We start from the raw sequence: 60,948 nt of genomic DNA, 5'->3' as shown, positions 1-60,948 counted from the left end.
ATGTCACTGTGTGAGTCCAAAAATTACAAGTTTGGAGGTCCATACACTAAGATTAGTAGATTACTCTCACTTCAAGTCTCAAACATTATCACCAAACTATAACAAAATTTAAAGTCTAAACTTACAGTCTCAAACCAGCAATAAATCCAACTCCTAGTACCATTAGTGAGATGCTTTGTGCTTAGTTGGGTCCCATCCTCAAGCTTTGAGGATGCCCACTAGCATAGCATCCTCATTTGAAGTGAACAGATAATGCATCTTTTGATGGAGAATAAATGTGAAAACTCAAGCCAACAATAGATAAGTACTGAACTAACTATACAAAGGTTACTTTTTGATTAAATATGAGAGTCAATGGACAGTTTAAGTCACAATGTTAGGGTGTGTCTTGGAATGTTAACAATGATTAACGTGAAATATTGGTAGAATTTATGTCAATCTCAGAAAGAAAAGAAAAGATTGACGCAGACTTGAAGTCACCAAACTCATCTTAGGAAGCGAAACAAGAAATTAGACACTTCGATTTGCATATAAATATCATTTGAGATTCAAACTTACTCGTCTATTGGAGAAGGAAAAACATGAGTAAAACCTGGCTGATAAGTGTCGGTGGGGTCAGAGACTGACTATAAATAAGTGGGTTGAAAGGAGAGGGGGAGGCCATCTTCATCGACGTCTGCCATTATCTGCACTGTCCAAATCCATAGAGCCTTCTTAGGATCGCATGAATCGCCCTCCATAACAAGCCTCCGTCTCTAAAATTTTGGATAGTTCCAGCAATTCAGCTCACTTGTGTTTAGTCTAAACAATCTTTATATCAGTTCCTTGTAGCTCAACCCTGTAAGTCTCTCTCTCTCTCTCTCTCTCTCTCTCTCTCTCTCTTCTTCTTCTTCCTTCTAAAATTGGTTCTTTCTGGTGCATTTTCTGTGTTTTAGGTTGCAAAAGAACATGATTTGGATCAGATCTCAGATCTCAGTCTGTTTGTTTCTTTATTTTCTGTTTTTTGGGCTCTTCTCCATGTTTTATTTTTCCGTTTTTCTTGATTCTTCGCCCCTTTTGTTTTTTCGTTGCTTGTAATCTTCATGGTCTGGCTATGGAAGATAGTTATTATGTTCGATGGGCTGACTAATGGATGGATCTCCATATTTGGATTTAGTTTTCCTTTCCAGAAGCATTTTGGGTAGACTAGGTAATTGATCCCATTTCCAGAAACCCTTATGCTTCCTATGGATATGGAGATGTTCCTCTACATGGAATCCAATTTCACAGTTTTGGGTTTTGATAATTGGATATCTGTAGATGAACTGACACACTCAAGTGTCTCTTCTGGGATCTTCCTGTTTTTGCCAATACTGCTATCTTTATTCCTTTGCGCTCCTCATATGCATGTCTGTGTGTAGATATGTTGTATATTTTGTACTTATTTTACACATGTTTTATTTATGTATTTAGGCTCCCAGTTCACAATTAGCCTCTCAGGAATTGAATGTTTGCAGTTTATCACGATGGAGGATCTATGGGTGAGGAAAAGAGAGGGCTTTAACCCATTGTAAAGTTTGATAGTGAATTAATCAAAGAGAGAAAAAAGACCATGAGAAAGATTACACTTTGCTTGTACATAGGTCTTCTACAGAGTACCTACCAATAACAGGCTGTTTCAGTTCACCAGTTTATCATCACTTCTTGATGGTCCAAAATGAATTGATTTGACGTTTTAGTTCACCGGTTTGTGGTCACTTTTTTATGCATCAAGTTCCATTATTGTTATTTCTCACCATTTTTTGTTTTTAGATCCTTTTACCATTTGTTCCATTCGCAATGGATCTCCGTGCCTCTCTGTGACTGAGCGAGATTATTAAGGTTTGAGCTTCTTGTGCTAACTATGTTTCAACTGGTATTAAGGTCTGAACTAATACCTGTTCTTAAGGTTTGAGATTATTAAGGTTCAAGTTTCTTCTGTTAACCATGTTTCGGCATAACAAAGTCTTTCATCGTCGAGCCAGGGTCGGGGTGGGGATCTTTGTCATAGAGTTCATACTCTCTTGTGATGCCATTTTCAGCTGCTATTTTCTTTTTATTTGTATTTTGGCTGGAAATTGCATTTTATTTTCAGTTGGGAAACTCTGGAAGATAAAAGACACGTTTGAATTCCCGTTCTGAATGATCTTTTTGCTTCGAATTTACTTCTCTGGAACCTCGAAAAGTGGGGCTTGCGTTTCATTTTAATGAACCATGTTTCTTGTTTTGCTCTGCTTAGTGTTTATTTTCAGACTTATGTTAAGCTCCCCAGATCAAACAACATGGAGGATTTTAGAATTGTGATGCCAACCCTCATTTTTCTTCTATAATAGAAGGCAAAGAAGAAGAGAACTCCTGAGAAAGGAACATTCTAGAAAAAGTACAGAATCACTTATAAATGGAACATGTAAGCACAAGTAAGGATCATAAATGAAAACTATTTTTGAAATCAGAAATGAAAATGACCTTTCGATGCTGTTTCATTTCAAAATTCTTGAAGAACGTTACGTTCAAAAGTCTGTATCTTCTAAAATCATGTAGGAGTAGCCAAAATAGATCTACATGAAACAATTGTTGGGGAAGATAGTGAATCCCTGGCCTTTTGTGGATTTCCTCCTAGCTTTGTTTGCATTTAGACCTCGAAACCATTTTGGTTAAGAGTTAACTGTTTAATTTCTTTAATTAGGTTTCAATCAAACATGGGTCTCTCTCCTTATCCCACTCCAGCTGATGTAGGAGTGCTCGGCATACTTCTGGTAAACACAGCCATATCCATCTCCATTGTCAAAGACATAGTCCTTTCAATCCTTCACGTAGTGGGCATCCGCATCACATCATCAGAAGAGTATTCCATTGAGAGCCCAGCAGATGTGTATGAATGCCGGAGAAACCCCTCGGAGGCCTATACAGAGGAGTTCCATAGCCAAACCCCAGCACTTCAGTTCAACATCGGAGACCACCAACCCGAACAGGAGTGCTCGGTTTGCCTAACAGAGTTCGAACCCAATGAAGAGATAAATCACCTCCTCTGCGGCCATGTTTTCCATAGAACCTGCTTGGAGAAGTGGTTGAAGTACTGGAATGTCACTTGCCCTCTTTGCAGGACCCCTCTGATGCCCCAGGAAGAGGAAGATACTGCCCCGATGTGATAGTTCTCACAGAATGATGCTCCTGAACGAACTCAACTTGTATAGTAGGGTAGTGTACAGATAGTTTACAAGAATGCATGCGGGTTAGACCTGTGTTTATGTGCCGGTTTTGTATGTGTGGCTTAATGACTTTCCCTCGGTGACCAAATTTACATTGTACATATTTCACAAGGTTTATGATGCTCTATGCATCTCTGAGCTTAGGCTTTATGGATATAGTTTGTTCCTCTTTGTGCTTATTCTGATGCTGCATCTTCTAATTCATTACAGCTCTGTTTTGCCTGTTTTAATTGAACCCCCAGATGGGATTTGATGGTTTCTTCATTGTTGAGACAGTTAGATCAGATGAATCTTCATGCTGAATCGCAGATTAGAGACCAGTCTTCAGCAAACCATTGCCATCTTTGATCATTGAGTTGCAGCCCAAAGAATCGGTCTTCGACCCCTTGGATTTTGGCAGCCCATTTTATAGTTTCACAATATGAACTGTTCTGCCATAGCTATCTCATGAATTTTTTTCATATAAAGTTAGCGTTTGAACTTTATCCATCATTCCCTCACTAGAGGGTGAGCATCCATCGTAAAATTTTTGTCATTTTTTTTGTGCATATATTTGTTTTGTCAATTTGATTTTTAAAAATTAATTAACATTATGAATATCCTGTTACCAACCTTGTAACACCTTTAACTCGATCGGGGTAAGGTAAGGTGTTGACTGTCAATCTTTAGCCATATTCTGATCTAACGCCTTATTGAGGTATCTCCAATACTTTGTTTATGAACAACAAAAATGTTTCCAGAAAGCAATGAAGGATGAAGCTTGCACAAATTGGCAGAAGCAGCGTCAACTACAATAGGCCATGTTATTCCTACATACATATTGCAGAGCAGCCATGAACTGCGGATGCTTCCAGCCATGGAGATGGCTCATTGCGCGTCGCAAACTCCAGACTGCTTGCTGCCCAGCTCGGAGAGCTTGGAGCCGACGGAGATGCTGCTGCGCGACAGGCCTGAATTCCGGTGATATCTGCAGCGAAAGGAGCCGGCGTGCGTGGTCGGCGAGCACAGGCAGTTGTGTTTCGCACTGGCTGACTTCCTCAGAGCTGTGGGAGATGAAGGTGTTGAGGATGCCATTGTTGTCCTCTTCACCTCATCTATGTCTATGGGTGGTAAAACCATGTTTTCTTTCTTGGGCATTTTCTCCATCCTTGCTCTGGATTCAGCTGAGCAGAGAGAGTTAAACATCACACATTGTTCAAACTTCAAATCAACAGTAAACAGACTGATAACGATCAAGCATGGATCATATTTGCAAGCGACCTTCTCTTCTTACAAACTGGCTGTTTTTATATCACAAATTTGAAAAAAAAATGAAGCAGATTTTACATTGTTCTTGGCAAGTATGAAGAAATAGATCTAATTAACAAAAAATGCATCACTCATGCATCTTTGAAGGATAAGAGAACTACTCTTAAATTCTCATATTTTTGGAGAAAAGAAGGAAACGGATAAAACCATGAATTTAGAACAAAAGAAATCATTAGGGATTGATGAAAATTCACCTTAGATTTCAATATGTATCACCTTTATCTTCTATAGATTTTTCGCTTGGCTAAATGAAAAGTTTGATGAAAAGAGAGAGAGAAAATGGGTAAGAAACTGATTAGCAGAAGATTTAGGAATTTGATTTTGTCTTCTCTGATCTCTACCAAGTCAGAGGTTGCTACTTGATCGGGCTAGTCTTCTAAGTCTGGTTTGATTTTGCACCACAAAAATGAGTTTACTATTATGGAAAATTAACGAATCTAAAGGCAAGTAATTATCCTATAATTAGTCTTTAATTTTAGCAAAAGTAATATTTTTTATTCTAAAAAACTCACTTTATAAAAATTGAAAAAAATATTATATTTACACATATTTCTTCTATTGTGAAGAGGTTTCTCAATTCTCCTTAGGTCACAATAAATATTTAATGATTAACCAACACTGTCTTTATTTTCTATGAATTTTTTTATTTGGCACAATGAAAAATTTGATAAAAAGAGAGAAAATAGACAAGAAATTGATCAACACAAGATTTAGAAACTTGATTTTTTTTTCTTTTCTTATCGCTATTAAGTCGGAGGTTGCTACTTGACCAAGTTAGTCTTCCAAGTCTGTTTTGATTTTACACCACAACAATGAGTTTACAGTTATAAAAAATTAATGAATTTAAAGGCGAATAATTATCCTATAATTAGACTTCAATTTGAGTAAAAGTAATATTTCTTATTATAGAGACTCTCACTTTATAAAGATTACAAAATATATATTATATTTATACATTGTTTCCCTATTATAAAGAGGTTTCTCAACTCAAAACTCATAATTTCTTCGATTATAAAGAGATTCCCCCAATTGGAGACCTAATTTCTTCTATTGTAAAGAGGTTCCCCAACTCGAGGCCCCTTTTGATTACGAAGAAGCAGAACTCTCCCTTTCTCAAAAATTTAAAGGGGAGAGAAATGGAATGCTTCGTCCATTTTGTTCATCTGAGCAAACCCTTCTGAGAGAAATATGAAGTCAAGGCTTTGGGAGAAATACGAAGCAAAACGGCAAATAGGGACCGCTAGAACAAGCGAACAACACCACCCCAATTTAACGGCTATTACAGGGAGCATGAGATCAAGATCAAACACAATAAATCATGAACATCGGACCTCAAAATCTCGAACAAATTTCCGAGTTTGATATGGATTTGACAAAATAAAAGGCCAAATAAAGGTGTTGAGACTAAGCTTTTAACAATCTTACTAGCCATCATCACAAACTTGATTAGTTGTGCTGCACCTCCTAGAATTAGAGACTAAATTGTACATGTGAAAGTACCACAATTTTTACAAGTTCACAGCAAGATTTACAGTGCCCAACGAGGTCAAGAAAATCACCTCAAGAGCAAGGATCTACCAGCCACTAAGATCTACCTTTCAGTATCGACTCTACGCATCCTTAGCCGCGGTGTAGATTATGATCAAGATGGCCACGAGAGCAAGAGTCTTCACCCGACAAAACAGAATGTAAGTTCAGCTCAAAGTGCCCAGCTTTCGGCATATATTTAAGCCGGCTTCTTACTTAGCTGTAATTCTTCAAAATAAGGATTCCTCATTTAGATGGAAAATCTGAAGGTGTGCAGGATGCAGCCCTCAGCTGGATTCGGCTCATGCTAAGCTCCATACTTCTGTGAACCATGTCTTGCAGTAACCTCTTAGCAGTTTCAGCAGCTTTATCTGATCCATCTACCCGCACGGCGATGTCATACACAATTCTTTGCATTACAGAAGGAGCCAATCTCTTTTCAGGAGGAGAATCTCTAAGCAAGTCTAAGAGTGTCCGAGCTCTCTCCTGACCTTCGGGTGTACCCTCTGCAGTTAGTCGTAAAAGACCTGGTATTGCACCTTCTTTAAGTATGAGTTCTCGATACTTACTTCTGCAGCTTTGACATAAAGTGAGTAAAGCCCCAACAGCATGCTCAGTGCTCACAAGAGATCCATCTTCAACCGTCTCTACAAGAGTTAAAATCCCTCCTCCTGTACTTGATATAGCTAACCTTCCCTCCTCGGTTTTGGAAAGTATTTCAAGTAGGGCAGTAGTCTTCTCAGCAAACTTGGAATATTTCTTGCATTCTTTAAGGAGGTTGATGAGAGGAGAGACTGCTTTTGCATCAAGGTTGACAGTTGGGCTATCTGAACCTACAGACAGATTGTGGAGAGCGGTGACAGCATCAACTCTTCCTTGAGTACTTCCTGAACTGAGGATCTGAACGAGAAGAGGCACAGCTCCAGAAGCTGCGATTGTTGGCTTGTTAGGTTCAGCAGCTGAAAGTGTTAAAGTTGCAGCAGTTGCCAAGTCTCTTAAACTGCTGTCTTGGGATTTTAGTAGCTCAACAAGATGGGGGATGGCACCAGATGTCACTATCTTGATCTTGTTTCTGATAATAAATGAATGGAAACAATTGCATGAGATTCACCATATACAAAAAGTAACTCAATAAAACAGGGAAAAAAATGAGAAAATGGGTAACAAGACAGCACAAAGAAGAAGAAAGAGATGAGAGCATAAAACAGATATGACAAATATGTTTATATGTGATTAAGACAGAACAATGACAATGTACCTCAGTTAATTCTTATTCAATGATGAACAAGACACGAGAGTTAAATTTAACTTCTGTTTCACTCTTATCTCCATTTTATCTTCTGTATTTGCAGGTGTTTCTACTCAATTTTGTTTGATAAAATTGACCAGAACCCAAATACAAGATAAATTGAAATAAATGAGATAAATAGACAGAAAACACATTTCAAATATAATCGAACGAAATAAAGTAACACAGAAAACAAGCTTTTGGTTGCTAAAGATATTTTTGTGGGATAATTGCATAATAATACGTTGACATCCTTCAAGCAACTTGAATTCAGTAAGAATAACATTACCAAAATTATAACAATTCAATTGTTGCCAAGGAACATTACTTTTCATAGACAAGACAGCTGAAACGGGATAGATAGAGGGAATACACCCATGTATTTTCCAATTTCCATCAGCTCCGCAACCACATAGTATCACATCACTACCAGCACATGCATAAAGGTTTTTTTTTTTTTATCTTCTCTTTCAACATTACCATCAGAGGAGGAATCAACAACAACAACAACATATCCAGCCTTTATCCCACTATGTGGGGTCGGCTACATGAATTCTAGACTTTTATGTGGGTTACGCCCCAACAGATAGTTTGTCTAGAATTCATATTTGGATCCGACTAGGTTTTACGCTGACTGTCGGCTACCTAACTCAACCCTCCTCCTTTATCCGAACTTGGGACCGGCAATGGATAACATCTTCGGGCGGAATAATGATGAAATGAAGTTTCAACACCATCTTCATATGGAGAAGTTTCATAAGATGGTGGTGAATAAAGATAATTGATATAGTTGTGTTCCATCACTTAGTTGACATGGTGAAACCAACAAATACAGTATGAAAACACAACAGTCAAAGGAGGAATCAAATAAACAAAATAATATCAACAAGAATAGCAAGAATAAAATCAACTTTTCACTTCCTTCTTTTCCATTATTCCATGATTAGTAACTGCTTTAGAAACTTAAAGTGGCATCTACTTTGGGATTGTCATTTATGTAATAATTGCTAGAGCTTGGAAGACTTTGAAGTGGTCTGGTTACCGCATGTGGAATTTTCAGCATCTTTTGTGCCTCTGAAGCTTAGCAAGAATCCCTACTAACTCCCATAGTGAGGTCAGTGGAAGCATTGAGATTCCGCCCTAAATTTGCAATCACTTACTTCTCATTTGTCTCATTTTGTGTTCTTACTCTAAATTGTTATCTTTTTTTTTTTTTTTTTTGGGGGGGGGGGGGGAGGATGATGTATAATACATGTGTAATTCAATAGCCATAGAGATTTCCAATCCTATGAACTACAAAATAATCAGGCTGCATTTTGAGAAAACCTTTTAACAAAGATGTCATGTCAGGCAACTGCCATAATTCCAGACTTTTTAATAAGTATGCCATAATGCTAGATTATCAGATAAATATGGAAGCCAAAATTCTTTTAGAGGAGAAGCTTACCACTGTAAGTAATACAGTATACAAACAACTAGTAGGCTTGATCCAAATCTTCTGTGAAATATTTTTTTTCCCAAGTTCGTGTCAAACATTTTGATTCAGAGAATTTAAACTGTTGCACATACACCAAGAAACTAATTTAAAAAGGGAAAGAAATATAGCAATCAATAATAATCGATACATTAATATTGAAGATACTATCAAGAAAGGAAACCAATTCCTCAAGATACAACTAGGGAGAGCAGAAGGGTCTTCAAAGCTTAACATGCAAAGTTTCGCCAATACTGAATACATTGGAAAAAATGATCCTTTTATTCCTAATTTCGTACTCAAGCATACTTTTACACAGGAAAAGTTAACTACCCAAGGAAGCAAACATAGGCAGTCATTGATTGGTGGTGGTTCATGTTAAAGGGTAGCGGTTAATTAGTGAATGAACTCTTCCAACATAGCTCAGTTGCTAGAGAGGTGTGAAATTTTGTTTATAGCATCTTGGGTATGTGGTGGGTTATGCTAATTCCCACATTGAATTATTGCATGTTTCTGAAGATGAAGTAGTCCATGGAATGCCAGCATAGAGTTTGGGCGTCACTTCCATTTTGTATTTTGTGGTGCATATGGCACAAAAAAACACAAGAGCTTTCAAGAGTGTCGGACATTCTCTTTTGTATTTGAAGGGATAAATTCTTTCATCATTTTTTTTTTTTTTGGCTAGGTAAAAAAGGAGGGATTAATATTCATTCTTTTTCAACTGATCAAGTGTAGTCTCCTTTTTGTATGGCACTTTGTCATTTATTGATGATTTACTAGTTCTTCATTGAGGATAGTGTGAGCTTCTGTTGCCCACCAGTATCTTGAACCAGGTTCACCCTTTTCAAAGTGTTTTTTGAGTTATCTACGTCATTATTTATCAATATATGTGGATATATATATATATATATATATCTGACTTTAGGCTAAATTCCATTATGTGGATTAGGGCCCCATGAATTTGATTTTAACTGCTTGAATCACTATAAGGTTAAAATAACAAGAGTTGAAAGCTAGTAAACGAAGGATCAATATTCATTCTGATGTGTTGTCTGGTCATCATAGAAATCAAAATGTTCTAAAAACATTTTGAGAACAAAAGAGAAACAGAAAAAGATTCAAAAACGTGTAGAAGTACTTGGAAACAGAAACAATATTTGTGTACATGTTCATATGAGCTTAACAAACAAAAACAATAACAATAATCACAAGCCTTAATCCAACAACAACAATCACTAGCCTCAATCCCACTAGGTGCAACCAGTTACATGAATTATAGACTTTTGGCCATCTCTATCCATGGCCATGTCCTCTCTGTAAGGCCATTATTTCCTATGTGAAGTTAAAGAATTTCCCATCAGTCTTCAACTCCCTCTTTTGCTACAAACTTTTTCTATTTCATCTGCTCACCTCATAGGTGCATTCATTGGTCCTCTTTTCACGTGTTCATGCAATCTTAGTTGTAACCCTCATATATTATCTTCAATAACTGAATAATTAAACACTTTTTAAGAGTGAACCTTGGTAGCAATAGTAAGATTGCTCCTTTAAAACTGGAAGGTCACAGATCCAGTTGTGGAACAGCCTATTTTCCATAAAAAAAAAAAATTATAAGGCCTTATATATTGATTATTCAAACACTTTCTCTGACCCAAATTATGATTTGTTTCCTTTGAAATTAAGTGTTCTCTCTTAAAGGGTCATCTTCAAATTAAATCCATTGTCTCAATTATATTATAGTTGTTCCATTGCATACTCCTTCCCATGCATGTTTTCCTTTTAATTTTAGCAACCAACAAAGCCTTCCAAAATCAAAATTTTAAAATCGATGGCCCATATGCAAAGCTAGCTTCCAAACTTTCCTTAGAGGTTGAGGCTTGAGCATTCATATTAAGAAAAAGTTCCATTACCCTCTGCAGGATTGATTTCCTGTTTCAATAAGATTGTACCCCAACGTATTTGCATAACCTGCATATAGTTTCACCATAACTTCCCACTCCTTTTCCAATCTAGCTATTCACACTAATCTAGCTCATTGTTCTACCATTCATGAAGAGCTTGACTAGCATCATACTTGAAATAAATCCTAAGTCAAACTTCATAAATATTCAATACACAGAGAATCCAAATATAAAATGTTGAGATTAAATACTTTAGAGATATGGAAAATAAGTAAGAAACAAACATCAAAATGATGTATTTTACTTGCGGATAAACCAAAGCAACAACTAATCATTCCTTCATAGAAACATATAGCCCTTTCACAAAACACTACAACTACTAATATCATGCAAATAGAAGTCCCATGTATCTTTTTATCTAGAGTTTCATCCTCCTGTATATGTGGTTTGTAAGAAATGATTCTGGTCCTTTGGGTCCAAAAACAAGAAACCCTAGGATTAAATAACCATATTTCTTCCCTTTTAAGGCCATTCCGCAGTATTTGAACAGAAGCATGCAACAACAAAGATTATGAAATCAATAGATCATATCCGTAAAGGTCTAAATTATCTAGGGAAATCAAACAAAACTATGATTTTTCCAAAAAAAAAAATCCAAGCCAACACTTTTAACATTTTTAACCAGAAAAAGGAACACAGCCCTAATCCCTTCATTTTCTTTTCCTCTCCAAACAACATACCAAGCCTTTATCCCATTATATTGATAGGCTACATGAAATCCAATTCTTCAGCCATTTCTATCTATAGCCTTATCTTGTGTAAGGCACGCAACTAATAAATCTAAGCGCCTCTCGCCAAGTTTCCCCTACCTCTTTTCCTAAATACTTTCTTACTCTAAAGGTGAGTTATTTATGGGGTGTGTGTGTGTGTGTGTATCGGGGAGAAACATCAAAATTCCAGAATTAGCAGAACCAGGTCGTTTCCTTCCTTTTTCGCGGCATCCAAACAGAAGCGTTTAACGCAACAGGAACAACGATTTTGAATATGAGAGTGAGACTACTACTGAGAACTAACCTTTCGTTCCTAGCGGCGAGATTGAGGAGAGCAAGGAGGGAGGCCTCGCGGGCAGCAAGGCTGGCATAGGCGAGCATCGAAACCAGAGGCTGAATCACTCCGGCGGCGGCGAACTTGGAACGGGTCTTGGCGGAGGAGAAGGACTTCCGGACGAGCTTCCTGACGGCTCTGGCGGCTTGAATCTTGGCATCGAGATCGTCACCGCCATCAATGAGCTTCTCCGCCACCTCCTCAATTAGGGTTTTCTTCTCGCCTTCGCACATTTCCTCATCCTTCTCCTCCATCACTGCCTCTTCCTCCTCCATTTCCCCCTTTCTCTTCCCTCTGATATATGTACGTGTTTATCTATATACATACATATAGTCACTGGACAGGACCCACCTTTTTTTTTTTTTTTTTTCCAATGTAGAAGGTTAAATATTGTTAATAAAATTAGGTTTTGTAAGTTTAATTCGACATATTAGGAAATGCTTAGTGTGCGTTCTTTTTATTTTTTAATTTTTAATTTTGAGTTTTGAATTTATTTTCAATTTTCTGTTTTGGTAATCTATTTTTAGAAAATTAAAAACACGTTCTCTTTATCATTTTGAAAAATTATTTCTCAAAATAAAAAATTCGTTTTTTTTTATTTTAAAAATAAATTTTTAATAATATTTTATTTAATAAATTTAATTATTTAGTAAATTAAAAATATTTAATATTTATAAATTATTAAAAAAATCTACATTTTAAAGTTAATAAATTTTGAAATACTTTTTTATTATAATAATAAAATATGAATAAATAAATAAATAAATTTGAGTTTTGAGTTTGTTTTGGATAAAAATACTCAAAATAATTTTTTGTTGTTTTGACTTTTTTTTTATAATTTTTTTTATTTTCAAAAATATATTTTTAAAAACAACAAAGAGAACGCATTTTCATTATTTTAGAAAATTAAAAATTAAAAATAACTTGAAAACAGCAAAAAAAATGCAACTTTAGATTTTTGTTAGAATTTGATTCTTGTTAAGCCATCATTTTGGGACACAATTTTTTTCAAATAAAATAATAATTTTAAAATAAATTAATAAGAGAGTTTCAATACTAACATCATCCATTTTTATTATAATAAGATTTATGAATATTTAAATAAAATTATATTTTTTTTTATGTTTAAAAGGATAGGTTTTAATATTAATTCTAAAATTATTTCTACGTGTCCCAAGATAAGAATAAGGTGAGAGATGTTAATATTAATTTTATAATCTATTTTATAATAAATAGATTACAAAATGAAATTGAGGGTCCCCAGAGAGAACCAGATGACTTGAGAGGATAGCTTCCTGTGTGTGGCCCAGAGTTGGTGTCTTGAGAATGAAGGAACCACACAAGTGTAGTTGGGGATAGAGAAATGCACATTAAACATTCTAACATGACACCTAACAATCACCTAAATTTTCAATCAAATTGTTTGATTGATTTATGTTTTCTACCCATTTAATATACTTGGTTTCTGGTTGAATGATTAAGTTGGTTGATTGAGTTGAATTATTGAATTAAATTCTAATCAAAGTTTTGTAATATAAAATTGTTGGCAATGCATGAAAATGACATAATTCAAGTTACTAAAAGTTGACGTGTTTGACAAAAATCGAAAGCTCTCACCCCACAAGCAATCTTTCTTTTTTATTAGAATTTGATTGATCGTTTGTTATAAAATTATTATCATGAATTTAAGAATAAAAGGGTTAATGATATTGTCATTAAAACTTAATAGAAGATATTGTCTAATGGACTATATTTGGGTGTAACAGGAGAAGCTTAGCACTAAATTGGTTCCACCTAACCCAATAAGGCAAGAAGTTGAACCCGATCCTTCTCCAAGGAAATATCTCTTAAAATTCAAATTAACTTTGTTTTTGAAAGGAGAATAAAAAAGGGAGTTAGCTCATGGAAAGAAAGGGAGATGAAATTTGCATTGAAACAGATGTGACTCATGCTGATTCATAAGGCCAGTCTTGTCTCATGAAACTTATGCTGATTCATAAGCCCATTCTTTGTCTTGAGAACACAAGTCAGTCAAGAGCCCCATGAGAAAAAATAAAAAACATGTACTATTATTGGTTTCTTCTTTTACTCTAAACTGAGAGGAGCCACAAGATGAATACAAATAATGAAGCCGAAGTCTTGAATTATTGAAGTATGAAACTGAAAGTGAATACAGAGAAAATTTGTGTCAAATTGTTTCAGCAAAGGCATGAAGAACTTCATTCATCAGAGCCATAAATCTCTCTGATTGCTGTAAGTGAAGGCTGCCATGTCCCCGACTTCTTTCCAGCCCTCTTCTTCACTGCTCCTGGCTGAATACTCTGAATCTTCTTCTTCGAGTTCACCTCAGCATATCCACCCTTTTCGATTGAAACCGAACCCGAACCCGAACGCCAATACTGCTTAGCATCAATGCCAAAGAATCTCACATGTTTAGTAGAGGTTCTGTTCTGTCCCCTCTTTTTCAGGGCAGTACTAGTACTGGGGAAACTAACATTGGTTTCATTGGAGGGGAAGGGAATTTTTGTCTGAGAAACCAACTCAGTCGAGTCACAGGCGACTGGCTGCCGGTGCCAGAGCTTCCTGACGGTCCTCCGGGGGACGAGGAAAAACTTCTGGCCCGGAAGAAGGATCTCCCCAGGCCGGACCAGAGCATTCCGTGGCTTCCTGAAAACATCAGGCCTAGCAAGTATGCAGGAAGGGTTCTTCTGCATAATCCTGGTTGCAGGGACAGCCATGTAGTACCTCTCCACAATCCCACCTGCATGGATGATCATCAAGGCCGACAACCTCGCTTCGGGCCCGGCTGGGGCTGGCGCCGGGGGAACGTGCCCGTGCGACACGGGCTCAAGCTTCTGGGCACCAAACAGTTTGTGCAGCATGGGGAAGGGGCCAGTTAGAAGACTGGGAAGAGATGGGGGGTCATCACAATCAAATATGAGAAGATTTCAGAGGCTTCAACAGACGATGAATCCAAAAAGCTGCTGACCAATCCGATCATTTTGGAGTTATTTGTTGAGCCAATGCAATGACTATGGGAAGGCAGTGTTTTCAAAATCCGGGAAGAAGATAAAATCTAAGAGGGTTTTGCTTAGGATATCCGAAGCAGGCCGTGGATTTTGGCTGTTTGCTTTTGTAGATATGTTCTATTTCCAGCAGGATTTTAAGAAATAAATACTGCCAGCACAGCATGCTAATTAACACCAAAGAAAAACAAAAAAGAAAAAGGGAAAGACGCGTATTCAAACAAGTATCATAATAGCAACGCATCACGCCTTAATCTCACTAGATGGGTCGGCTACATGGATACTAATACATTAGTCATCTCCGTTTATGGCAACATCTAAACCATGTTAACAGGAAAACAAATCAAATGAACTGAACTCAATTCTAACACAATTACAACGTTGAATAACCTACAAAAATTTATCCACTTTGCAACAGTCTACAATGATGTGTTATGTTATAATAACAGCGATCCAATAGGGAAACAAACTCTAGATTTCCTTCAGAAACAGTGCCCAAAAACCCTGCAGCCTTGCCCCAAATAAATTCTTCCCTTCCCCTAAGCCATCTCATTATCACCACTTTGTTGCTGACCCCCCAATCAAATAAAACCCTGCAAATCTATACAGCCTATAATAATCCAAACAGCTAGAAAGAAAGAGATGTTAAAAGAGTTAGAGAGGATATTGAGCAAACTTTTAAACTAGAGGAATAGAAAAGAGACTCTGTTATAAAGTAGAAGATGTCCCTTTTTCTAGCATGAAGACAATTTTACAATCTCCAGTATCAACAGAAATTTAAATAAGAAAAATTCTACAAACATGATATCAAAGTCTAAGTTCTGACTCAACAAGCATTCTCCATAATCCCATTTCTTTTTCTAAGTGCGGACAATATGTCAGTATCAACTGGAACAATTGGTTGTGATTTTGCTTATAATAAAACCGATTACAACAGTTTAGTACATCTTTTCTTGCTATCAAAGATCACTTTACAGGTAAGACAGCAAAAGACAACAAAACAGAAATGGGAACATTCCCTAAAAACCTAAAATTTTACCTTCCACAGTCCTATATAAAAACCTCAAATAAGAAGAGGGGGAAATCAGGAAAGTGCGACAGAAAAAGTTTCTCAACACTCACATTTAACTCCAGTATAGTTTGGAATTATCAAAGGCTTTCCATTGTGAATGGTAAATAGCACATACCACCAGCAATAAAGGGAAGAGCTGCATATACCGCCTCAACTAACTTAAAATGGTTAATATCTGTTACAGAAGGATTTCGCCTATATGGTCCCACCCAAGCAATCAGCAGATATCATTGGCCAATTTTTCCAAAATCCATCTACAGATTTACACTCACTCCAGGCCAATCTTGTACCTTTTCAATGTTTTCCTCCGCCTCAATTTGTTGGACTCCTAACAATCCCAACGTTTGGGTTTTCAATTCTTGTTTTCGCCAGTTTGTGAAATAAAGATATCTCCTTCAGTAGTTATTTGGCCAGTTAATTTGTGAATGCTGAGGCTGCTGATACACACTGGTTGTAGGACCCACGATATCAACAGCTGAGGCCACTGTCTGAGATTGTGGTAGGAGAGGATGAATGGACGCTGCTGAAACTGCCTGCGCAGGGTGATAGATACCAGCAAAGGTTCCATGGCTGCCCTGCGTTGGGGTGAAAGTCACTTGACCCTGAGGAGGAATGTTGTAGAAAGAACCAGCCTGTAAGCCAGAAATATCACGACCTGGTGTAGCAATCCATACTGCGGAACCTTCACTCTGCCAGAGAAGGAGGCAGAAAAAGAAAGGAAACTATTAAATGCTGGGCCAAATTGTATCCTCTCGGTAGTTATAGAATTTAGAGGTGAGTATTTAGTCAAACATTTACATATGCAAGGAAGAAAAGAGTGGAAAAATAACAGAACCGCTGAGGTAACACCTTGCATTGCATCCAGTTGTTCTTGTTTTTTAATTCCCTATTTCTAGAAATTAGAAAGGGGACAGTGGTAATTGCTCCCATCCCGATACTCTAAATGCTGTGTGACTTGGAATTAATCAGACATTAGAACGTCTGATATAGGATTCATGCCACAAAGAAGTGTCCAACTCCTTGACACATGAAACCATAAACAAAATCACCAAAATGAAAAAAAAAAAAAAGAAAGATTATATAGTAGCTAAAAATGTATTAGACAGTATGCCACAAACATTTTTCTAATAACACTGCACTTCCAAATGAATGTATCAAGAAAACTTTGAATGACATTCTACAGATTTATTATGTTGTCCCATCAAAACGGAAGTCAAAGTACTTTTAAAAAAAATCAATTTTCCAATACCAAAACAAAAGATTAAGCTTGATCATATAGGACAACTAAGACCAACCTGCTGCCCTGTCATGTAAACATTAGTTTCCTTGAATTGGGGAGCAGAGAGATCCTCATTGGCAGTTGAGTTTCCAGCTGCTGAAGAACTGGGATTATAGCCAGCTGGAAAGGAGCTATACGGTCCATAGCTGTTTGGCACTCCAACATGTGTAGAGTTTCCAGAATTACTTCCTGCCTTATATTGTGAAAGTGGATATTTGGTAGCTGCTCCAGTTGGAGCTGGATATATGCTGCCAACCTGCGGTTGCTGGGGGAATGCATTGTTGCTTAAAAATTGATGGAGGGCTGGAGGAGGAACAAAAAAGGGGGAGAAATAGTGACCGTATGGAATGTAATTTGGGGGATAATGGGTTATAGGCAACCCAGTTGGTTGTCGAAATACAGGAAGAGGTTGTTGATTCATAGGAATTGAGCTCTGCATGACCCCAGCAGCCTGAGTCACAAGAGCTGGGGCTGCCGTAGCCAAAGGGTTCCCGCTCTGCAATCAGACAAGCATAAGCATGAGAAAAGTGCATGCTGGCATTCAAAGATTCATATTTAAGAAACATGGCAAAAAAATAGGCAAATAAATGACTATGAGAATAACCTCAAGACATTATAGATAAACCAAAACAATTAAAGCAGATCTCTTTTTTCTTACTACTGTATTCATAACTCACAGGAGCTAAGCATTTTATAACCCCCCCCCCCCCCCCCCCCCCCAAAAAAAAAAAAAAAGCACTAACATAAAGGAAAGAGCAAAACAAAGAGATTGGTTTGGAGATCTAAGAAGGTTTGCTTTGGCCATGAATAAGGCAGAGCGAGCACTAGTCCTAGTCAATTAGTACCTCCTGAGAGGCTCAAAAGAGGGAAGGAGACATTATTGTGAATAACCTCATAAGGTTGACTCATGACAGTCATGAATATAATAGAAAGTCTAGCATTGCCCCACAGAGGATCATGCTATATTCTGAGAGAACCATCAAATGTGTCAAAATCCTCTAGCTAGCCAAATCGCAACCATATTATATCTATACACAAGTTTTATTGGAAATAGGCACCTGTCTTCGAGCTCTTAAACAATTTCATAGATTATTAATACAGTAGAACACATACAATATAAGAGATTCACTTGGGGAGCAAATACATGTATTACCCCATTTTTAAAAAGAATAATATTTTGCAATTTTTCTTTCCTGAGAGAAGAGACATGTTATCCTGCATATATTGCACAAACACAAAGACAACAGATTAACTAGTCCTGACATGTTAGATGCACATAAACAGAATTAGCATGACAATCAAGCAAGCTCGTCATGATATTAGTGAGTTCAGCAAAGATAATTTCCATCAACTAGCAAGATTCCCCAATATGCCTTTACACAGTGGCAGAATGTCTGAAGTTCTCAAGAAGTGCAAACCTCTTGAGCAGTCTGAGAAGTCTGTGGAGATAACATGGCAACATTCCCATTGTATTTGGTCGCAACTGCAGGTGGATGGAAGGGGGAAATGCGGCCATCACTATCAGCACCAGACCTATAAAATTGGGCATAATAGCTGGCTGGATCAAGCGGTTGTGGAACCTATACACAGAAAAAGTTTAATAGCCAAATCACTGTTGGAGGTACAATGAGAAGTAAAACATTCCCAAAATAATGACTGCATGACCAGAAAAGCTGACAAGGAAATTGAATTTAAAGAACCACATAAATTAAAAACTTACCCCAGTAAACAGACATGAAAAAATAGCAGACATAATAATGAAATATATTTAAACTAGATCCTAAACTTACAAACTGCAGGAGAATGAGTATCAAATACTTACAACAAAGCTCGGAAGACGAGAAACATCATGTGTTTGAGACTCAGAGCTTTCAAATTGTGCAATCTGGCCTCCAACCACAGGTGGCATGAAACCAAAACTATAACTAGGAGAAGTATGAACTGTTGTAGACTGATAGCTTCCAGAAGGCAACACAGTCTCTTGCTTAGACTCACTATACTCATGGTCCACAGTGGATGAGAAACCCCCCTCACCAGATGATAAATCTTCTGATACATGTCTAGGTGATTGGGTATTATTAGGATAATCTCCTTCCTCGGTAGCCACCAGTTGATTTTGACTGCTGAATCAAACAAAATGAGTGAAGAAGGTAAAATACAACATCCAAGAATATAAATTCAGAAGTTTCATGAGAGAATCTACATCAGTGCTCATTATTCATCAAGAGTAATAATTATAGAGCAATATGAATGATAAAAACATGAACGGTAATAATAACAATGTCAGCGTATATCTGCCAAATGCACAATAGGAAGACAAGAAATTCATATCTTTATTAGTTACACACATTTATTAATCTACCACAAGGAATTACTTGAATAGTAAAACCCAAGTCCTTGCCTGAAAACCCATATCTGATCTGACCACTGCAGGCTAAGGAAGCATATTGCAGAATTTTTGAAGTACACAGAAGTGAGGCATAACCAACAGCCTAGTTTACATATTGAGCAACCATCCCATGACGTGTTCCACCTCAGAAATATTTGCTAATTTCTCCACAATTCCTTCTCAGACCACAACCCCAAACCCCACCAGCCAACACAAATACAACAATAATCACAAGCCTCGATCCCACTAGGTTGACCCCAAGCACACAAAGAAAAAATAAATTGACATACCAAACCATGCTAATCCCAAAGCAAAAAAAAAGAGAGAGAGAAAATCATTCCCCTAACCATCCATAAGAGAACAAAGAAACTGGGAACTCCAGTCTCCCATATCCATATCATGTTTCTGCTCAGTGCCTATCAACAGTTCAGATCGCTGATGATGTATCAGCATGTGTATATCACTATTATTGCCATAATTAGAGAAATAATAACAATTGGTAACATTCATTCTTGAAACCAGTAAAGATGCAAGATAGTAGATTCTCTTTGGAGAACTAGAATTTTGAAATTAGTAAGCATTAGATCAAAAATTTAGTGGGAACATAAAAGGATTTTACTTTGTGCAGCATCATGGCGTTCTTCTCCAGAATCTCTTACATAACATGTACATCTCAAAAAATAAAAAAGGAAATGAATAGAAACTCAGTCCCAGTAAAAAAGTTTATGGTTAGTACTTCCTACATCCAATGATAAAAGGAACAACAGAAAATCACCATTTTAGCAAACAAAATTACCTGATACTCAAATCAAACAAGAAAAGAATTAAAATAATAATTTTACAGACCTTGAGGACTGTTCAGCCACTTCTTCAAAACTCTTGGGAGTTTCAGAACCAGGTGCAGAGGTCCTGTCATTCTCAGGGCTGTTGTTACGTCCTATGTCCAAACTAAAACTAGCATCAAAACTTCCAAAAACAAAACCAATTTTGTCAGCTTCAGGGACATGAAGATGATTTGGGATTATAACATGTTGACCATCTGAGATATGCAACTCCTCAAGCTTCTTGTGTGATTTTGAAGTGGCTTCCCTAGAATCATTGATACTTGATACAGGGTGTGACTCAGCGACAGCTTCCACTGCTGTAGGGACCTCAGATGCACCAGCTGTCCCGGACCCTTGAGCAATATTTAGGTTTGTTGGCTTTGGTTTCCACTCCTTAGCAGGACCCCCTGCCAGCAAGAAGAGCATGAGTTAATTGTTACCCCTGACTATGACATCCTAGAATGTAATAAAGCAGCTCAACTCCTAATTAAACACCATCTTTAATATGACAATATCCATAGGTTTCTTGACATAGATAACGTATAATTGTAACTTTATAAAAATTATATATTGCTCTCATTTGGTACTTATATGACTATTTCAGAGCTGTTAGGTGAATGTCAAAATGGCTTCTACTTAATTCTGGGAAGCCAAAAGATAAATAAAAAAAACTGAACAGAAGAGATGCACCTGACTCCAATGAAAGTACAAAACCAGATATCTCTTTAATGCAGGGGGCAAAAAGTTTCAGTTGGAGTGCTCAAACAATAAAAAAAATTGCCGATATAACATGCAGCCATGGTAAGTAGCTGGAAGTAGTAATAGTAAATGCATTAAAAGGTTTCTGACATACAACAATATCCAACAGAGAGATGGTTTACCCTTCTGAGGTCCAATTGCTTGTTGCAATCGAGAATTGTAATTATATGAAGGCCTAATAACTGAAGAGCCACCATGAGTAGAAGATGCAGCTTGCACAGAATCTGGATGTTTATTCTTTCCAACAACCACAGGCTTGTTGGGCGTATTTCCTTGCATGAGGGAGCTTCCATCCTCGTAAGCTGCTGCTTCAGTTATTTGAGAAAAAAAGATCATAAGCTACCAGTCCAGTTCAACAAGAGAGAGAGAGTCAACTTGGAAAATGACATGAGAAAAAAAAATCTCCTGATAGAGGCGTGTAAATTTCTAACCAGCAGTTGGTTTTCCTTCAGGCTGGACAAGTGAATTCTGTTCTGCAGTAACTCGCTGACTTCCCACCTCACGTTTAATTGTACCCACAGCACCAGATAGCCATGAATCATGAGATGGCATCAACACAGGATCTGAAGCTGAGAAATGAACCGCAGGGGGTGCTTTAGTCCCAGCAGCTGAGCTGTTACTCAAGCTTGATATGACTTGTCCATCTTTGTCAGTTTGAAAATCAATACTATGGCTTTCCTTTGCATTAACTGGGCACAGAATAGTTGGCGGATCCGCTGACTTACTAATGTCCACGGTTGAACCCTCGTCAGACTGGTTAACCAAACTTCCAACAGACAAATGAGCACCGTGTACAACACCAAGACTCTCAGAAGCTATGGCAGTTGGACCATTGCTTGTGATGGTGTGAGAGCTGCAATACATTAGAACAAGTGCCTTGTAAAACATGCACCCACAAATCTAAAACTACTTTGTTCATTAAAGAGATAAATGTACTTGTTGCCCTTTTTAAAGAACTATAGAGCAAAGTAAAACATAATGCAAACATTGTCCAATCATTCATAGCAGAGAGCAGCACCTTGTTGCAGGACTAATTTCTTTACTTTTTGACTCTTGTGAAGTAGAAGAAGATGAGAATGCTCCCTTGTCTGAAACTTGATTCATTCCATTTTCCTTTCCAGGAGCAGAGCTTCTGCCACCAGCAGTATCTGACAAAAAGGACATATAAGGGGATAACTCGTACATACGATATAATAACTGAAACCATATGGGATATTGAAAATTGTTGGGGAAGTTAAAGAAAATAGGTTCAAATTATCTCTTTCATTGCCGGAAATCAAGAAGATAAGGTTGTCGGGCAGAAGTGATAAGAGATATACAAACTAAAGTGATAAGAGGTAAAAGAGATAAAGCAGTTCAGATAAGAGATAAGAGATGAAGCAGTTCCAGAAAAAATAGGAAAAGAGCAGTTCAGCAAGTTCAAAATTTCTCAGATTATCTCTATTATTCAAGTCTAGTTTGAATTTGTTTTTTCTGTATTTATCCCTGTATTTTAGGAGATATCTTTTAAGGAGATCTTATCTTGAGTTCAATGCAAGATGAGAAAAACCATTTTATGATTAATTGAATTGTTCAAGTTTGTGCATGGTATAAGAGCCACCGGTTCCTGTAGCTGAAACCTTTTTTTTTCCTCGCCTGACAAGTAATGGCTGGAAATCAATCAGCAGTGACAGCTAGTGAAACATCTATCACTGCCTACATTCTGGTTAGAGCTACACAGGTATTTCAATATCCCTTGACAGCCAATCTCTTCAGATTATTCAGCACAACCTAAATGGAACCAACTTTAGAGAATGGTCTCAATCAGTTTTGCTAGTCATCAAGGGCAAAAGGAAAGTTGTGTATCTTACAAGAGCAACACCTATGCCTAACATTGAAGCAGCAACCTACAGTGTTTGGGATGCTGAGAATTCCATTGTCATGCCTTGGTTAATCAACTCGATGGAGCCAAAGATCGGGAGGACAGATCTTTTCTACAAAACAGCTAAAGGGGTTTGGGAAGCAATGCAGGAAATCTACTTCGACATGGAGAACACTACAAAGTGTTTTGAGATCCGATTTGCAATCCAGGCAACAAGACAAGGTAATCCCTCAGTCACTGAGTATTATAATATTTTGACTAAGTTGTGGCAGGAGATGAATTTATTCTATGAGATTAGTGTCCAGCCCCTTAAATAGGCTGGAATTGAATCAGAATTTATGAGAAATTCCGTTAGAACAGATTTAGAAAGAGAGAAGAGAATTGAGAAAGAAGAGAATTGTTATTCATTCCAAAAACTGTCCATTCTGTTTCACCCTTCCCTTATTTATTCATAGGTAGGTTAGTTAGTTCTAACCGCCTCTCCTGCCTTCCATTCTTCTTCTTATTATAAAAATACCCCTCAAGTCCTAACAATTAGTTGGGAATGCCCTGAGGACGGAGTAAAATACAACAAGATTTTTGAAAAGGATTGAGTATTTGACTTCCTCCATGGTCTAACACTGAATTAGAAAACTGCTTGGAGCCAAACCTTTTCCATCCATACGAGAGATCTTTGTAGAAGTAAGATGGGAGGAGAGTCGGAAGAAAGTGATGTTGAATCCATCTGTGTTTTCTAACAACGATGTCAGCCCTCAAAATTCAACTCTTTCTACCACAAAGATGAAAGCTACTACCCCACCACATGGTGAGTTCCAAAAAGACAAACAATGGTGTGAACACTGTAACAAGCCATATCATACAAGGGAAACCTACCAGAAAGCTGTGGTAAAACCAGCAAATTGAAAACTTAAAAATCAAAGTCAACTCAATCCTCCTATATGGCAGATTCAGAAACTGGAAAGTCCAACAATCTAACTTTATCTGCAGATCAGTTGGAACTTTTGCAATAGTTACTAAATCAAACAAGGTTATCAAAACCATCTGATCTTACAGAAACTCCTAAACCAACAGCATCTCTTGCCAAACAAGGTACTCCAAAACCATCTTTACTTTCTCAAAAACTCGCTACAGATTCTTGGATTGTAGATATAGGTGCCTCAAATCATATGACAGGTTTAATTGATGCCTTATCAACCTATGAGACATGTGATCGAGATATAACAGCTTCAATGGCTGATGGTATAGTATCTTTGGCTAAAGGGCAAAGATTAATATATTTGGTAGACTTAGCCTTAAAATATGTTTTACAAGTTCCAAACTTGAAATGCAATTTACTATATGTGAGTAAGCTAACCAAAGACATAGATTGTATGGTGACCTTTTTTTTTCCATCTCACTGTGAATTTCAGAACAACCTATCTTCGGGGAAGACGATTGCCAGGGCTGAGGAAAGGGATGATCTTTACTACATTTCAAGGTCTTATAATTCCTCTGGATCTAGGTTACAAAATAAATCCTCTTTTTCTACTGTTTTAGGTTCTGAAATAATGTTATGGCATAAATGTTTAGGGCATCCTAGTTTCAACTATCTTAAAGTATTGTATCCTCTTCTCTTTACCAATAAAGAAAGACTTTTCTTCCATTGTGAGCAGTGTATTCTTGCTAAACAGACTAGACAATCTCATCTTGCTCATTCTTATAAACCTTCCAAAACATTCTATTTGATTCATAGTGACATCTAGGAACCTGCAAGAATATCTAACCCAACCAGTACTCATTGGTTTATCACTTTCATGGATGATCATTATAGTTATTAAAGGCGCACCTAGGTGTAAGGCGCCAGTTTGGCGCCTCGCCTGGGCTGAAGCGAGGTGGTTTTAGCAAGGCCCTCGCCTTGCAAGGTGAGGCGCTGAGGCGAGAGGCGCGCCTCATGAAACCTGTGCCTGCATCCTCTCTTCCTCTCCTCTCCAGCCTCCCCTCTTCTCAGTTCCAGCATGTATACATCACAACTTATTTACATTTCTTTAGTTTAAGTAAATGTCCACATTTTCTTACATAAATGTAAATAAGAAAGTACCCCCAATTTGAATTCAATAAAAATATCTAAAAAATCAAAATCCATAACAATAAAAAAATAGAATTTTGGTTTTAGTACAAACTCAAGATTTAGCGATTTTACCACCCCCAAAATACATACCTACTATTTTTTGAAAAATTCATTAAAAATCATTTTAACAACAATGAATATTAACTATTAAAATACCGGGAGATAGTTTTTCAAAATGAAAACATTTTCTTATATATCTCCTTATAATGCGCTAATCTTCCAGACTTAGAAAAAATGCGCTAATCTTCCAGACATAGAAAAATAACATTTTTTAAAATGAAAACATTTTCTTGATTGTGGACTTGTAGTGTTTATCGATTGTGAAGAATACTAAAGCTATTCCAAAATGTCCTCCATCAATAAAACAAGAGATTGGAGAGTACATGCAAAAGAAGAAAAATAACAGGGATGAGCAAAATATGGCACCGTAAGATGATGATTTTCAATTTGGTGAAGGGTATGATGATGATGATGATTAAAACTTCTTTATTGATTGTGGACTTGTAGTGTTTATATGTTTGTTTAGAACTTTGCACGATGATTGGTACTTGTTTGAGTTTGAGACTTTTAGTTTGAACTTTAATGATGTTTCTAGTTTAGACATTGCATGATGAATGAATCAACTTTGATGTTGTTAGTTTAGAATTTGAAGATAATAAAACATTAATGATATGCATGTGTTATTATTGATAATTTGATAGTTTTTTATGATTTTACAAGATTTTGAGTTTTTTTTCTAAAAGGTGCGCCTCACTTCGCAAAGGCGCGCCTTGCCTCGTGCGCTTCGCGCCTCAGGCTCCAGGACCCTTTGCGCCTCGCGCCTTTCAAAACTATGATGATCATACAAGGGTTTGTTGGGTGTGTTGCTTTTGTTCATAATCATCATCCTTCTCATTCCAAACTTGAACCTAAAGCCCTTAAATGTGTGTTTGTTGGCTATTCTCCCACCCAACAAAGATACAAATGTTATTGTCTTTACACATAAAATTCCTTGTTTCTTGTGATGTCTCATTTCTTGAGCATCAACCCCTTTATCCCAATATCTCTCTACAGGGGAGATATATCCAATACAGAGCAATATTGGAATCCTACTATTTCTCTTCCTACATCAATTCCTACTTTTCATCCTACACGTACCCCTCGTCTGCAAACTGAAATTGGAACTGAAATAGCTAAAGTAGTCACTATCCCTACCCAAACCTATGTGACCAATCAAGGGAGAGAACAGGTTCATGAAAAACCAACAAGGTTTATTCTAGAAGGCCTTGTAAGGTTCATTGTCAAATTCAAAGACAAGTCCAACGAATGATAGTGTGGAAAAGGGAGTATCTGCAGAATTTGATGATTTAGATATACCAATAGCTCTTCGAAAAGGGGTAAGATCATGTGTTAAATATCGTATCTCTAACCACTTGATATATTCAAAATTATCTCCACAATTCAGGGCATTTATTGCTAGTATTGATGAGATCAAGATTCCTAGAGATATATATTGTGTTGTACAGGACTCAATAGGGAAGGCAACAGTTATGGATGAAATGCAGGCACTAGGAAAAAATAATACATGGGATATTGTGTGGTTACCTGATAACAAGAAGGCAATTGACAACAAATGGGTGTTTATAATTAAATATAAGTAAAATTGAAGCATTGACAGATAAAGGCTAGACTAGTACCTAGGACTTCACACATACTCATGGACTAGACTATGAGGAGACGTTTGCTTTGGTAGCCAAGTTAAATTCAATACGCATCTTACTTTCGCTTGTAGCTAATCTAAACTAGGAATTGCACCAACTAGACATTAAGAATGCATTTTTGAATGGTGAACTAGAAGAGGAAATCTACATGAGAATACCTCCTAGTTTTGAGAAGGAAGACAAGGAAAGGAAGGTATGTAAGTTAAAGAAATCCCTATTGTTATGTTAGTTGAATGTTGGACCAATGTAATAGGTTGTAGGCTTGGATTTACTAGGTTGAGGCCTTGTGTAAATAAAGGCCCACAGATAACCATAGCTAGAGGAATGTTCTAGCATGCTACCGGGCAAGTTGTTAAGTAAGTGGGTGGGATAACCATTTTTGCGCCCATTTAGGCCATAGATCAGTATAAAAGCAACTGATCTACACCTACCCCACATGCTAAATGAAATCTGGAAATTAGTTTCCCTCTCAATTCTCGTTCTCTCTTTCTCTTTGATTCTCTCAACTCTCTGTTCTCTCTCTCTCACGATTCTCAAGCGATTGAGAATTCACTTGTCAGATCAAGAATCTAACAAATTGGTATCAGAGCACTTTTTTGGCCGACATTTCCCAGAGGTTGAGATACTGTGGCTGACGGCACCTGCATGAAACAGATGGAGAAGCAGTTACAGCAAGTAACTGCTACGATGACCGAGGTGCAACAGTGAGTAGGAAGTATGGAGGACACGATCGGAGCGATGGACAAGAAGTTGGAAGTTGTGGCGGATCAGCTGCGGGGAGATAAGCAAAACCAGATCAGAGAAGAGATGAGAGAGCATAACAACATGGTTCGAGATCAAATGCAACAATTCATGCTAATATTCTTGAACCAAGCACATGTGAGAATATCCCCGAACTTTCCCCCTCGTGAACAATTGGATCCAATACTACCAAGTATAGGCATGAGTCATAGGGCAATAGGATCGTCTGAATTGGGGGGTGATCAGGTGGGGATGGGCGAAGGAGTACTGGAGAAGAGACCAAGAATGGTGGTGAATTCGGGTCACTCTAATTTTCCAGTGCCCAAATTAGAGTTACTAGTGTTCGATGAGACTAAGCCAAGAAGGTGGATCCGGAGATGCGAGAAGTTCTTCAATATCCACCAGGTGGCTGAGGACCAGAAAGTTAACCTGGCCTCGGCATACCTAAATGATGTAGGAGATATATGGTTTCAAGGCTAGTCTGGGGTGAGAGAAGCCTATAATTGGGATGAATTCGCCAGAGGACTTTGTGAAAGGCTTGAGAAATGAAGGACGATTATCCCACCCACTTGCTTAACAACTTGCCCGGTAGCATGCTAGAACATTCCTCTGGCTATGCTTATCCGTGGGCCTTTATTTACACAAGGCCTCAGCCTACTAAATCCAGGCCTACAGCCTATGACATTGGTCCAACATTCAACTAACATAAATGGCCAACAGCAAGATTATAAAAGTGGAGGGTAAGGTCCAAGATAGCACTCTCATGGTCTTAATTGACAGTGAAGTACCCACAGTTTCATAGACGAGGGCACGGCTAAAAAGATGAAGTGGTCATTAGCTAGCACCCAACCACTATCTGTAACTGTGGCTAATGGGAGCAGGGTCATCAGCAAATCAGTGTGCCTGGGATTTTGCTAGGAAATGCAAGGGGGGACTATCAGGCTGACCTAAGGTTGCTGAAGTTAGGGGGATGCCACATTGTTCTCGAGGTTGATTGGATGAGGGAAGTAAGTCCAATCAGCTTTGATTTTAACAAAATGGAGGTTACCCTCGAGAAGGATGGAAGGAGGGTAGTATTGTAGGGAAATATGGAAGTGGGAGCATGCAAGATGATCAAGGGAAAAAGTTGCAAAGGTTGTTTAAGAAAAAGATGTCACAAGTAGCCCAACTATTCTCAATTGAGGCTACTGGACACTTGGAATTAAAGGCTAAAGGAAGATCTCAACAGGAAGACTCCTCACTCGCAGCCACTTGGCAAGTACATGAATTGGTTGTCCTTGATATACTTTTAATTGAATACCAAGATCTGTTTGTAGAGCCTAAAACCCTTCCCCCCCCCCCCCCCCCCTCTCAAAGATCCTTGGACCACACCATACCCTTTGTACCTAATATTGAACCAATGAACATTAGGTCCTATCGATACCCCCCAAAACTCAAATTTGAAATCGAGAATCTTGTCAAGGATATGCTAACCCAATCTGTAATCTAGCCCAACCATAGTCCATTTGCTTCCCCCGTCCTATTGGTTAAGAAAAATGATGGTGCATGGCGGTTCTATATCGATTATAAATAGCTCAACGCCATTACCATTAAAGATAAATTCCTCATTTCCTATCATTGAGAACCTTTTGGATGAACTTAAACATGCTTTTGTTTTCTCTAAGCTGGACCTAAGGTCGGGATACCATCAAATTAGGGTGGATCCTAACGACATTTCCAATACAGCCTTCAAAACGCACCATGGCTACTTTGAATTCATTGTCATGCCCTTCGACCTAACCAATGCACCAGCCATATTTCAAGCCCTCATGAACCAAATCTTTGAGCCTTACCTCTAAAAGTTTGTGCTAGCTTTCTTTTATGACATCTTGGTTTACAGCCCCTCTTTTGACCAACACTTAGACCACCTTAGGGCTACATTCAAGATCTTGAGGTTCAATAAACTGTATATCAAGAGGTCAAAGTGTGTTTTCACACAAAAAGAAGTGGAATACTTGGGGCATATCATCTCAAGGGTTGGAGTAGGGACAGATCCCAAGAAGATTAAGGCAGTAGTGGCATGGCCAAAACCCCCCAACATCAGGGCATTGAGAGGGTTCCTAGGGCTTACGGGATACCACCGGAGGTTTGTAAGGAACTATGGAACAATAAGCAAACTGCTAACTAAGATGCTGAATAAGGATAATTTTAAATGGAACCCTCAAGCGGAGAAAGTTTTTGAGAAGCTGAAAAGAGCCCTAAGTGAAGTTCCAGTACCAGGTCTACCCGATTTCAGTAGGCCATTCATGCTAGAGACTGATGCTAGCAACCATGGAATAGGGGCAGTTCTTTCCCAGGATGGCAAGCCACTGGCCTTCCTAAGCCAATCCCTGGCCCCTAGACACCAAGGCCTCAGCATTTACGAGAAGGAACTAATGGTGGTCCTCATCGCAATAAAAAAGTGGCGACACTATCTAGAAGGGGGAAAATTCATTATAAAAACAGACCATGAAAGCCTCAAATTCTTACAACAACAGAGGTTGCACACCCAACGCCAGAAGAAGGGCATGGCCAAGCTTATGGGATTGGATTATGTAATCCAATTCATGAAAGGAAAAGAAAATACAGTAGCAGATGCTTTGTCTCACTGCCAAGAAGAGGGAGTTTGTGAAACCATTTCAGTAGTAGTCCCAGATTGGCTACAAGAAGTGACCAACAGCTATCAACAAGGAGAATGAGCCAAGGGGTTATTGAAACAACTGAGTGTGGATGCCAATAGCAAGCCAGATTACTCACTAAACAATGGAGTGATCTAGTATAAAGGAAGACTAATCATTGGGGACAGTGAAGAGTTTAAGGGCAAAATCCTACATGCACTTCATGGGTCTCCCATTGGAGGGCATTCTGGCATTCAAAACACCTATAGGCGGGTATAGCAAGTATTCTTTTGGCCTCAACTAAAGAAGTATGTTTAGGACTATGTGATAAGGTGTGATGTGTGCAGAAGATGTAAGCATAAGACAGTGGCTCATCCAGGCCTTCTACAACCCCTACCACTAACGAACCAAGCATAGACTAACGTCATTATGGATTTTGTAAAGGGCCTTCCACGATCAGAAGGGAAGGACTGCATTATGGTGGTGGTGGACAGGTTCTCTAAATTCAGCCACTTTATTGGCTTATCTCACCCGTTCACAGCACAAAAAGTAGCAAGGATATTCATGGATAGTGTGGTGAAGCTGCATGGCATACCACAGTCCATAGTTTTAGACAGGGATCGAATATTTACCAACTTATCTTGGAAGAAGTTGATGAGGTTGCTAGGCACTAAGTTATTGATGTTTATGGCCTATCACCCTGAAACTAATGGCCAAACAGAAAAGGCAAATCAATCCGTGGAGCTACACTTAAGGTGTTTCAGTTTCCTACAACCTAAGGGATGGCACAAATGGTTGGTAGTTGCCCAATGGTGGTACAACTCAACTTTCCACAGCTCCATCCAGATGACACCATTTGAGGCCCCCTATAGCTATAAACCAAGGCTCCTACCAGCTCTGGCCAGGCACTCTATTGTGGCGGCTGTGGGAACCTACTTGCAACAAAGACAGGAGGTTATGAGATTAGTGAAAACGAAATTGACCAAGGCACAAAACCGCATGAAGCAGATGGCTGACAAGAAAAGGAGTGAACGAGTATTCTCAGTGGGGGAGGAGGTCTACCTAAAGCTTGGTCAACAGCATCTCAAGGCCTTGTCCCATCAACAAGCTAAGCCCTAAGTACTATGGGCCATTTCCCATAGTAGAGAAAATAGGGACAGTGGCTTACAGGTTACAACTACTAGAGGGAACACAGATGCATCCAGTGTTCCACATCACCCTCCTCAAGAAGGCTATAGGTACACAGAGATTTAGTACCTCACTGCCTCCCATGGCCAGAGAAGAAAATGAGGATGTCGTGCCCTCAGCCATCCTAGAAAAAGAGTAATCCGTAGAAATGAAGCCCCCATCATCTAGGTCCCAGTCAAATGGTCATCTCTCCACAAGGACAACAACACTTAGGAGTACCTCCTAGACCTTCTCCGACAATTTCCAAATGCTACTAGTCTCTTACACATTTCTTGAGGACAAGAAATGCTTTAGGGAGAGGGGGATTGTTATGTTAGTTAAATGTTGGACCAATGTAATAGGCTGTAGGCCTGGATTTAGTAGGTTGAGACCTTGTGTAAATAAAGGCCCACGGATAAGCATAGCTAGAGGAATGTTCTAGCATGCCGCCAAGCAAGTTGTTAAGCAAGTGGGTGAGATAACCGTTTTGGCACCCATTTAGGCCATAGATCAGTATAAAAGCAACTGATCTACGCCTATCCCATATGTTGAATGTAATATGGAAATTAGTTTCTCTCTCAAATTCTTTTTCCTCTCAATTCTCGTACTCTCTTTCTCTCTGATTCTCTCAACTCTCTCTTCTTTCTCTCGCCATTCTCAAGTGATTGAGAATTCACTTGTCATATCAGAAATCTAACACCTATATGGCCTTAAATAGTCTCCTATAGAATGGTTTAAAAGATTTAGTATCAATTTGAATTAGCTTGGGTACAAACAAGGGAAAACTAATGATACATTATTTACAAAGCATGCAACAGAAGGAAAGAAGACAATTCTGATTGTTTATTTGGATGATATTATCATCACGGAAGATAATAATCAAGAAATAGAGAATCTCAAAAGCTAGCTAAGGATTTTTTTGAGGTTAAAGACCTAAGAAAAGTGAGATATTTCCTAGGGATGGAGGTGGCTAGAAGTAAAGAAGGTATTTTCATTTTTGAAAGAAAGTACACTCTAGATTGTTTAAATGAGATAGGCAAACTTGGCTATAAACCTACTAGCACTCCATTAGAACCAAACTGGAAGTGTAAAGAAGAAGACAAACGTGAACATCAAGTGGACAGGGGGAGATATCAACATTTAGTGGGGAAACTAATCTATCTATCCCTCACTCGTCACGATATTGCATATGTTGTGAGTATGATAAGTCAATTTATGCATTCTCCCACTAAAAGACATCTTGATGTTGCATGTCACATCCTCGAGTATCTTAAGAGAACACCAAAGAAAGGGCTATTATTTAAAAAGAGTGAAGACAGAGGAATTATGGGATACGCAGATACAGATTGGGTTGGTTCTATTGAAGACAACAAGTCTACATCCGACTATTGCACAAAATTATGGGATAACCTAGTTACATGGAGAAGCAAAAAACAAACTGTGGTGGCCCATAGCAGTGCAAAAGCGGAATATTGAACTATTGCTCAAGGTATATGTGAGGTAATCTAGCTTGAGAAACTAATGAAGGACATAAACATATATGTATCAACTCCAATTAGGCTATACTATGATAGCAAGTTAGCAATCAATATTGTGAATAACCCGGTGCAACATAACCGAACGAAACATATAAGAATTGACCGGTATTTTATCAAGCAAGAAATCGAAAATGGAGGTATTAGTCTTTCTTATTTTCCTACTAAGTCTCAGGAAGCAGATATCCTTACAAAGACTATGTCCAGACAAGAATTTGAAACAATTAGAAGCAAGTTGGGAATGATAGATATATATTCATCATCTTGAGGGAGAGTGTTAGAGAAGAGATATACAAACTAAAGTGATAAGAGGTAAAAGAGATAAAACAGTTCAAATAAGAGATAAGAGATGAAGCAGTTCCAGAAAAAATAGGAAACGATCAGTTCAACAAGTTCAAAATTTCTTTGATTATCTTTATCATTCAAGTCTAGTTTGAATTTGTTTTTTCTGTATTTATCCATGTATTTTAGGAGATATCTTTTAAGGAGATCTTGTGTATATATACCCATCTTGAGTTTAATGCAAGACGAGAAAAAATCATTTTACAATTAATTGAATTGTTCATGTTTGTTCAAAAATAATCATTTGTTATTGGCTTATAGAAAATTTATCCATACATAAAACTCAAGGAAATTTTCCCTGACGTATGAAAAATTTTGGACTTGGAAACAATTTGGTATTGGCTGTTTAAACTTGGAAGATATTGACAAACTCTAGATTTATAGCAGCAACACCAACAAACAACAGATTCTTTCGTACATTTTCCCCTACAAAAGGTAGGTTTACACCAGCAATGACATGAAAAGGCAACAAGATTCTAAAAAAGAAAAACAAAATCTAACTCCAGTATTTCTGGACAGACAATCACATCCGAATTGTGAATTACCATTCCCTGCATAACGAGGAAAATAGTTGGGCCGCCCACCCTTACTCCCCCGTGTTTGCGTACCAGGTCTCCACCTTGATTCTGCTGATTCTTTGTTGCTCAAGTTCTGCACAAGTATAAACACACACAAAAAAAAGACCAAATAATTTATGAAGTACTAAACATAGGCCAACAATAAATAAATTCTCTTCTAATATTTATAATTGAAGTATGGGCTGGCACAGAAAAGAAGAGAATCAACACAAAACACAAAGTCCTTTGCAATGACAACCACAAAAAATTCTCTATTAATTCCAGAAATTGATTTAGGCTTAACCTAAAAATCAAACTTACAAAAATGAGAGGAAACTCCTCTTAGGCCTAAACAAAATAGTTTCATAGCAACCATAATACAAACATATTAAAATGCAAGATCAAAATCTGTGTCTCATTCAAGCAAGTGCACTAACAATAATCCTGCTTCTAGTTATCCTAGAATTTAGCTTTCACATGTTGAATTTAGCATGATAATAGTCTCGGTAAGCCCAGCACCAATACCAGGTCAAATAAATATAGTTCAGATTCTGTAACAGCTGATCAAGATCAGAGACAACTTAAAGGTAAAAAATTCTGCAAATAATCATACAACTGAGCATGGTAGTTAAAGCAATTCAATAAAATATTGCATGTGGTCTACATCAGCTATGGCCAATTAGCAGCATTGTTACACCGGAATGAAGAGAAAAATTCAAGATCCCAGTGGGATTTTTGCATGCACAAAGACAAAATCATTCTACAATCAACCAAGTAAAATATAATCATGTAGTAATGAATGATCCAATCATAAAATCCTTTTCAAGGGTAAAACAAAGTGTTACAATTGGGAGCACTGGCAGTCTATTAATTCACCCAAGAAGTCAACAAATATAACACTCTTTACACTCTCACTCACCAGCACAATCACACAATGTAAACAAAAAGTAAAGAATTGTAAAGAATAGAGTTAGAACAATCAAACCACATGAAGAACACCGAGAATTTATCCTAGTTCGAACTGAAAGAATCAGTACTACATCTAGCAATACCAAGAGCAATCCAATATGAATGAAATCAGATACAAGAGTTCCCAGACTTCCTCTCACACACGAGTACATTGTTCTCTCTTGAGATTACAAAGAACTTTTCTTGACACAAAGCCTTTCCTCTCAACACACAACACTCGACTCGTTTACAACAGAGAGCTTTCTGAAAAAAATGAATGATACCCTAAGCACTAACTCAAGCCCCCTATATATAGGCAATAGGACAGTTACATCAAGGGAATTAAAAATATAACAATACCTAAAATACCCTCAACTAAAAATCACCATTAAAAGCACTAAACAGTCACTAATGGCCTACCGCAAGGGATCCAACTGGGATCTCTCTATCTCTTCCTTCTAGATCCTTAATACTCAATGCAAAACATCACACCAAGTTTTATCATATGGTTATAAGACCACTTTTATGGTATGACTCAGAATGTTAGCAGTTTAGCACAATATGTGCACAATATGCATGGACCTAAGATAAGCATGTTACAATGCATGTGCATCTACATCCATATAAGAAAAACAAAATAGAAAACGAAATTATATGTAATAAGGTTAGAGTAGTGTCTATTGAAGATAAGAAGTGACAATCACAATTAAGATGGTAAAGACATATGAGAAGAAGACCGATAGAAACACCTATGAGGCAAATGGAGGAAATTTGTAGCAAAAGAAGGAAGAGGAAGATCAAAGAAAACTTCACAGGAAACTCTTCGGTATGACAGTTCATATAATGGCCTTACAAAGCATATGAGCAAGGATAGATATGCATGGAGGTCTAGAATTCATGTAGCCAACCCCATCTAGTAGGACTAAGCTTGTGATAGTTGTTGTATCTACCCTCACTAAAATTCATGGGGAACATGAAAACCATACGGTCCATACCTAACACGGTCAAGTCACATTTGTGCATTTATTACAAAGAAAACCACCTTCATGCCACTCCACGAAAAAAGGCTGAATAAATAAAAGAACATAACTAGAGAATCTTGAAATAATAAATTCATACCCAAATGGACACACAAACGTGTGCTTGAAGATGGATTTGATGCATGGTTGCTCTATCCAAAACCACTCTTCAATTTTGAAAAATGTCATTAAGGTGATTTAAGAATCAAATTAATTATAGATATTTATGTGATTCAAGAAAAAGAACAAGGGGGCTTTGAGCCAAATAAAGTGTATAAAAGATGATTACTAAAAGCTACAAGTAAATTAGGGGACAATCCAAGCGAGATGCAGGGAGCATTTCTCAAAGCTATTCCATGAATGTGTATAAACAAATATCACCTTAGGGTATCATAGTAATTCTGAAAAAATACAAGAATTATAAAAATGTTATAAGATCAACTTTGTTGTATGGCACAAAATATTAAGCAATAAGGCACCCCAACATGTGCAAAATATGAATGTTGTTGAATTGCTAGCAACCATTTCATCTAAAGGCTTAAACTATTAGATAGAGGGGTAACTTTATCTTTTATATTGTTTAATGAATTTCTTATTTACAAAAAATATGTATATATTTTATATTATCATTTTTTACTCTCAACACACCCTCTCACATGTGACCAAACTTCACTGCATAATTAGTCCAAACATGTGCAACAATTTAAATATTGGGCTAGTGGTCAGTTTTAAACTCGGGGCCTTTGCCTACTCTTATACCATGTTAAATTATTAACCACTATCCCTCTAAAAAGCTTAAGCTATTAGACAGATGGCTAACTTTATCTTTTATATTATCATTTTACTCTCAATAAATGTACTAGAAATGAGGATGTTACAATTGATATGAAGTAATACAAGAAAAGATAAAATTAGAAATAAGGTTATCGGTGGTTAGGTCGGAGTGGTTCTTGTCAAAGATAAAACATAGAAAACACATTAAGATGGTTTGGTCATATGAGAAGAAGATCAATAGAGGCTCCTATGAGAAGAGTGGATAGAATAAAAGGGAACAAGTTTTTAGCAAACGAGGTAGAGGAAGACCTAGATGAAGTTGATGGGAGACTCTTGAGTATGATATGAGTTATAAAGGTCTTATAGAATATAAGGCCATAGATAGAAATAATTAGAGAAACCATGCAGCTAACCCCACATATAGTGGGTTCAAGGTTTGATACATTGTTGTTATTGTATTTGTTCAAAAGAAATGAAGAAATCTATAAAAAAGATGAGAAGTAATGCAGTCGCTAGACTAAATAATATCCCAATAGAAGCATGAAATACATGGGAAAAGGAGACATTTTGTGGTTAATGGAATTATTTAACGAGATTCTTAAATTGAATAGGGTACATGATGAATAGAAAATCAGAACTATTATAGTGCCTATCTTTTTATAATAGCGAATAAAATATTAAAAATAATAGAAATTATTGAAGGATCGAGCTAATGATTAACACTATGAAACTTTGGGAGAGGGTGACTGAGCAAAGGTTAAGAAAAAAACCCAAGGTGTTTGAAACCCAATTTGGTTTCATACCTGAAACAATCAAAACTATATACATGCTAAGACTATTAATGCGAAAGTCTAAAGATAAACCAAAAAATATATATACATGACATTAATAGATTAAGAAAAATCTTGTGACTAAGTCCCCCAAAAAGTCTTATAAATGGTTTTAGAGAGAAAAGGAGTTTGAATTACTTACACAAAAAGTTACTAAAGACATGTAGCATGGATTAAAAACATGTGTTAGAAATGTAGGGTAGACACAAAGTTCTTTTCAATTACAACTAAATTGCATCAAGGATTCATACCAAGCCCTTATCTCTTTCCTAACGATGGACGAACTCGCTAAATGCATCCAAGCATAGATGCTTGAATGCATGCTATTTGTAGATGACATTGCCTTGGTGGATAAGATGGGGAGAAAAGACATGAATAGCCAAAGTTAAGATATTGGGAGATACTTCAAAGTCTAAACACTTTAAGTTGAGCGTATCAAAAATTGAATATAACAAATGTCACTTTGTAAAAATATAAATGTGGATGACGTTATAGTGAGACTTGAAGATTAATTCTAAGAAAATATGAATTCAGATATTTGGTATCAATCCTCAAAAAAAGATAGAGAAATTATTAAGGATGTTTTCTTAGAATTAAGCAAGATAGTTAAAATGAAGAATTGCATTCAATGTGTGATTCAAAATTTCCACTAAAGTTAAACAAGCATTTTTATTAAACAACTATAAGACCAATTTTGTTGTATGATATGAAACGTTAGTCAATAAAGCAGCAATGTGTGTAAAATAAGAGCATAATAAAAATGAGGATGTTATAGAAGATGTGCAGCCCATCATAAAAGGATACAATTAAAAATGATATGATACATCATAAGGTCAAAGTGGCACTCCAATTGAAGATAAAAAGCATGAGATATGATTAAGATGGTTCCATTTTGTGATAAGACCGATAAATGCTCCTCTAAGGAGAGTGAGTGGAATAGAAGAAGCTTTCAAAAAAAGAGGTAAACTAAGAAAAACTTGGTTAAAAACTCTTAAGAAGCTATGCATCATAATGGTCTTACAGAATTTATGGTCATATATAGAGATGATTAACAAACTAATATCCATATAGCCAATCCATCTAGTGGAATTAAGGCTTGATATGTTGTCGTATAGATGGAAAAGCTCTAGTGAATGCATCAATATAAACTTCAACATTTACAGTGCCACTGCAAAATCATTAAAAAAAATGTTACCTCTTTTTTCCTGTCACGTTTCCTCTTGACCTCATGAAATTTATCTGCAAAACAATTATACACTTGGTATATGGAATTGAATGATAAAAATAAAAATTACAAAAGAGGATTCTCAATGTACAATAGGAAATCTTGAGTTCAAAGATCTCCTTCCAACTAAAGCTAGCTAGATCAATTGATGTTTAAATAGACAAAAGTACGGAAAATTAAAGTAATGCACAGGGTGTTCTTGTAGAATGAGCTCCATACATAGTAATCCATCAATGATCCACAAGAAACATTTAATTGCTTAAAACTATTATAAATAAACAAGTCAATAAAATCACTCAACCAGTGCTCAAAACAGGGGAGACTTGAGTAAGAGCAGTCAGAAAAATGCCCTCCCTGAGCACATAGGAAACAATAATACAGCTTTATCTTATGCCAAATTTAACGTTCAGCTGTTGTCTAAAAAATAAAGCTTGTGTCTACAAATTCTGGACCACCAAGAGCCTGAAGCAGGAAAACTTGGAAAGCTTGCGCCCATAGACAGTCAAAGAGGAATATTACAGCTGCTTCACTTGTAGGTCAGAGTGAACTCGTAGTCTTTAATAACTACAAATAACTTAGCAACGCATACAAGGGCCACTAAGGAAGTCCTAGAAACAATCCCGGTTGCCTTCTTCATGTGATCACTTTGAATGCCTTAATCAACAACTTGAAAAGATCTAAACTAAAGTACCCGTGTTAACCGATAATTCAAGACAAATGTATGCTCTAGTGTAATGATACTTCCCAGGCTTTCTAAGAGTAGCATCAAATGTGAAAAAGAAGACAAAAGAAAACATAGACTCAACCTGAAAAACACAATAATGATGGCAACTAGGTGAGAGTCGAATGTCAACCTTTGTATCATATATTCAGCTCAAAACAAGTTATAGTCCTGGAACAATTATAATAGCTACGCGGATTAAATTGATTGCATATCTCACTTTTTCAATAATGAGGAAAACAGGAAACATCACTTCCAGAAAAAGTATTTCAACAGTGGAAAGCCATTAGAGGGAATTAAAAAAACAAAACTGAGCCACCACACCTAATAAAACCCAATAGAGTCGAATCCCCAAACAAACAGCCCTAATCAACAAAACCCACCAAACGCAGATCATAGCCCACCAAGACGGAGATCAGGATCAACCCCACAAAAAACACAGAAAAAAGCCAAACGAAGCTGAGAAATGATTCAAAAAAATGAAGAGAAAACGAAATACCCTCCAGCAGGAGCTTCTGGGCTGTTTCGTTGGGATCCATGGAACATTCCTTGAGCATTGCATAAATCTCCTCGTCACTGTGACTATCCGCGATCTCCTTGATGTTCTGCACCATCTTGCGAACATTGTTCGGGATCGAATCCTTATCCCCGCTGCTCATCTTCAGAACGCACGATCACCCCTTAGTAGATATCCAAATTGCTCCAAATATATATATATGTATAAATATAGATGGATAGAAGACGGAGAGAAATTCAGGGAGATGGAAATAGATTGTTGTGAGATGGACACGGATTTGTTTTTCTGATGAATGGGACGGCGAAGAACGGAAGGAAGGAGAGAGACACACACACACACACACAGAGACTTGGAGGGGTTTTGAATTTTGATCTAATTTTCAAGCTCGGGGAGAGAGAGAGAGAATAGAGAGAGAGAGAGAGAGAGAGAGAAGCAAATGAGTGCTTTGAAGAGTAGGGCTTTTTGGTTCTTTCTTCCTTCTTTCTTTCTCTCCCCAATTTTCTTTTTCTAATTTTCTTCTTTTTTTTCTTCCACTCTTTCTTCGGTCGCCTTTTCTATTCCTCCATTGGTGTTTCTTCTTCTGTGTATGTATTTATATATTATATCTATAATATATGTATACTTATATATAATACTGTATCCGACCAACCATGGCGATCTATGAATGTCCGAACTCTGATCCAAAGGGGGGTGGGTCCCACGAGTGTGGAAAGAGCCTTGATCTACCCCCTCGCCCCCCACCTCCGTTTAGTTAAATTTTCCACACGTGTGAGACTTTATTTTTTGAATATTTTAATTTAATCTGTGATTAAAAGTAGGGCAACGTGTCTTATGTTTATAAAATGATTAAATAAGTTCTTATAATTTTAAGAATGCTAAGATTAGTGTTAAATTAATCATTATGATTTTAGATCTCGGGTCACGTTAATCACTATGATAAATGTCATTTTTAACACCCTTAGGTAACATTTTAATTTTTATTTATTTATGACGCTATTTATATGAATGATCAAACTCGAATATGAAAATTACACAAAAAAATATAGAGTTTGTATTGTTAGGCTATTATATTATGAGCCAAATGAGAGTAAATTAAAAACTAATTTGAGATTTTAATACAATAATCTTATATCGCAATTAACACATAAAATAACGTATAATTTGTGTTTGTCGTGAAAAAAACTAATTTATTATTAAATACAAATTTCAAAGATTAACTATATAATTTGTCATTTAAAAATTTCACTAAAACTATTAAATTTCGAATATCAAATATATTTTTAACTTTTATATAGATAACATGGAGGGGTGTTCAACTTTTGGTTTGGACTAAAAAGTTAGATCAAATCGATTCCAAAAATCCAATATTGTTTGAAAATCTTAAAAAATTGATATCTAATATAATTCAATTTGATCTTGATTTTGGATCAAAGACTAAATAAAATATATATATTCTTTCTAATTACAAATATAGGCATTATGCTAAACTGTAAAAATAAATTATAATTTTTGTTAATTGCAGATGTAGATGTTACGTCCATAATTCCGATAAATATATACACACGAAACTAAAAAATCATGACTTTATGATAAACATATACACAAGAAACTAAGGAATCACAACATTATGATAAATAAGTCTGTTAAAATATTCGAGGGTCAGTTGCGTTGATGGACAAAGGACTCACCCGAATACATACGGATGTTGAAGATCGTTAACGTGTCCAAGGGTGACTTGCGTTGACAAACGAAGGCGCCTCAAATGCATGCAAGTGTTGAAGACCATTAAGATGTCCAATGGTCATTTGTGTTGATGGACGAAAAACTCTCATCGAATGCATATGGATGTTAATGACCGTTAAGATATCTATGGGTCACTTGTGTTAACGGACAAAGGACTCGCCCCAAATGCATACGGATGTTTAAAAGTCAAAACACCAACATGCCATAATGGTTTGAAAATCAAAGCACGAGAGCATGAAAACAGTTCGAAAAATAAAAACTCATAAAAGTGTGAGAATAATCTATTGTCATAAATAAAGGCAAGTCACGACATAGTTTACTCTTTTATTTGAGAAACTTAAATAAAACAGTGGAGAGTAATTGTTGTGTCATAAGCAAATATCCATTAAAAACCTAATAATTCAAAATATCTTTTTTGGCTAAAAGATATAAATTTCTTATATGCACAGAGGGTCCCACACAAATATTCAAACTAGATAACCCTAACATCCAAAAATTTCTCTAAAAAAATAATCAATTATCCATAAAGAAATATAATTTTAAAATGACTATGAAATATAGGGATGGATGTCATCTATAAAAATCTTAATTCCATGTGAATTAGGAAAAATCAAGATAAATGTTATATGTAATAATCATAATCTTGTATTATTTAAAATTACTCCATATTAATTTATCTATAAATAAACAGACACTCATTCTTGAAAATTGAGACCTCATATACTGATTTCATTACCTTCAATGTCTAACATAAAAATTGAAGTGTTTGAACATGGATCTCCTTGCGTCCTCTGATAACGACATTATTTTCAATGCAGATTTAAGTGACTTGATAACAACATTTTTAATCAATTAAATTAATTGTTATATCCAGACGACAACAACAATGATGTGGAATAAGTTGTTACATTGTTGTGACAATTGTTGCGTATATGATCCTATTTACCTGTTATATCTTTAAAAATAAATAATTATATAACTACAATTGTATATTATTGTTTTGTTCATATATATATACAAACAAATCGAACCAAACAAGATTGAACTGTTTTGATGGTTTAGTCTAGTCCAACCTTTAAACGATCTAATATTTAATTTAAAATTTTATTAATGTTAATTTTCGTTCAATTCAGACTAACTAAACACCATTTATATCGCGATCTACATACTCAATATTTTAATTTATTCAAAATTTTAATTAAAGAACAAATTTAAAATACAAATTAAATTCAGAAAGGGATTTTTATTTTTACCTTGAGCTTTAAATAATTTTGAAAAGAAGAAAAGACAAATGATATGGCTGGCAAATGCAAAATTCAATATTTATTTACAATAATTGGGCATTTAATCAACATCAAATCTATGCTTTTTTTTATCATGAATGTGACATCAAATATCTAATCATCGGACTCCACTATCTTATTTTCTTTCACCTTTTGTTAATAGGACAGTGTTAACTTTAAAATCATTTTATTCCCGTGACAAATGTGTATCTAAAATTGAATTGAATAAATTCTTAAATTCAATAAATGTACAAAATTGAATCGACTTAAAGAATTAAAAAGAAAAACACAAAAGTTCAAAAATAAAAAAACCAAAATAACAAAGTGCAAAAATATATATATATTTTTTTGTTGGTTCTGTTATTTTAATTTTTTTTTTCAATACAGAGACAAGACCAAACTGAAATAACTAAACTTTGAAATTGAATCGAATCGACCAACAACTTCAATCAAACTGAATCGAACCAATAATTTTGACTATTTTGATTTAATCAACATGTTACTCACCCCTAGTAATAGGATAGATGTGTCTTGATTAATTCTTACAATAATTTATGACTACATTTGATCGATAAAATATAAATTAGATAAAATAGATACGATTATAGTTATTCTAATGGAATAGCGACCAATAATTATGTATATAATATCAATTTTATATACATTGTCGTATTAGTTTATAAATTAATAATTTAAATATATATTCCTTTATATAATATCTTAAATTATAATTTATTTACAACACTGTTCAATTGAAATTGTTACTTTAAAATATATTATAATGATATCATATCATTTTAAAATTTTCACTTCATTTGCTAGATTTTTGGTTGTCAATTTCATAAGTTTTTTTGTATGTTGCTTCCCATTCTTTAACCAATCAACAATTTATGTTTTTATAATTTATTTAATTATACATTTTGCTAAAATGATTACAAATAAAAATCCCAAATATGTTAGTCCGTCAATTACATATGTGATTATGAAAATTCATAATCGTGTTATTGTAATTATGAACTAGAACCATAATTGTTGTTCCGAATTAGAATTATACAGTTATGATTATATTAAAAAATGTAATTCGACCCAATATACAAACATTCCTACTATGTAATTAGGTTCAATAGAAGTGAAGATCCCGAATATAGATCAAATTCATATTTTTGTTCTTATACTTTCATGTTTTTTATGTGACGATTCAAACTTTTTATTATTTCAATTACACTTTTGAACCTGTATTTTTTAGTCAATTTAATTAATATATTTTGACATTTTTTATGTGATAATTTGAATTTTTTGTTGTTTTGATTACATCTCTGTATCTATTTTTTCGAATCATTTTTGATCCCTTCATTTCGATATGTAAACAAAAAAAAAAAGTAAGTTAAATTAATTTCATTTTTGTACATGTCAAAATACAATAAATAAATTTACTAAAAAATGAAGATACAAGAGTGCAATCGAAAGAATGAATACTTTAAAAAAAATGTTTAAATACACGAGCAAAAATATAAATTTGGCCCCCGAATATATATGTGTTATGTAAAGGTATCATGGAGATTCTAATTGACTCATCTATTAAGACTTCATTTATTTATCAAAAAATATTTTCTCAAAAAATACTTTTCAATTTTACTATGTTTGGTTCCAAGAAAATAACAAAGTCAAATGAATCACTTTCCAAAGTTACATAATTGGCACTTTTTAGGGCATCCAACATCTTTTTTACCATGATCAATTATAGATATGATTACAAAATTTATAATCGTGTCGTTGTGATTACAAACGGTTAGAAATTTAAGTTGAAAATAAATTAAACACCTCTTGGATAGTCAAATATTAAAAGGCTATATCATTTCAAAACTTTAACTACCTTAGTCTCAATATTGAAATTGAAAGGTTATAATTACATTGTTTATATATATCCAAATAATTTTAAAAATTAGATACAAGTAAAATACATTTGAAACACAACTTTTGGACTGTGTTGAAGAAGATGAAAATTCTTGTTATTATTTCAAAATATAATTTCTTAACTTTTGCTGAGTGTAGAAATTTAAAAGGATTTGTCGTATCCATTCAAACAATTTGATAAATCCTCACGATAAACTCAAAGTGGAGGAAGGAGAAATTTTGCTTTTAGGAATAAATTTTATCATGTTTCAAAGATTCTATAACTCGAAGATTTTAGGTAATTTTTGTTGTTATTATTGTTGTTTTATTTTAAGTTATGTACTTATTTTTCATAATTTTTATTGTTGTAATATCTCCGATTAACATGAAATATAAATATGATTATGATTACAGACCACAATTACAATTACAATTATCTTAAAAACTATAACTAAACTAATATACAAATATTCCTACCATGTAACTAGGTCTAACAAAATCGAAAATCTCAAATATAAATGTATTATGTAAACGTAAACTCATATGTTGAATCTGAATTTCAACCAAACATCATTAATTTATTACGGCCAACCTCATATTTGTATTTTTGTATTTTCACATTTTTTTTTGGGTATGACCATCAAAACTTTTTGTTATGTTAATTACACCACTTAATCTATATTTTTAAGGCAATTTATGTAAGTACCCTTACCCGGATATCCCAGCCACTCGGTCTATCCGAATTGAAGAACTTACGGGAGGGAAAAAGGAATAAAACACAAGACGGAAATACCCTGACATGCATACATAAGAAATATAAGAGCGGAAGCAAAATGATATACATGCACGCACACAAGTACCTTGTTAGAATAGCGGTCATGGAGTATATAAAATATATATAGACCCTGAGCCAATAAATAGGAAATACAAGGAACCAACCCGGCACAGTAAAAAATAAGAAACAAAATCCTGACAAAATATCAGAGACAATGGGGGTAAGCCAAATGTACACCTTACCGACACGACTGGCTGCTAGGTGGTACGATCATCGCCCTCGGACTTCGCTTTACCTTTACTTGGAATGATGGAAAGTAAGGTGAGTCGCAAGACACAACAAATTTATAAGAAAATGAAGGCTGTAAAAAGAATAGAATAGGAGATCACCCCAAACATAGTCCCCACCTATACACACAAGCCATGCGACACTACAACACAGCATAAAGAAAACACATACTGGTCATTGGGGCCCACATAAGACACCTGACACCCAAGTCCCATACCAACCTGCCGCTGCCCTGAAAGGCAACATAAATCTCCATCAAACCTGCGCGCGCTTTTCCGGGTCGGTACTCCTGTCACCCGCGTGTCCACGTCGGTACTCCCGACACCCGAGCCATAGGCTCCCTCGGAACGGTCTTCCCTCCCGAGAACTAATAACTGCCAGTAACCATGCAATGCACATAAAAATGCAATGGCGTAGTAAGCATCAACGTGATACACTGACGCCTATACATCCAGGCATCATGCCATGTTCCGCCCACATAATAAACCACACGCAATGCATATGCTCGTGCTGGATGCAGCATAACCAAGTTAGAATGTCCGTGACCAAGTATAACCAAATAATGATAACCCCAACATGCAGCCCGTACTCATGTGCACATCAAACCATGCAACAAGAATAAAATGTAACCAGGCATGCTATAATCATGTAACGGCAGAGCTAGTCAGTAGTGCCTGGTACCAGTCAACAATCAGTGAATATGAGTGACCAGCCGACAACCTAAGCTAGATTGTACAACAGTCACTCCGTCACCGAACAGCCGATCCTTGCCTCCACTACCCAACTGTTCTAGCCTATGAACAACTAAAATCCATAATAATACACGAACAACTAAAAACCTATTCCCGGGTGAGTACGACATCATTCCCACAAGTATGAGGGTGGCATAAACCCCCGTAGGCAACCAACAAATAAAATCCACGAGGCTAGTTTAATAAATTAAATTTAAAGTAAACCTTTCAAAAATTCCATAATCATTTAACGGCCGAAACAAATGAAGGGAGATCAAATAAATTGACAACGAAAGGAATGTTGTAGAGGGTATAAAGAACTTACCTTTATGAAAATATCCTTAGGCTTGATTTGACCCAATACGGTAAAAATTATACAAACTGCAATGCCCCAATAATTTGTCAAAATTAACAAAATTGGACTCCAAACGAAATTCCGACCGTACAGAATATTTATTACTAGATTCTCCACATACTTGGCAAATTAGATATTCGATTAAACTGGATTTAATTTGAATTTTTTCATCAAAATCTCTCAAATTTTCGAGTCCTCGCACGCTGTTTTTTTTTTTTCTTGAGATTTGCTCATTGTTCAGCTGCAAGAAAAACGCTTGAAATTGGGCTTAAATTCAAAGCAAAATGAGAGGGCGAGAGGGAGCCACAGGCCAGCTCTTGGGAGGCCACCGCCTCAACAGAAACGGCGTCATTTCGGACACCCAAAGGCTGAATAAAATTAGCCTCGCTTGCACGCAGCCTCCCCTCGCGTATAATCGATCCCGCGACCTTGCTCACGCCCCCACGCCCGTGAGCCACCAGCGCTAGCCACTACCTTCAACCATATATCACGCGCATTAAATTTAAAGGGATCTTCGGTCCCTTTTCTGAAATCGCACCAGCCCTCTCCAACTTTCAAAATTCACGCACACACCCCCCTTAATTATTTACACTAACGTCCGGAACTTATAAAAATTCCACAATTTAATTTATTTTAATTTTTTTCTTATTCCAAAAATATTCTAAAATAATTAATTAATTACCTTAATTTCTTATTTTCTTAAAATCACATAATCTATTATTATTTATAACAATAAATTATTTTAATATTCCTTTTAATTTAGATTAACACAATAACTCAATAATTAAATTAATTTGCTATTTACGGGTCGCTACAATTTAATATTTGTATTACGATTTTTTTTTCATGTAACAATTTAAAATTTTTGTTGTTTTAATTATACCACTGAATCTATATTTTTAAGTTAATTTAATCCTTATACTTTGATGTATAAAATAAAAAAATAAAAATATTTAAATCACTTTATTTTTTTTACACATAAAAATACAGGGGTTAAGCTTACTTGGAAATGCAAATTCAAATCTATAATCGAAACATTGAAAAATCTGAATTATCACCATGAAAAAATATCAAAATATAAGTGTTAAATTGATTCGAAAATATAAATTTTGATATATAATTAAAATAATAAAAAAATTTGAATGACCACAAAAAAAAAAAAACATAAAAATACATGTACAAAAATATAAAATTGTCCTTCTAATGTGTATTGTCTCTACTCTCATGCTTCTTAACCTCGTTTTAGCAGCACCATTAGTCAAATGCATAATTTTGTATTTAATGGAATCTATAAATTCAACTTATAATTTTAAACTAATAATATGGTATTTAAACCCTCTTCTATTCTATTATAGAAACAAATTTCTTGTTTTTGGTTATTTATTTTTTAAATCTTATAAATTTTTAATAATTAAAAAAATACTATTCAATCATTTTAAAGATTAAAACCAATTGTATAACTAATTCCTAATTTTCAACTTAAAATAAATTTAGCCTACAACCACATTAAATCTTATATTTTTTTAAATTTTGCTTACGAAACTAAATAACTCGTAACTTTCAATCATCACTAAATAAATTGTTACTTGAAATCTTATTTATTCAATCTATTCTATTATGGTCTTGCAATTTGTTTTTATTTATTTTATTATAAATAATAAGGATGGTAGAAATGAAATATGCAATCTAGTATTCGATAGAATATTTTGAGTTTGGATGATCGCTCTTATGTGATCTCTGATACTCATGCCCTCGATTATATTAGGGGAGGTAAATTAAATGTTAGATCTTTTAACCCTTATACAAGATGAAGATCGAACTCGCAATCTACCAAATTAACATCGACGTATTACTTATCCGATCGCTCAATTTATGCCCTAGAGACTAAAATATCCTGAACTTGTATGGACTCAACCTATCTCAATATGAGGTCAAGAGTTATTCGATAAAGGTCTCATTGTGTTCAATAAGTTCCCTATTAAATTTTATAGGGTTGGGATGTGAATGGTGTTTAGTTTTCGCGTTTTGACTCAATTAACTTTGTTTCTCCATACATGAATATATAAATATATTATTATTCTATTAAATATAAAAAATATATAAAATGTTATATGCTTTTTTTATGTATGAAAATGAGATTTTAAATTTAGGGCATCTTGTTTCATTTTTGTCAAATTTATTAGGGTAGTGTTTGTTAAAATGATTAAAGTAAGATTGTATCAATATAAGATTATAATATTTTTTGGACAAAAATATTAAATTGTTAATATAAGGCTGACAAGAATTTTAATATTTTTATTAAATTATTTATTAAATTTTTAAAATACACTGAAAGATATATGTGTTTTTTTTTTATATCTCTAAGGTTTAAAATATCTCGAAAAAAGGGATATAAGTATATTTAGAAAATTTTAGATAAAAAATCACGTAATTTATTTTTTAATAGTTATCAAATAAGTTTAATAAATTATTAAAAATATAAAATTTTAAAATATATTTCATATTTTATATTTTTTACTTTATATATTAATTAACAAACACCACATAAAATAATGAGTTTAGAATATTCGGATCCATCTTCTAAGACACGGCATGGGATGGGGTAAACCATCTAGCTTCCTTGTCAACCTTAATAAAGTTGAAGTATTTTAACGAATTTGTCCTTAAAACATGAGTCGTGTAGTCATATAAGAGATATATCAAATTTGCACTAGTGGGTTTTGAATTCGATTTTTGTTTTGTGCAGTGAAATAAAAACTCATATATATGATTTATCTCATTTCTAAAAATTAAGGGATGAGCAAAGGTCACGCAAGTAATATTTTAATAAATTTTAGTTTAATTATTATTTTTTGTTTGGAATAATTCACGAGGGAAATTTTCCTAGATCAAGCCGGGTTCGGGTATGCCCGACAATCCAGAAGCTTCCCATTTCCCTTTATCAAATCGCTATATATAAATACGTGCGTTGCGAAGGAGCCGCCTGATAGTCGAAGCCCTAACCCTAGCTCTTCGTTTCCCTTTTCCATTTCTCCGCATCCTCTGATCTGAAGAGCCTCGATCGATCAATCGCCATGGGTTCGAAGAAATCCGACAATCCACCCTTCGGCGACGGCGCTAGTCCTGGGTTCGCCTCTCTCTCTCTCTCTCTATATATATATATATGTATATTGATCTAGATGCGTCTATATAATTTCATTCCGGATTAGCTGATTCGGTTTTTATTCCACAGGAAAATTTTCATCGGAGGTTTAGCCAAAGATGCGACGTTAGGTGAGTTTAATCGTTTTCTATCAGCTTTGCTCTTCCAGGTTTTTGCTTCTCTTGTTAGGTTTATTGACGAAATCTTGTTGGGTAGCGCTTAATTTATGTACTGATTTTATTGGTTTTTGGCGGTGGCGAGTGCAGATCAGTTTACGAAGTACTTTGGGAGGTACGGGGAGATAACAGACTCGGTTATCATGAAAGATCGGCACACGGGTAGGCCAAGGGGATTTGGGTTTATAACCTACGCTGATCCATCTGTCGTAGACACCGTTATAGCCGAAACTCATGTCATCAATGGAAAACAGGTGAGTTAGGGCCTTTTCTTTCTAGGTGCAGTTTATTTGCGTGTTGTCTTTGAGAGATGATTTGTTTTGCTGCCACGGAACAGTAGGAAAAGAAAATCTATCATGGGATTGAATCCTTTTAATTTTTTATGCAAGTTGGCAACCGTGAAGTAAAGGTAATGGAAAATGGAAGAAAAATAAAATGATTTTTGCCTATTTGTGTTTATGTGTTATTATATGGAAGAGTAATATATCAATCTGATTTTCCCATTTTATGACCAGAAAACATCATTTCCCTTTAATTTATTTTCTAGCCTTTTTGCTTTCCTTTTCCGTCTCTAGAATTTCTAATTCTAAACATGTCTTTAATGAACTTGAATTTGTGAATATGGCGTTTTATGAATGTGGTATCTTGTCTGCGAGTGTGCCATGCTTTTAACTAGTGCGCTGAATGTATTTTGTTCACTCTTCCTTGTTCTATCTTTTTCTTATTTATACACTGCATTATTGGTCACTAGTTTGCTCTGCAATCACAATGAAGAATGCGAAGGATGATGATAATTTGAGTTTCTGCATTTATATTTTGCGTGGAAATTTTGGCCCCTTTTATTCTTAATCCTTTTCAAACCATATTAACCTGCCTTATAAAATTATTTCTGAAGATTGTGTTGATAGGGATTTTGTTCTTATTGCCTTTGGACATCCTGCTGATGAATTGAAATACATATTTTGTTTGATTATGAGTAAAGCACAGGAAAGGGGGAAAATAGTTCTTGCATGTCTCCTGTCTGTTAGAGAATAAGGATATCCCGCATTATAAACTGCTTTTATTAACAAAGTGATTTGAATTACGTAGGTGTAGTTACCCTCAATCTTTGCGGGGTTATGGCATGAGTTAGAAAAATTCCCTGATTAACACCCGAGTTAGGAAAATTCCCCAACTCTAGATCTTATGTTACTTCACTCCAGGCTCCATCTTTTACAAAATTAAATTGTTTTGGGATAAGAAAAACTCTGCTTTACCAATTACAAGAAATATTCATGTCATGGTACTTGTTAAGTTCTGTGGATTGCGTGCTGCATTATTTGCTTCTACATCTTACAGTTACTATTCTTGTTTACAATAGTGCTGGCTGATGCAGATAGCATTTACACAAGTCCTTGACATTATAACTTACATGGAAAATTCTGTTGAGTAGGTTGAAATCAAAAGGACAATTCCAAAAGGATCTTCTGAATCCAAGGACTTCAAAACGAAAAAGGTATTTGTTGGTGGGATACCAACATCTGTTACTGAAGGTATAATATTAAAAACCCCATTAAATTTGTAGGATTTGATGTTTTAATTTGCATGCTCTTGTTGCACAGTTATTGTTTAGCTTGTTTGGTTATTGATTTTGGGTGATGGTTTTTGCAGATGAGTTCAAGGGTTTCTTTTCGAAGTATGGGAAGGTAGTGGAAAATGAGATAATTCGAGATCATGCAACTAAACGGTCACGTGGATTTGGGTTTATTGTATTTGACAATGAAGAAGTAGTTGATAATTTGCTGGCAAATGGAAATATGATTGATATGGCAGGCACACAGGTGAGTTCAGTCCAGTGGGTCACCCAAATATTGGATGTAGGACGACAAAGCTTTTCTGCACTAAAAGGAGCATCAGTATTTCATAGTAAAATGTGTTTTATTCATATGATCAACATTTTTATTTCAAGGTCATCTTGTGGGGATCAAAGAATTCAGACTTTTGTTCTTGGCAGCTTGTGGACTTTCTTTTGTGCGTGTGTGATTAGATGTCATAATTTGTGGATGGAAATCCTAGGTTAACTTACTTCTTTATTGTAGGTTGAGGTCAAGAAGGCTGAACCAAAGAAACCCTCAAATCCAGCACCTGCTTCTGGATATGGTAGTGATTCTAGGGGCCGTGGATATGGTGATGGTTTTGGTGGATTTGGCAACTCCTATAGCGGTTTCAGCAGTGGCGGTTATGGCCCTGCTTCTTATAGGTCACTTGGCAGTGGTCTTGGTGGTGGTGGTGGTGCTGGTGGTAGGCTTGGTGATTACGGTGGATATGGTAGCGGAGGAAGTGAATTTGGTGGGCGTTATGGTGACTTTGGTGGTGGCAGTGATTACATGGGTTATCGGGGAGAGCCTTCACTTGGCTATTCTAGTCGCTTTGGCTCCTACTCTGGAGGCTTTGGTGGGGGCTATGGTGGAAGTGGATTTGGTCCATATGGCCGCGGTGGTGGAGGCTATGGCAGTTATGGCAGCGGCTCAGGATCTGGTCCCGGTTATGATTCCGGCCCTGGTGCTGGTTATGGTGGAGGAGGGGGACTCTATGGGTCTAGGGCAGGCTATAGTGGAGGTAGTCGATACCACCCTTATGCAAGGTAGATTTTGCTAAGCTTCCCCTGTAGGAGTGCCCATTCTGGCTCTCACTGTATTGCATCTTCCTGTTCGAAGTTTCCGTAGACACTGGCACTTATTGCAAGAGGACAGAATAGAAGATCAGAAGCACCTTTAGTTCTTATTGCGATATGGATTAGACAGCCAGAGCTAGATCATCAATCTAGTTACTTGAGTATGCTTGTTCTAGCTAGATGTTTAGTTTGTTATGGAATTTTAGTTAGTAATTGGAGTTGGAAATGTACCATCTTTGGAATTATTCTAGATGCTTGTTCTCAGACGTCTCTTTCTTTTATTTCTAGATTGCTTGATGTGTGACAAACTACTAGTTGTGGCAGGATACATTCACCTGTTTATGTTGGCTAGCCTCTGGTAGTTGCTTTTGTTCTAGTGACCATCTCTATTCTTATGTTTTTTTTCCATTTTTTTGTAACAAGAACTTATGATATAGGCCCTGAGATGGCGGCATTTTATTGTGCATATTCATTCGATAGTAAGCTGGCTTATGAATGATTTGTCATTCAAGGCCCAGCAGCAGCAGCAGCCAGGCGGCCAGCCAGCCAGGGATTGAGATAGGAGAGCTTAGCTCTCTTCGTTGGCTAGGTCTGAAGATTAGTAGGAATTGTGCCGTTACTGCAATTGCTTGTTTTGGTAGCAATTAAGTTGAAATGAGATTTCCTATAAGAATCATTAAGTAAAGCTGCCCTGGGGAGATCTCTGCTCATTGAGTATGTGGAGCATGGAATTCCAGAAAGCTGAAAGTATATGATTTCCCGTTTCGGGTTATAAGAAACCTTTTTACCCTTTAATATCTACTTGTGTGGCAGTAGTTGTATTTTGGGTTCTACTTGTATAATCTTGCCCCTTTTTTTTGCGTGGTTCCAGCTGCTTCCCTACGGATTCTAGGAATTTGTCTGATGGTCTATTTCTATACATTTTCCTTACACTGACTGTATTTTCAGGCCACGGCTTTGAACAGTTAATTCACCCACAGATATAAAGGTTTTCTGTTTTGAAGTGTTGAGCAACAATTGCTTGATGGTTGTGCATTTCCTCCATTGAGCAACAATTTTTTCCTTAAAAAAGTAAGGTGATGGCCTGCTGTTGTAAACAAATTAAAATTTATAACGAAAACTGAAAGTTCTGTTAGAAGACACAGTATGCTCGTTCAGTCCTTGCGAAATCATGAATTGAGCAGTACAGCAGCCGTGAGGGTCGGCCGAACTGTAATGTCCTTTGTCAAGGTAAGTTACATGTTGTGGTAGTCAAATCTCTTGAACCTGCGAGGGCTCGTAAGCCCTGCATCTTGTACGCACGTACTGGGAAAAGTCGATTTTTTTAGACTGAATTTTCGATTAATAAAATGTCGGGAAATTTTGTTTTACCTTGCAATATCCGGTAGTATTAGTATGGGGCAAAACATTACCTGTAATTGTATATAAAATTACAGATATTACATGTATCATATGACATTAATTAATTATATAAATATATATTTATTAGCCATACTTTTAATAATTTTATTATTAAAAGCAGTACCAAAAATTAATTCTGAAAAGAAAAACCTAAATGCTGAATTAATTTTTTTTCAGGAAAGTGGCTCTTTTTAAAAGCATCGTTTACATGAAGTGATTCTTATGGGGCAAGAACCCTCCAAAGAAAATGACACCCGCATTTCATATGGTTAAAAACCAAACTCTTTTAACCAGGATGCCCAGAAGATTTTTATAAAAGAGGAATGGACTAGAGAGAAGAGAGAGACTCAACCAAGAAGGGAACACAGATGTGGTCCTACTAGTGGTTGAAATTATTTTGTGTCTAGAGTACCGTGTCAATACCGCTACCCAATCCCATGATTTGATATCTTATCTGGAATTAATTATAATAGGGGTAAATTTGTAAATCCATGTTTGCATTAATCACGTGGCACCAGATTATTAGATGCTAAAATTTGCTACTGGTGTGATGTGATGTAATCGATGATCTTTTGTGTGCGTAGAGTAGCCTACTCCCACAGCAATCCAAACGAATCCACCAGAGCCAAAAAAAAAAAAAAAAAAAAAGAAAAAAGAAAAGCAAAGAGGGAAACTCAGACTCAGATTCAGATCTTAAAAAGAAGAAAAAGGATAAGAGGGTAAAAGAGGCTAAATATGAAGTACGGGAAGAATTCATAATTAATACAAAATAATTTTTTTTAATTATCTTTTAAAAAATATATATTTTTAACCACTCAAATAAATTAATTATTTTATAATTACTCAAATAAACTAATTATATTTTTTCTTTGAAAAATTATATTTAACTAGAAATGTGACAAATTAAAATTGACCGGATTAAAACTTAAAATAGAATGATAGATTTGCAAAATTAGTTAATAAGGTCAAATTTAGTAAAGTGATTATAAAATGTAATTAATTTATTTAAGTGACTCAAATCGTTTTTTCAAAAAAGTGATTAAAAACAATTTTTTTTTTTTGAAACGTAGTTAAAAAACCAATAGTTCTAGGTCGACTTGTGCCCTTGCTAGACCAACACCTGGTTGGAACCAACCCATACTTGACCATGAACAACCCTACTTACTTACAACCCCCCAAAATCACAAGGAATCCCAAATCATTTAACTAAAAAAAAAAAGACTTCTAGTGCATAACTGTAAATGGCATATAATGCCTATGACGGAGAATCAACACTCTTTACAATCTTCTACATCTTAGGGTTCTAGAACTAGAATACCTACGTGCATGGAGAAATAGCACACATAAATGATTTCCTTCTCTTTTCATTGAATAATGCTAAGTATCATGATTGTCATCAGTCATGCCGCCTAGCATTACTCCTTTTCATTTCCTTCCTGTTAGAACACCGACACCCTAGTTCCAAACACAGCCTTAGTATCAAACTTTCATAGAATAGCATTAAAGACTGATAAGTGATAACAAGCTTCTTATTCTGGAAAGCTAAATAGAACATGTCCTCATATGATAGGATAAATGAGGCACGATAGTTGGAGAATTAGGGTATCCTATACCAAGTTTTGATCTGAGTGATTGGCAGAAAATTCCTAATCCAGACGTGACCAGCAGGTAATTCCTTCTGCAAACTAGATCTAAAAGACAGAAGAAACTGACAATTAGCAATTCTGCTGCCAATGAAACCAGTGTTTGAACATAATTTTTAGAATTACCGTGGTCCTAAACTGGCAGCTGCGCGGCTTATGTATCAGGCACGTCAACTGCAGTCCATTGATTCTGCATTACTGCTAATACCCACCCCTATATCATGGCTAACAAGCACCTGGATCAATGAACCTATTTTAAACTATGTCACTTGGGCCCCTTTCTAGCGGTTTCTTCAGCTCGAGTAAGTGCATCTGTGAGCACATCAATGGTCCAATCCTTCAAATCCTCCTGCAAAGAAGAGTAAATAAAGATCAACATAGGGTGTCCCACTTTGCCACCAAAGCCCAAACTCTAAATAAAGATCAACAGAGAGAGTATTAAAATGATAATACCACAGTCAACTAAAAAAAAATGCATGCCTATATATGAACGTTTGCAAGAGTGAATGAACGAAGAGTCTCAAAGCAGAGGACTAGGAATAGAACTAAGCACAAGCTCATAGAACACAATCGATTTAGCTTGGTTATGCGAGATAATGAGCCACATTTTGGCCACTACTTTCATTGTCAATAAATGCTATCAATTTCAGTACTGTAGTAACCTGTTTCCAACCTTGATTAATAGAGCATTGTGGTTGATATTTAATAAATTCAATAAATGGCAATAGACCAGGTGACAAGGAAGATGTGTAAGGAAAGGTGAATTACATTATTAAACCTTCAACCTTGTAAAAGCAAAGAGAAACCCAATTTGCCTCAAAGTAAGACTCCACGAGTTTAAACTTAATAAAACTTATATAATAAAATAATTTAATAATTACACTTATTTTATAGGATTTATCTAGTAAGATAGAGAAATAAATTCAATTATCCAATAAGATAGTCAGTCCTATATGTTTATCCGACAAGATCATCACTAGGATTGGTTTCATTTCTAAAATTATTAAAATTAAACTAAACCTTCATGATGTGCATCCCACATCACCAGGTTAAGGAGCAGTCATTAAGTACAGCCCCGAGGATTTAATTTGACGTGCTTAATTTTGTTCCTAGAAAGCAATTAGTTGACAAAATATGAAAAGGCTTCAATACTGTGGCAAAATTATATCTGGAAGTTGTACCAAATGTAAATAGTTCCCACTACTACAATAATTATTAGAACAGCACATTAAAATTCAGAAGTATCAAAAGGTGCCAAAGAGAAAGAAAAGATAGATTACATAATTGCCAACACAAAAATAGAAGCAAACACATAACACATCTGGTTTTAACTGCAAGAAAGAATTAGGATCTCAAGTTTACTACTCTTGAGTATCAATTTTAAGAAATAGAAGCTTGTCACTTAATAAAAGGAACTTTAGATATAAAACTTAATCCTGAACTTCAATATAATAATCTATGCAGGAAGAGAGTTTCAGACTGAACAGAATAAGATACTGAGACATCATATCAAATAAAACAGCAAGCACACATACATACAGCCTCCAGCGTGCACACCACAAATATAATTTTTGGCCAACCTTATTAACCTAAGAAATGTCTCAAAACTACAGACTGAACAAATTTTAGTAAATATAAGAAATGCCTCCAAACAACAGATCTGAACAAATTTTAGTAAATATATGATGCAAAAGTCACATACAAATTAAAAGACAAATACATGCATTTAAAAAGGATACCAGTATCCATTTTGTCAACATAAGATGACTGAGAAACTCCTAGCTATTGAAGGTTTGGAAAATCCTAAGAATTTGGGGGCAGTTGCATGTTTCACAGGATAAGATATTGCCTTGTCTTCACAGGTGCTCATTATTTGATCATAAAATTGCAAATCCAACACAACATGAAAGATAACAAAAAGTATCAAATACTTAAGTGGCATCAATCAAATATACACAAATAATTAACTAACATCATAAACCATAAATAAAAGCATCCCGGCACCACACTCCCCACTTTGTGACGGTTGGGGAAGGATCATTCTTGTTCACAGTCCTACCCTTTCTTTTTAAAGAGGTTATTTCCTCAACTTGAGCCCATGACTTTCTAGTAACAAACAAAAAATCTTACTGTATGCTACCAAATCCACAGAACCATAAAATGGAGATTTTACCAGAACTGATTCACTAAAGTCTTCCCTTCCCCTTCTCCCCCCCCCCCCCCCCCCCCCAAAAAAAAAAAAGGATTAAATAAACGGATTTTTTCACATTTTGTTTGAAAGTGGCACTAATCAATTTTCAATTCAATGTTGGAAAAAGCCTTTTTGCTGCGCTATAGTATCAGTGAGACTATAAAATAACCAATTTGGCCACATCAATCCACTGAAAAAGAATGATATGAATGAGAAGAGAATTGTGTTTCACCATGTGTAATGGTTCCCCAGTTCTTATTCGTGCATTTGGACGAGCAAGCTTTGATTCAAATGGAGTCCTTGGCCGCACTTCTCGAATTTCCTCCCATTCCTCACGAGTAAGCATCCTAACAGTGCCTTGATCAGAAGGAGCATGCTTTATTTTGTGCTCAATCATCTCTTGAGATTTGGAATCATCATACTGCCAGTTTGCCATATCAATCAAATTAATTTTGACCAGGACAGTCACAAAATCTTACTGATAACCTTTTTGGGAAAGCAAATGATATCACAGATAAGGACTAACCCTATAAAATAACAGCCACTATATATTTAAGATCCATAATATTTATTAGTCTTGTAACTTTACTAGCCTATGAATCCTTGGTAACTAACCAAACTATATATTCACAGATCTCAGGAAGTTTGGCAACTGAAGCATGCACAAAAGTGAATTGCCCCACGTATGCAATTACCTCACTCACTCACAATCATGGTGTGACCACAAACTTTTCACGGAAGGCAGCATGAAGATCAGTGGGCCAGGTCTAACTTTCAGATGCAATAGTGGAATATGATAAGTTCAAGCACATGAAATATTCCCCAAAACTTCCCTCATCATTAGCAATAAATGACATCTACACTACCAATGAAAAGCAACTGATACTGAGATTAAACGTTCACAAAAAGAAATTATTATTATTATTATTAATGTTAATAAAAATACAGTAAAGTGTGTGAGAACCAGAGTTAATTAAATGTTCAAGAGTAAAATGGAGGCACAGAAATGAATCTAAAATTAGTATACCATCATCAGGAGCTTTGCAAAGAGAGCAACGCCAACAACAGTGAGAAGCATTGGCATGGTTGCTGTGTCAAGGAATGTTTTTGGCTCTGGAACTTCTACAAACAGCTGATCCTTCTTAGGGCTCCTCCTTTTCCTTGTCTTCTCCAACTCTGCTACCTTCTTCTTCAGAGTTTCACTAGGACCATCACGGGATAGGATGTGCATTTGTCTGTGCAACTGAAACACAGCTCTGCCTCGAAACATTGCTATGAAGAAAGGTGGTCGACTTGATCAATTGAGTCCTTGAATCATTTCAGAACTAACAGCCAGGCTTTCTTACCCAGCAAGAGCAAAGAGGACACAGAACTAATCGTGAGATTGGTTACTAATTCTTTCCTCAAAAAGTGGAATAAGACTGGCTATACATTCTAAACTGAGGAAAATGACAAAAGTATCAAAGTTGGTAGCTTCTGCTGAGAAATAGAGAAAAAGCAGATACATACTTGTACATATGCACACATGCATAAAAACAAAAAATGTAGTGAAGATTGTGAGAGCAAGATTTTGGATCCCTCATAAGAGCATAGCACCTCAATTAAAGTCTTACTGCTAATATATTGGAACTGTTTCACTTCTCATATATGGACACTCAAGAATATGGCTCAATGTACAGTGTATGGCATTTTCATTACATGTGCACACAACTACCAATCCTCCAATGATTTTGGCTACTATTCCCGAATAACGTAGCTTGATCTTGACTCTTAATAAGTCACATAGAACTACAGAATTAGTGAAAGGGCCAAATGTATTTTTTAACTTACACATACATAGCATAGGCCACAACCCTAGTTTAACTTAAATATTTATCTTGCAGTTGTAATTCAGAAAATAAAAAGAAAACCTAATACACAGCTGCAAGCAAGCAAATCAGGCGCCACTAAACAGAAATCACAAATCTCAATCTTCTGAAAAACTCCTCTAGGTTAGTATTCCGATTTTGATCCTTATTCTTTTTACTTTTAGTTGTGTTCTTGCATTTTTCCTCTGTTTTCTGTCGCAAGAGAGGTCGGTATCTTTTACCTGTGTGTTCAGTTTAACCTTTTCCCGATTTTATTGGCAATTTGGCATTCAAATTAGGTTTACGCATGTTTAACTGATATGGTTTCTGTATTATTTGATGTGCTGCATAAGGGACTAATTTAGCTAATGCTGGAACTTAATTCAATATTTCGTTTATATAGCAGTACTTGAACTTTAGTAGGTGGCATAGAATGACAATGGTGTATTGATGAATATATTGCTGATTATAAGAAAAGAAAAGTTTCATATGTTCCATTCTGACCTGAACATTTCTATGCCACTGATGCGTATAAAGAAGTCCAAGATTATGAGTTGCTTCTGTTCTAGAAAAATTATAATGGCTTTGTGGTAATCTCCCTAATGATTAAATACTTTTAAACACTTCTTTGTTTTGCAGTCTTGTTGTGAAAACGTTTGTGTAATTTGCCGGTTGGAATTCATTGCCAGATATTTAATACCCTATAGGTACCCAATATTCTGGAATTAGTTACAGTTATATCACTATTATTATACCAATATCATTATAGTGATATTTTATTCTTTTTACTCGTGATTTTTCTCGATTTAGGTTTTTCATGTTAAATTTTGTATTTGTTTGTGTGATTGATGGTTTGATCATGTTTTGTTTTCAATCCAAAATCATAACAATCATGTCAAGATCAAGCCATCTTATTGGGGAATAGTAGCCAAAATCATTGGAGGACTGGTATAGGTGTGCACATGTAAA

The 60,948-nt window shown here is 35.8% G+C and overlaps 5 protein-coding genes across 21 annotated transcripts in view; 2 read left to right on the top strand and 3 right to left on the bottom strand.

Annotated features, from left to right (window-relative positions):
• Positions 1-284: 284 nt before the first annotated feature.
• Positions 285-3,406, top strand: LOC127792026 (probable E3 ubiquitin-protein ligase XERICO). Of its 3 annotated transcripts, XM_052322311.1 has the most exons (3): positions 574-840; positions 1,792-1,860; positions 2,705-3,406. In XM_052322311.1, exon 3 carries the CDS (start codon positions 2,718-2,720, stop codon positions 3,165-3,167), a length of 450 nt encoding a protein of 149 aa, XP_052178271.1. In that variant the 5' UTR covers positions 574-840; positions 1,792-1,860; positions 2,705-2,717; the 3' UTR covers positions 3,168-3,406. The 3 variants fall into 3 exon arrangements, 2 of the variants coding, with proteins under 2 accessions (XP_052178271.1, XP_052178270.1); XR_008021045.1 differs by lacking the exons at positions 1,792-1,860; positions 2,705-3,406 and adding an exon at positions 936-1,483 and having other exon boundaries at positions 285-840; XM_052322310.1 differs by lacking the exon at positions 1,792-1,860 and having other exon boundaries at positions 580-840.
• A 2,467-nt stretch (positions 3,407-5,873) lies between these two features.
• LOC127792446 (U-box domain-containing protein 7) lies at positions 5,874-12,119 on the bottom strand. Its single transcript, XM_052322935.1, has 2 exons — positions 11,800-12,119; positions 5,874-7,134 (listed from the first exon to the last, which is right to left on the bottom strand). The coding sequence occupies exons 1-2, from the start codon at positions 12,102-12,104 to the stop codon at positions 6,309-6,311; spliced, it is 1,131 nt and encodes a 376-aa protein (XP_052178895.1). The 5' UTR covers positions 12,105-12,119; the 3' UTR covers positions 5,874-6,308.
• Positions 12,120-15,733: 3,614 nt separating this feature from the next.
• LOC127791891 (GBF-interacting protein 1-like) lies at positions 15,734-40,370 on the bottom strand. 4 transcript variants are annotated; one of them, XM_052322058.1, is made up of 11 exons: positions 39,841-40,370; positions 38,591-38,634; positions 33,813-33,918; positions 22,197-22,326; positions 21,610-22,031; positions 21,301-21,486; positions 20,442-20,826; positions 19,029-19,329; positions 18,625-18,786; positions 17,223-17,702; positions 15,734-16,616 (listed from the first exon to the last, which is right to left on the bottom strand). In XM_052322058.1, exons 1-11 carry the CDS (start codon positions 39,998-40,000, stop codon positions 16,323-16,325), a joined length of 2,670 nt encoding a protein of 889 aa, XP_052178018.1. In that variant the 5' UTR covers positions 40,001-40,370; the 3' UTR covers positions 15,734-16,322. The 4 variants fall into 4 exon arrangements, with proteins under 4 accessions (XP_052178018.1, XP_052178021.1, XP_052178020.1 ...); XM_052322061.1 differs by having other exon boundaries at positions 21,301-21,480; positions 39,841-40,369; XM_052322060.1 differs by having other exon boundaries at positions 19,029-19,326; positions 39,841-40,368.
• Positions 40,371-49,886: 9,516 nt separating this feature from the next.
• On the top strand, positions 49,887-53,248 carry LOC127792144 (uncharacterized). Its single transcript, XM_052322521.1, has 6 exons — positions 49,887-50,053; positions 50,159-50,199; positions 50,335-50,498; positions 51,677-51,776; positions 51,895-52,064; positions 52,323-53,248. The coding sequence occupies exons 1-6, from the start codon at positions 50,001-50,003 to the stop codon at positions 52,869-52,871; spliced, it is 1,077 nt and encodes a 358-aa protein (XP_052178481.1). The 5' UTR covers positions 49,887-50,000; the 3' UTR covers positions 52,872-53,248.
• Positions 53,249-55,771: 2,523 nt separating this feature from the next.
• The window catches only part of LOC127792145 (uncharacterized), a 6,267-nt gene continuing 1,090 nt past the window's right edge, over positions 55,772-60,948 (bottom strand). For 5 of the 12 annotated variants that reach the window (XM_052322526.1, XM_052322527.1, XM_052322531.1 and 2 more), the window contains 3 exons: positions 59,160-59,469; positions 58,365-58,553; positions 55,772-56,290 (listed from right to left, as the gene is read on the bottom strand). In XM_052322526.1, the coding sequence (XP_052178486.1) occupies positions 56,207-56,290; positions 58,365-58,553; positions 59,160-59,402 (516 nt within the window). In that variant the 5' untranslated portion in view covers positions 59,403-59,469 and the 3' untranslated portion in view covers positions 55,772-56,206. Of the gene's footprint in view, positions 56,291-58,364; positions 58,554-59,159; positions 59,474-60,948 lie in introns of all 12 variants that reach the window. The other 7 variants (XM_052322525.1, XM_052322523.1, XM_052322522.1 and 4 more) reach the window with 3 other exon arrangements.

Source organism: Diospyros lotus, chromosome 15 (assembly GCF_014633365.1).
Source record: "Diospyros lotus cultivar Yz01 chromosome 15, ASM1463336v1, whole genome shotgun sequence".
Lineage (NCBI taxonomy): Eukaryota > Viridiplantae > Streptophyta > Magnoliopsida > Ericales > Ebenaceae > Diospyros > Diospyros lotus.
This window is presented reverse-complemented; position numbering and strand designations above follow the sequence as displayed.

Coding starts and splice junctions, on each gene's coding strand:
- LOC127792446 (XM_052322935.1), bottom strand. CDS start 12,104: ATGGAGGAGGAAGAGGCAGTGATGGAGGAGAAGGATGAGGAAATGTGC. Junction 7,135..11,799: donor CTCGCCGCTAGGAACGAAAG/GTTAGTTCTCAG, acceptor ATTTATTATCAG/AAACAAGATCAAGATAGTGA.
- LOC127792144 (XM_052322521.1), top strand. CDS start 50,001: ATGGGTTCGAAGAAATCCGACAATCCACCCTTCGGCGACGGCGCTAGT. Junction 50,200..50,334: donor AGCCAAAGATGCGACGTTAG/GTGAGTTTAATC, acceptor TGGCGAGTGCAG/ATCAGTTTACGAAGTACTTT. Junction 51,777..51,894: donor ACCAACATCTGTTACTGAAG/GTATAATATTAA, acceptor TGGTTTTTGCAG/ATGAGTTCAAGGGTTTCTTT.
- LOC127792026 (XM_052322311.1), top strand. CDS start 2,718: ATGGGTCTCTCTCCTTATCCCACTCCAGCTGATGTAGGAGTGCTCGGC.
- LOC127791891 (XM_052322058.1), bottom strand. CDS start 40,000: ATGAGCAGCGGGGATAAGGATTCGATCCCGAACAATGTTCGCAAGATG. Junction 21,487..21,609: donor TGAAGGAAAACCAACTGCTG/GTTAGAAATTTA, acceptor AAATAACTGAAG/CAGCAGCTTACGAGGATGGA. Junction 20,827..21,300: donor AGCAATTGGACCTCAGAAGG/GTAAACCATCTC, acceptor TCTTGCTGGCAG/GGGGTCCTGCTAAGGAGTGG.